Source organism: Pristis pectinata, chromosome 29 (genome assembly GCF_009764475.1).
Source record: "Pristis pectinata isolate sPriPec2 chromosome 29, sPriPec2.1.pri, whole genome shotgun sequence".
Lineage (NCBI taxonomy): Eukaryota > Metazoa > Chordata > Chondrichthyes > Rhinopristiformes > Pristidae > Pristis > Pristis pectinata.
Window position 1 is genome coordinate 27,297,567 of NC_067433.1, and position 72,089 is coordinate 27,369,655.

Genomic DNA, 72,089 nt, shown 5'->3' on the forward strand with positions numbered 1-72,089 from the left:
GCTAGCATATGGCATGCTTGCCTTCATTAGTCGAGGAATTGAGTCCAGCAGAGTCCAATTATGTTTTCTGTTTGCGTTAGATGAGAACAGGTACCAATGGTATCAGACCAGTTGCAAGAGCATTGAGGCTGGAAAGTCGAAGACAACGGTTGCCCCGGTTTGCCGTCTCCACCTGGAATGGTGGAGCACAGTTCCCGCCAGATACATTTGAGTGCGGTCAACTTCATCGGTGTCCGTGCAGGGTGACCCCAGTACCTGGTGCCGTGTGACTTCCCACAATATGTTGTATTAGGGTTAGAATCATCACGTCATCTCCAGTGACGTGTAATACGTGTAGTCGTCGTTCCTTTATTATTCTGCTGGAGCCCTCACCAGTGCTATTTAAGTCCAGTCACTGTACTGGTGTTAGTGCAGGTCGCCAACACGTGCGCGTTCTCTGGACTGCGAGGCAGTGTTACTCTGCGGACCTCAAGAATAATGTTCGGCAATAGTATGAAATGATGTTAAAACGAAATTTAAAGTTCTGGGGGGATTTGTCCGTGATCAGTGCAAGTGGAAAGACGGCAGAAGTGGTTCTCAAGTAGATTTATTTCACGTGACCTTGTTTTCATGTCATCACCGGCAATGTTACTGTAGCGTATCCATCACCATTTGAAGCTACTTTGATTCCTGCTGGAAAGGGTCTATGACGGTCAAAAGAGATGAGGATGACCAGCATGAATGTTCGGGCAGATTTGTCCTCTGTACATGGAACATGGAACAGTACAGCACGGGAGCATTACCTTTGGCCGACGATGTTGTGCCCAAAGAATTGGAGGAGTAATTAAATTAATAACTAATTGATCACTTCTGCCGACATGATGTCCATATTCTTCCAATCTCTGCACATCCATGGATTTAACCCCACTACCACCCCGGCAGCGCATTCTGCGCACCCTTCACTCTGTGTAAAAAAAACTTACCTCACAGATCTCCTTTGAACTTACCCCCTCTCACATTAAATATATCACCCCTAGTATTACATTGCAGTAAAGATACCGGCTGTCTACCCTGTCTATGCCTCTCGTTATCTTATAAAATTCTATCAGGTGCCCCCTCAGCTTCCACCGCTCCCTATAAACCAACACGAGTTTGTGTAACCTCTCCGTATAGCACATCCTATAATGCAGGCAGCATTCTGGTCAACTCTTTTGCACCATCTCCAAAGCCGCCACATACTCCCTGTAATGTGGCAACCAGAACTGAACGCGATACTCTGGATGCGGCCTAACGAGAGATTTACAAATCTGCAAAATTACTTCCCGACTCTTGAACTCAATTCCTCGACTAATGAAGACAAGCATGCCATATGCTAGCTTTACCACCCTAACAACCTGTGCATTCACTTTCAGGGAGCCATGGACTTGGACCCCGAGAACAACCTGCACATTAACACTATTAAGGGTCTTGCTATAACTGTGCACTGCCTCTTTATATTCGATATCCCAAAGCGCAACAGCTCGCATTTGGCTGGTTAAACTCCAGCTGCCATAACTCCGCCCATATCTGCAACTCGTCTCCATTCCGCTATGTCCGTGACAATCTTCTGTACTGTATACAACGCCACAAATCTTTGTGTCATCGACGAACTTACTAACCCATCAATCTATGTTTCATCCAGGTCATTTATTTATATCACGAACAGCAGAGGTCCCAGTACGGAACCGTGAGGAACCCCACTTGTCATGGACCTCAAGGCAGAATAAGTCCCATCGAATACTATCATCTGTCTTCTATGGGCAAGCCAATTCTAAATCGAAACGGCCAAGTCACAGTGTATCCCATGCATCTCAACTACTGCTGCAGTATGGGCTCCAGTCATTGACATCACTCCCAAGTTAGGCTGTCGTCAGCTCATTGATGTTGGAACAGGATGATTGGGACAGAGGGCCATCATCTCACAGAAGTTCTGCCCAGTGTCACCATCAGCCAGAGATTTGTTTCATGTTGGACGGGTAAAAGGATGTTGTTTTGAAAGCATGGCTGTCACCACACAAAACATAGCGGGGTCGCCGTAGTAATGGTTCAGTGGCGACTTCACCGCGAATGACATAGTCATCATCAGGAGATTTGTAGCAGTGATATTGGAACAAAAGCATCATCGACAACAGCACAGGTGGGTCGGCATATTTACCGTCGCCCTGATGTTTGAGGTGATGGAAATACAGGAACATTCCCGTTCTGTCAGGGTCGAGCCGACAATACAAAGGTTGAAGCAGAGTCTTCCCTTTGCTCAATTTACAATCCAAATGTTGCTTTCTCAAGCGAAGAGGAGACCAGGTACTGACAGACCGAAGAAGAGCGGTGTGATCTTCAGGAATGCCGAGCATCTTTGTTCATTGATTTCAATGAGTTAACATTCATGAACTGAGCAGAACCATCTCTCCATTGGAGTCCCAGCGCACTGAAGCGAAAGTATGATCCTTGTTCACAAATTGACTATGACTGGCACCGAATATTGGATCATATCAATTTACTTTATGTTCCGTGAACCGATTTTTGGTATAATAGTAAGTGAGGATTTATCGATGCAGCCACACTGCTCTCAGGAGCTAGAAAGATACTGTTACTGATATCGGCTATTTTGAAAGCCGTTCGATTTTTTTCTCACTGTGAATGCGTTGTCCAAATAAATCAGGTACATTTCCTGATCTCATTCACACCATTCGTCAGGAGTGGAAAGCTGTAAAACCATTCCACATTCCAAGAGATTCTTCGGCAGCAAATTCGACAAACATTTACAGTTGCATTTTTGCAGAAGTTGGTATTTCCGGTAGCTAAATATACCTAGTTGCACAGATGTTATTTCTTTGATGGTGATACAATTTCGAGTTATAATATTCCTCCCGTCTCGCAACAGCAACCGGTATCCGCCTCTGTGAAGGAATCTTTGGAATATGTGTGAGAGAGTGAAAGGTTACAAAACTTTTCCAGATATTTTCGTCGGTGGAGCAATATTGACGATGTATAATTGAATTGGAATAAGACAGATCCAGCAACTGTTAATAACTCTATCTCTGCCTGTATCTCTCTGTCTGTCTGTCTGTCTCCCTCACTCTCTCTCTCTCTCCCTCCTCCCCACTCCTTGCCCAGCTCTGTCTGTGCAGAGTTTGAGTTTTCCCTCTTGTGATGCTTAACGAGTTAACATACCCAACTCCCTTTCCTTTCTTCGTCTTCTCTCGTGTCATCCTTTACCCGGGCGCACTGATTTTTTTTGGACAAGGGAGATTCTGAAATTTGTCCCCATTTTAGCTGCGCTGGGCGGTTTGTGTGATGGAGATACCCCATTCAAAACAGTTGCCGCTCCTTCATCCAGACACGTACGTCTTTCAGGCCCTTTCCGGTCCAAGTAAGCCCCCAGGAGAGGGCTGAGGAGGTAATGTCAATAATTGAAAGTGGAAGCCCAGTGGGTCCCAGGATTTGAGCAGCGCCCAGGAAGGGTGTTGCATCCACCCATCCGGCTGCAGGGTCAGTGCTCTGGGTGAAACAGGGACGGTGCTTCTTTCAGTAGCGGGGGCTGGAGCTCTGGAGGGTTCTGCAAGGAGATCAGGGGGTAGCTGTGAGTTGAGTTGGGTGGTTCCGCGACTGCTGGGCGCTGCCTCTTGGCCCTAATGGTAATGTTGCCACTGAAGGTGAGTATAGAGTGAGGATGTGAATCGAGCCTGTGACTCTGTGACCACGTGGGGGGAGGGTGACGGGGAAGATACGGAGTGCAAAATAAACAAAAAATTTCAATGTCGCAAATTTGAATTAAATCAGAAAAATAGGCAGGTCGGGCAGCGTGTGTGGGGCGAGGACCAGAGTCACCGGTAAGATCAGAACCCTCCAACAGTCACGTGAAAATGAGGGCGACAGTTTCCCATTGCGGGTAATTTTCCACCGGTCCTGCGTGTTGTCGATCCCGGGAAGGCGAGGTCTGATGTTCGACAGTGACTCCAATTAAATTACTCTAACAGGCGGCTTCGGCCCCCACCTACGCAACACCTGGCGGAGTCGACCCAGGTGATGGGGCTGTAACATCGAGCCACCTGAGATCAACAACCGCTATGTCGCTACATGTTCTGCTCCTTGGAGCGGGGTGAGAGTGGTGACACCGGGACCACACCCATCTGTTTATTTGTATCTGCGGGCCTTTACCTCAATCACCCTGTCCGGCAGCGGGATCCAAACTTCGCGTGGATCGACGGCTGAGGTCTATCATAATTTTACATGATGCTTAGACACAAGAAGCCGCCATTCGTCCCACTGTGTCCCTGCAGAAAGAGATGATTAAACCGAACAATTTCACCTTCAGGAGACAGCTCCACGTGTGTGAGTATCTGCCTTATTCGTCCGTTCGGGAAAGGCAGTAAGACTGATGTCGCATCCTCTCGTTATGGGTATGAGGGTCGGCCATTCAGTTTTTCTATCTCCTGTCCACTCCTACTAACTTCTGATGTGCAACTTATGATTTACGGTATTTAACCCGTATGATAAGAGAAATAGGTCTTTCCATTTATCCGGAAACTACAAAAATTTCTACACTTCAATGAAGTCTCCCTCCAGGAGTTCCATCTCAAGCAATCCAGGCTGTCTGATCTTTCTACATAATTATTTTTCTATCATTTGTTCCAGGCTTGTATTAAATGCGCTTTTTATATAGTAGTTATATACTAACAACTCAGCAAGTACATATTGCCAGAAGGCTGTGAGGGTTTCTCCTTGAGCTAGTTTTGTGAGCAGCCAATTCCAACCATGTGGTCATAATGCTGTTTAAGGAGGGAGTTCAAAACTTTCACGAAAAATTTCCAAAGGAACAGTGATATGTCTGGATGGTGTGCGACCTGGAGAGAAATGTACAGGTGGTGACATCCCATGCACCTTATGCCATTGCCATCTGTTGTGTGAAAAATGTTCTTTTGGGATCTTAAAGATAGAGAACTCTGGATACAGGCTTTGGTTCTTAAAATAATTTAATCTCAAAGGCAAACGCGGGAATAGAATGAATGGGAACGAATGTACATTCAGACAGACAGGAGATCACAAAAGTAGGGGAAATCGAAACGAGGGTGAGATATACCCCCACCCCAAACACACACACACACACACACACACACACAAACACACAAACACACACAAACACAAAATACACAAGTTACAACTTATCAAGGGATAAACACTTCAATGCCTGAACACCTTGACCTTGACAAGCATTGGCTCTAACGCTCCCTGGATTCTGACTAAGACACTTCTAAACCTCGTAGTGGTGCACACTCTCACCAATGGTCTCTGCAACGTTGTTTCACTATTCTTGGGGCAGTCGAGAGAGAGCGAGCCAGTAATGTGAAGCACTCTTTATAGTGATGGAAGGCTGGGTGGAGGCAGTCCAGGTAATTTAGACAGGCCAATGGTTTGGGGTTTCAAGGACAAAGGTGTTTACCAAGACCAATGATCAGACTGGCCCAGGAACAAAGGCCAAACCCTATGCTCACACCTGATGGTGGGGTGGAGCCTAACCTGGATTGACAGTGGTGTCACTTCCGATCCGATACACAATGCTGTCCTCTAACTAGAGCGGTCAGTGTTGTTACTGTCACGTGATAGCCATTGCTCTTCCACTACTCCATCCCTGTAAGGTGTATCAAAACTTTTCCACTTTTACACTCCATATCCTTATAAAGGTGGCCAATGTTATATGAACCGTCCTAATTACTTGTTGAATATACATGCTAGCTTTGTCTTTCAATTATAATGATCTGGGGGTCTTTGTACCGTATCAATGTATCCTCACTGCATGCGTAGACATTTTCTTCCAAAGTGGATAACCTCACATTTTCCTACAGTGCACTACAACTTTCAATATCTTGCCCTCTCACTTATTGGATCGATATCGCTTGCAGGCTCTTTTTGTCCTCCTCACAAATTGCTAACCCACCCATTTTTGTGTTGTCAGCAAACTTGGCTGCAGGACTTTCAGCACCTCCATCCACATCATGAACATAGATTGTAAGTAGCTGAGGCCGAGCACTGATCCCTGTGGCACTCAGTCGATTACTCACAGCCATTCCAAACATGACCCGTTTATCCCATTGATTGAGGGCCTGCCAGTCAAGTGGGCTGCCTTGTCCTCAGTATGTGTTGAAGGTGGCAGTGTTGGAGCTGCATTCATCAAGACAGGTGGGGTGTCATCCATCAGGTACCTGGCGTCTGTCCTGTGTGGACGATGGGGATGTTTTGGTGTGTTCGGAGGTGAGTTCTTCATTGTAGGATGCACAGCCTTCGAGCTGTTCTTGTAACTGCAATAATAATATGTCTGGTTCACTGGTGCGTTTGCGGCTGAAGCACCCAGATGCCTGAGGGGAAGACTTTAAAGGGTCGAAGATGAAAGAGACTGCAGACGCTGGAATCTGCAGCAAAAAAAATACACAACGCTGCGAAAACCGAGCAAGAAAGCTCACCAGCGCTTTTACGTCGTCAGAAAGCTAAAACAATTTGACATGTCTTAGTTGATCCGAACCAATTTTATTGCTGCACCACAGAAAACATCCTATCGGATGCATCACGGGTTGCTGCGGCAAGTGCACCTCCCTTGACCGCAAAAAAACTGCAGAGAATTGTGGACACAGCTCACCACAACACAGAGAGCAGCCTTCCCTCCATGGACTCTGTCTATACTGTACATTGCTGCCACTGTAAAGCTGCCAGCGTAATCAAAGACCCCACCCACACCGTAAAATTCTCTCTTCTCCCCTCTCTCATCGGGCAGAAGTTACAAAAATCCTGAAAGCACGTACTGCCAGGCTCAAAAACAGCTTCTATCCCGCTGTTATAAAAATACTGAACGGTCCTTCAGTATGTTGAGGTGGACTCTCGACTTCACAATCTACCTCGTTACGACTTTGCACCTTACTGTCTACCTGAACTACTCTTTCTCTGTGGCTGTTACACTTTATTCTGCATTCTGTTATTGTTTTACCGTGGACTACCTCAATGCACGCTGTAATGAATTGATCTGCATGGAACCTATGCAAGACAGCTTTTTCACTGTACCTCTGTACATAAAACAATAATAAACCAATTCCAGTTCTAAGTCAAGTAGCAGCTGTGGAAGCAAAAGGTATAAGTTGACTATTTAGGCCGTGGCATTGTATCAGGTCCGAGAGGCAAGAGGAAAATAATCTACTGAAAAGAACCCACACCCCGGTGTTCTCTTCCCACACTCACTCACCTGTTCACCGAGTTCTCTTCTGCCTTTGTTTACTTTTCACTCTTGTGGTTCGATCTGCCCATTTCCCGCTCATCCGTTTCCACCTATCATCTTCCAGCCTCTTTCCCATCACTCCACTGTGATATATCGGCGATCTTTCTTCTTCCCGTTGTCGTGAAATGGGGTTTGACCTGGAATAGTGACTTATAACTTTTGTCTCCACAGATGCTTCTTGACTCACTGAGTTCTTAAGAAATCGTGTTTTGATTGCAGAACGACTGTGCGGGAGCTATTTACTCCTGTCTTTTGAAGGAATATTGTGAGAGACTTTTCAATGAATTAGTTGAACAATGAAGGAAACTTCATGTTTCACCACTGAATTTATTATGTGTTTTTTTTAAATATCACCCATGAAAGTTTGGAGCAGTTATGTCATTTCCAACAATGTGCCTTGATTTTGGATCTGATTTTGTCGATATAGCACTGCTTAGTGTTCTGTAGAACTGGAACTACCAGTGGAGTAATTGAATTGACTGAGAAGCAGGGTAAACGCAACCATTGATATTTCAGTTTCACTTTTGTATAATGACTGAATATTCAATGTTGTCATAAAGCAAGCCGGAGCATGTGATGCTGAGTCTGTTATTTCCATTTTCACAATCTACATTTCACAATTCAAAGGTTTCCATCTTTGCCGAGCCACTTCCTCCATTGCCAGGGCAACTGCCAACTGGAGCTGCTAGGGGTGTCGCATATTTTTCTCGGTCTCTAGTCACTGCCCCTCGGCGGAGAGTCGGTGGCCTCGGCAACAGCTGCAACCGAATAATGGTGGGAGGAAAGGATGCTGTGAGTATTTAGACTGTCTGGAATGTATCATGCCTGTGTTGGAATAAACTGAGAACTAGCCAACTGGTGGGGGGTGGGAATGGCATTAACGCAGCTCCGTTGATTATTTCATGATGTCCTAAACAGTTTGCAATTACTTAATATCTGTGCATCAAAATGGAAACACAATGTATGTGCAGAAAGTTTAAATTAAAAAGAGAAAGTTTGGAAATGCCCAGCAGGTCAGACGGCATCTTGGCTAGTACCATTTCTGATAATGAGTCTTCCACTATTTCTCTTTCCACAGCCTGATCCACCGAGTTTACAGAATTTCATGGTTTCAATTTTACATTGTGCATTTTGTCCCTGTTACACTGGAGGAAACCTAGCAGCCAATTGTGCTGAACAAGATCCCACTCAACAATAACAATGATCAAATGAACCCAACGTAGATGCTAGAGAGGATATGAAATGCCCCCCCCCCCCCCCCCCGTGACTCACAGCCAGGTTTGCCAGCGTGTGCTCCAGCCCAGATGGAGGATCATTCGTTTCCATTTCCGCCTTAGTTTGTGAACTGGAAATGGCGGTAATACTTCCAGCAGATTGCCGCCGGCAGACTGTTGCGGGAGAGTCTGTTGCTGGGTTAAAATCCTGGGATGGTGACTTATAGAATATGGAAGTTGCAGTAAACAGGGCTTCTGCCCAGGTCAGTAGTTCTGCACTCGGACTGTCTGTTCCTCCTTTCGCAATGAAGCAGACGTCTCAGGCGATTCGACATTGGTTGCGGGGAGATCACTGACTACATCACCCAGTGTGAATCACGGGGACGATGTGCGATGCTGCGGGGGGGGGGGCGGTGGGCAGTGGTGAATGACAAGTCACACAGTGTGTCCCGGGGAGGATAGGTCCCGGGGATCATTCGGCCGGAGTATGAGGCGTGGAGCGAACATTTCCGTTCTGGGCTCAGATGTTTGGGTCCAGAGTTCCTTTGGAAGCTACTAGTACTATTCTGCGGGGAGAACCAGTTATCATCCCCCTTCACTGAGAGAAGCCGTGAATAAATGAGCAGCTCCGTGTTTTCAATATTAGTCAAGTACTCGTGGATCACTATTTGACCCATGTTTGGAAATTTCCCTACTCTTTCACCTGTCCGTCAGCCGGTGGATATCAAACAAAAACTGAAGATCCTGGAGATCTGAATTAACAACAGAAAACGTTTGAAACCGTTCTGACGAATGGCCTTGGACCAGAAATATTAACATTAGACAATGAGCCATTGGAGAAGAATTAGGTCATTCGGAACATCGATTCTGCTCCGCAATTCGATCCTGGCTGATTTATTATTCCCACTCAGCTCCCGTTCTCCTGCCATCTTCCCGCAGCCTTTGACGCCCTTACTAATCATGAAACTATCAACCCTCGTTTAAGTGTGCCGAATGACTTGGCCTCCACAGCCCGTCTGGCTAATGAATTTCTTCCTTAATTCAGTTTTAAAGTGAGATCGTTTTATTCAGAGGCTGTTCCCTCTGGTTCTAGACTCTCCCATTATTGGAAACATCCTCTCCAGATTCACCCCATACAGATCTTTCAATATTCGGCAGGTTTCAATGTGATCCTCCCTCATGCTTCTAAATTCCAGCGAGTATAGTTCCAGAGCAGTCAAACGCTCCTTATACTGACCGCAGCATCCTTATATCCACAACACTGACCGGTTTTTTGACCAGGGGTTTTGATCCCTGACATCATTCTTGTAAAACACCTCTAGACCCTCTCCAATGTTACCACACGCTTCCTTGGATACAGGGCCCAAAACTGCTCACAATACTCCAAATATGCTCTGAACAACACCTCATAAAGCCTCAGAGTGGCATCCTTGTTTTTATATTTTAGTCATCTGAAATGAATGTTAACATTGCACACACATCTTCTGCACAGCCGCCACATCTGTCCTGCAACGTGGCAACCTGAACTACACAGATTACTTCAAAGGTGGACTAACGGTAATTTTGTACTATGCAATATGACTTGCCAACTTTTACAATTAGTGGCCCGACTGATGAAGGCAAGCAGGCCGAATGTGTTCATTACCAGCACACGTCGTCCTTGCCACTTTCACGGCTGGGGTGGGGATGTCGACAGCAGCACTGGGGCCTGGACCGTAGCTGACCCCTCTCTGAGCTCATGCTTCAATGGGGAGAGAGCGATAGATACGGGACGGTCCCCGGACGATAGAGCAGCCCCGTTCCCTCTCTCTGAGCAACCAGCGCAAGCACAGCCACTCGCTGCCTACTCTGAACGCTCTCTTATCCTTTATCACACAGGCGCTGATCGGCTTCAGCTGAGGCGGGTTAACGGCGCGTGGTTATTGGCAGTCACATAACCCACCATACGTCAACGAAGGGTGTTTGAGCTGCTGAGCCGCTATTGGTGACAGCAGATGTCAATCACTGGTTATAACCAAGAGCGCACGGGGAACTGCCGAGGGGGAGTTTCTGGTCCCTCATGCATACCGCGCCTTCCGGTCCCTCATGCATACCGCGCCTTCCGTTCCCTCCCATAACTCCCGGTGAAACCCGAACAAACCTCGGAGGAAATGACCCGCTTTTTTCTATTTACTTCCAGTTGCGTCCCAGGGCAATTAGGACTGTTTGTGAACCGGGTTCCCCACCCATGATTGAAGCTTCTTCCTGCGGCCGGAGCCGGTGAGTTGACTGATTTATTGATGAGAGGCAGGAGGAGGCCGCTCGGCCTACAGGTTCCATGCCGGCTCCAAAGGTAGGGATCCCTACAGCCCCTTCTCCTAATTTCCCCACATGTCCATCCGCTCCTACTTTTAACCCCTTGATCCGTTCCACAACACTGACCAGTCATTTGCAGCTGCCGGTGCCGATCGCCCCTATTTTGGATTGGGAGGAATCTGAAGCTGCCTGTGTTCGTTCGCCCACCTGCCCAGATGGGCTGTGGGGAAAATGTCACCCGGATTTTCATTTTGTCCGGCTGTTTCTACATTTCCCTCCTTCAGTGGCCGCGGTCCGAAACTTCCGAGGAACAGGAGAGTCGCGGGAGGAGAGAACCGCAGAGCAGCGGGGGCAGGTCTGGTAGTTGTAGGAAGGATTGTCATTGGGCGGTCGGGCTGAACGGTCTTAGCCTATGCTGTTGGAGCACTGCAGTTAACTATTCGTCGCAAACAATGTCTGCAGAGTGATATGTGGCGTCTGTGCAGTGGAGGTAAGTGGTTGAGTGTCAGTTGTTGAAAAAGCAAGAGTCAATTGTAGTGAGAGTACAATGTTGCAGTATAAAAGACCCATGATTATCGTGGATGAAAGACAAAGCCATCGTATACATACAGCAAATAATTAGGAAAGCGAATAAAATTTTGCATGTTGATTCTCAAACTCGCTGAATTTTGACACTTTACTGGGGTGACCAGGTCGCAGATATATAGGAAGCCACCATGTAGGTTTCCCTGCAGGTCACACGCCAGGCAGACATCACCATTTTGCTGCATTTTTGGGTCAAAACTTCAAACTCCCTGTCAAAGCTGCGTTATTTCAATTTGCACTCTATTGTTTGGAATTGGCAGCTCACAAAACCTGCTCAAGGGCAATAGTAGCCAGTTACAAAATAATCAGCTCCTGTGGTTGGACGTGTGAGTACATCTGATTTATTTAAAAAGCGCAGGAGGCGGGGGATCAGTCCATCGGGTCCACGCTGGCTCCCAGGGAAAGGACCCCACCAACATTGACCCCATCCGTATGTCAAACATGTCCACCCGCGCCCCCTTCAAACCGTTTGTGGGGAAAATGTCAGCATTGACCAGCATTGTCGAGAGTCCCAGAGCCACGTGTGTTTGTGCAGAGAGTGGCCCCGATGGCTCTGCTGCCTCCCACTCGCCAGGATTCACATTTTCGCCAGTGATTTCTGTTTTTTTTAAAATGTTTTATTAACAGTTCTGTACTAATGGGCACAACGTCCTGGGCCGAATGGTCTGTCCAGTGTTGCATTGCTCGAATGTTTCAGAATATATGTTTTGCTTGAAGTCTAATTTGTTGTCTTTGAGCAGGGTTAGAAAGCTCCCAACCCCGCCTATTGCAGCGCATGCGATGTTGTTTGGGGAGGCAATTAAAGTTTTTGACCAAAAACGCAGAAAGAATCGCGATATATTCGCAAGTCTGGATGGTGTGTGACCTGGAGGGAAACCAGCAGGTGATGTCATCTCATGCGTTCGGTGAGCTTGTCATCCCTGTCAAGTTGTAACAAAACTTTCCTACTTTTATACTTCACATTCTGGTAAAAGAGGCCAACAATCTATAAGATTTCCTGATTAAATGCTGTATATACTGTACATGATAGATTGTTGTTCCACACACAGGCATCCTGGGTCCCTTTGTACTGCAATCAATGAACTTACACTGCATGTGTGCAATCTTGTTTTCTCATCGTTCCTTCCAAAGTGCATACCCTCACATTTTCCTACATTATAAGCCGTCTGCCAACGTCTTGCTCCCTCGCAACCTATCTATATTCCTTTGCAGGTTCTTTATGTCCGCATAATGGACTAAACCACCTATCTTTCTGTCATCAGCAGATGTGGCAACAGTAGTCTTGCTTTTTTCATCCAAGTCATACATATAAATTGTAAGTAGTCACTGACCAGCATTGCATCCCGTGGCACTCAACTAGTTACTGATTGCTAATCCAAATATCACCCATTTGTCACAGTGACTGATGGACTGACAGTCAAGTTACCTTGTCATGGGTGGCGCCGAACTTAGAAGTTGTTCTAGCTGCGCTCATCCAGGCAACTGGAGTGTCTTCCTTCAGGTTCCTGACTTGCTGTCCTGCAGATAATGGACACGAATTGGAGTTCCTAATCGCAGCCTGACCTGCTCTTGCACCTGTAATATCGACATGACCTGGTTCATCTTCTGTTCACTGCAGCCCCCAGGATCTTGATTGGCAGCTTGGTGATGGCAGGGCAATGAAATGTCAAGTGTTGGTGGTTTATCTCTCTTTTTCGAGATGGTCACTGTCGGAAACATGTGTTGCAGATATGTTACTCACAGATGCCTGTGCCCAAATGTTGCCTTGGTCTGGATTATTATTGAGGGCATCCAAGGTTGCTACCTCCTACCTGTCTACCGCTAAGGCCGCTATCAATGGGGTTTTGTGGCACGAGTTCCCAGATGCCAGTGGGGAAGATTTTACAGGGTCAAAAAGGAAAGGGACTGCATTTGTTGGAATCTGGAACAAAAGAAACAGAATGCTGGGAAAACTCACCAGGTGAAGCAACATCTGGTGGGAAGATGGGATAGAGGCTGTTGGGCAACAGGTTGAACCAGATGTGGAGGGCCTAATGGGAAGATTGAACCGTGGTGGAGGGCAATTACCGCTAATACAGACCCCTGGTGTTCTCCCCAAAACACGTTGCTGTCCACATAGTTTTCTTCTCCCTTTGCTCACCTTTACCATCCCCTCTCCACAGCCGGTTACACCTATATTCTGCCATCTTATGCGCCCCCCCCCTTCCATCGCCTCCTCTCCGTTAACATCTTTAGCCTCCAGATATGCTGTTTGACTCACCGAGTTCTTCCATCAATGCGTTTTCGGTTGTAACAATGTTGGCTGTGCTGGCGATAATTTGTCCAATTTCGTGCAGTGTTTACCAAAATTAATAAACTTCTTTTAGGCACTCGGGTGCGATGAGCTCCGAAGCATTAGAACGTGTGACGTCTTGGCAGGGTAAGCAGAAGGTTGGAATGTGTGTCCTGTGGCGGATGGGTCCTGGGTTATGGCAGTATGTGATACCTGGAGGATGGGGACCAGGGGTATCAGACAGTGCGTATGGCCCGAGGAGAATGGGCCGGGGATCAGTCTGCCTGGTTTTATGCGGTGTTGAGCGAAAATTTCTGTTGTTCTCATATTGGTTGTGGGTAAATCACTGACAACACCACCCGGAGTGAAGCAGGGGGACGATGTGTGATGCTCTGGGGGTAGGTGAGTGGCAGGTCAGACTGTCTGTCCCGGGGAGGAAGTGTCCTGGGATATCAGGCAGTTTCTGAGCCAGGGAGGATGGGCGCCGAAGATCAGGCTGCCTGGGTTTATGAAGTGCTGAGTGAACACTTCTGTTTTGGGCTCAGATATTTGGGTCTGGAGTCCCTTTGTAATCTGTTAGTGTTAGTCTGGGGAGAGAATGAGTTTCCATTCCACCTTCCACTGGGAGTTGCCGTCAATAAGTCTAATGTGTTTGCCACATTAGATATGAACCTGGGGTTCTGATCTAAACGAGTTTGAAAAGTCCCCCTCACTTCACCTGTGAGCCGGTATAAATCCAATGAATTTTTAAGATTCTGGAGATTGGAAATAAAGCAGAAATTGTTTAATACCATTCTGACAAAGCGTCTTGGAAGTGAAAACTTTGTTCCTCTTTCCACGGATGTTCTTTATATACCGAGTGCTTCGAGAATGTTAGGTTTGTTTAACTTAAACTTACGTTGGAAAGGTTTAAGTCTAATGGGGAATGTGCCTGTGCACATGTGCACATGGGGACACTGTGTGATACTTGATGGGGGCAGTAATACAACTGCAGCTTTTCCCATTGAATTAGCCTGCGACCAAATTTCAGTGTATTCCTGGAATTGCCCTCATTGCAGTTATCTCTTACTGTGAAATGATCCATGACTCCTTCGTATTCCATGTCAGTTGTTGGGAAGTGAGAGAGAAAATTATATATTTGTTCACTGAGATCATTATATTTGTAGTCATCATTTAAGTTTCACTGAGATTCAGGAATACGGACCAGAAATGTTTTGTCTTCCTTTGTATTGTCCACGTGCCTCACAGGTGGATCGGGTAGTTGAGAAAGCTTATGGGATATTAGCTTTCATAAGTCGTGGATCGAGTTTAAGAGTGTGTGGTAATGATGCAGCTCTACAAAACTCTGGTTTGACCACACTTGGAGTACTGTGTCCAGTTCTGGTGGTCTCATTATAGGAAGGATGCGGAAGCGTTGGAAAGGGTTCAGAGGAGAATTATTAGGATGCTGCCTGGTTTAGATCGTAAGCATTATGAGGAGAGACTAAGGGAGCTGGGGCTTTAATCTTCAGAGGGTAAGAGGATGAGAAGAGACATGATAGAGGTATACAAAATATTAAGAGGAATTGATAGAGTAGACAGCCAGCGCCTGTTTCCAGGGCACCAGTGCTCAATCCAAGAGGGCATGGCTTTAAAGTAATGGGTGGGAAGTTCAAGGGAGATATCAGAGGAAGGTGTTTTAGCCAAAGAGTGGTTGGGGTGTGGAATGCGCTGCCTGGGGTGGTGGTGGAGGCAGGTACGTTGGTCAAATTCAAGACATTGCTAGATAAGCAAATAGAGGAATTTAAAATAAAGGAATATGTGAGAGGAAGGGGGTTAGATAGCCTTAGGCGAGGTTCAAGTTAGACACAACATTGTGGACCGAAGGGCTTGTATAGTGCTGTACTGTTCTATGATTCTCTGATAATGCACTGCTGCAATGAAATCAGAGATTTCCTCCATCAGCGTTTATTGTATTTCCCAGAAGACGAAATCTCTGAGCATGGATGTCAAAAGACCAGGGAAGAACTGTAAAATAAAAAAAGTAACATGAGAAGAAATCATTACCAAGTTAACTGAAATGAACTGATAACTATTCATGGCAGGTCTGCGAATATTTGGAACCTCTGGTGACGAACAGTGCCACACAGACTGGGTGATGGGCTGTGTTACCCAGCCACTGCTGTGGATCTGCTGCACAGCTGCATTTCCCGTCGCATTTGAGGCGTCGCCCTGTCTGTGCGCCGTCTGCGTTCCATGTGATCGCTTTTCATTGCTATAATAATAACACTGTATTTTTATTCTGCAGGGTGGAATTCGACTGGTTTAATAATATTAAGCCTTTACTTCCATTATTTTTTTTAATTTTCTCGCTCAACGGACGACTGTCAAAACGATTTATGTGTCCAGTCGGTTCCGTAAGCTCTGAAGGAACAGAATGCCGTGACCCAGAGAGGGAGAGCAAAAGAAAGTCGATCACTTTACTTTTCACCATTTTCCGGAAATTTCATTCTCATGTGGACGGATGACATTCTGCGATTCTTCTATTTTGCTACCCCAGGACTGAATCCCAGTGGTTACACCGTTTGCCAGAACACCTTCCTCGAGTCGCTCGGAGGAATAATGACCAAGTTGTTTTGGCTGCGCAAACACCATCATTGCTGGGGCTATTCCAACAAGCTACAGGGAGCTCGAAACTGCAGGTAAATAGTCAGTGACCTCAATTATTTTGACTATTTTGACAGAGAACAGTGTACAGCGACAGACACTGAAACTGAATGTGAGTTATTCGCAGCCACTTAAACTTATTTTTCTCCTGAAGCAAATAAGGTACGCAACTGTCATACAGTCCTCAAATTATTTGAACCCTCACACTCGTGCACTGGTAAAAATGGAAACTGACATTCACACGTCAAACATCTGTGCACTTCAATTGTAACTCATAGAAAACATAGAAAAACTACAGCACAATTCAGGCCCTTCGGCCAACAAAGCTGTGCCGAATATGTCCCTACCCTAGAAAATAATAGGCTTACCCATAGCCCTCTATTTTACTCAGCTCCATGTACCTATCCAACAGTCTCTTGAAAGACCCCATGGAATCCGCCTCCACCGCCGTTTCCAGCATCCCATTCCACGCACTCACCACGTTCTGTGTAAAAAACTTACCCCTGACATCTCCTCTATATCTACTCCCCAGCACCTTAAACATATGTCCTCTTATGGCCACCATTTCTGCCCTGGGGAAAAGCCTCTAAATACCTGCCCGATCAATACCTCTCATCATATTATACACCTCTATCAGTTCCCCCCTCATCCTCCTTCTCTCCAAGGAGAAAAGGCTGAGTTCCCTCAACCTGTTTTCAAAAGGCATTCTCCGCATTCCAGGCAGAATCCTTGTAAATCTCCTCTGCACCCTCTCTATGGCTTCCACATCTTTCCTGTAGTGAGGCTAGCAGAACTGAGCATAATACTCCAAGTTGGGTCTGACCTAGGACCTATATAGCTGCAACAATACCTCTCTGCTCCAAAATTAAATTCCCCAATTGGTGAAGGACAGTAAACTATATGCCTTCTTAACCACAGAGTCAACCTGCGCAGCCACTTTGAGCGTCCTATGGACTCGGACCCCCAAATCCCTCTGATCCTCCGCACTGCCACGAGTTCTACTATGAATACAATATTCCGCCAATCTCTTTGACCTTCCAAAATGAACCACTTCACACTTATCTGGGTTGAAATGCATCTGCCACTTCTCAGACCAACTCTGCATCATATCTATGTCTCTCTGTAACCTCTGACAGCCCTCCAAACTATCCACAACACACCCAACCTTTGTGTGATCAGCAAATTTACGAACCCACCCCTCCACTTCCTCATCCATGTCGTTTATAAAAATCACAAAGAGCAAGGGTCCCAGTACAGATCCCTGAGGTACACTACTCGTCACCGACCTCCACTCAGAATCCCTTCAACAACCACTCTTTGCCTTATGTGGGTCAGCCAGTTCTGAATTCATACTGCAATGTCCCCTTGGATCCCATGTCTCCTCACCTTCTCCATAAGCCTTGCATGGGGTGCCTGTTCAAACGCCTTGCTGAAATACATATACACTACATCTACTGCTCTCTATTCATCGATGTGCTTAATCACATCCTCAAAAAATTCAATCAGGCTCATAAGGCAGGACCTGCCCTTGACAAAGCCATGCTGACTACTCCTAATGATATTATACCTCTCCAAATGTTCATAAATCCTGCCTCTCAGGATCTTCTCCGTCAGTTTACCAACCACTGACTCACCGGTCTATAAATCCCTGGGCTATCCCTACTCCCCTTCTTGAATAAGGGAACAACATGCGCAACCCTCCAATCTTCCGGAACCTCTCCCGTCTTCATCGACGACGCAAAGATCATCAACCTGGGGTACATCTTATCCGGTTCCGGAGTCTTATCTAACTTGATGCTTTCCAAAAGTTCCAGCACCACCTCTTTTCGAATATCTACATGCTCAAGCTTTTTAGGCCGCTGCAAGTCCCCACGACAATCCCCAAAATCTTTTTCCGTAGTGAAGACTGACGTCAAGTATTCAATGATTACCTTCCCTGTTTCTTCCGGATCCGTGCACACTTTCCCACTGCTGCACTTGATATGCCCTATCCTTTCGCGTCTTATCCTCTTAATCTTCACATACTTGTAGAACGCCTTGAGGTTTTCTTTAATCCTGCCGGCCAAGGCCTTCTCATGTCGCGCGCTGCAATAAATCAGGCAACAGCAGAACCATAGACTTTACAATTAATGCTTTATTATATTAACGCTCGCGGGAGTGAGGGATACAGAGAAAGAGTAAACAGTGTAACCCGAGCTCTGTACTGATCCCCACTCAGAGATTTACATGTTTGTGTCCCATCTTTCATCATTAATCTAAAGAAACCGACGTGAGAAACAGCATATACTAGGGCAGTTGCTTACAGCAAACTTTTAGCAGAACAAGATATGCCTTAAGCACTTCTCTGTTTCTCACCAGCACCTGCACATCTTGCAGTCATAACTATAGTCACACCATGGTTGAAGCAATATCACGCCATGGTTGAAGAAATAATAGCTGCACATCATTAACCCTTACTCCCAGTTAGCTTTCACAGTTATGGCGTACCGGGTCACACACTAGGATCAGACCTCAAGGTCTGTTTGGGACAGAGGTCATACCTCCGTAGGTTTTCGGGTCTGGAGTCGCAGACTGGACTCAGATCTCATGGCGCAGTAGTGTCGAGTGTCACACACAGAGATCAGAGGAGTCAAGGGGTCGTGGGGGCAGGGGTCAAATACACCGGGTCAGATCTCTCGTGTGGTGGGGTGTGGGGTCACAAACGGGTGTCAGATCTCAAGGAGCGGTGGGGTCTGTGGTCATGCATTATGGTCAGATGTCAGGACGTAGTGGTTTCAGGGGTCAACACCGGGGTCAGATCTCAAAGTGTGGCGGGGTCAGTGATCACACACTGGGTCAGGTAGAGCATGACGTGAGAGTGACACACATATGGGATCAGATAACAGAGTGTGATGTGTCAGAGGTCACACACCGGCGTCAGGTTGAGCATGACTTGAGACGGAGACATATATGGGGTTGTATCCCAGGGTGTGATGAGGTTAGGTGGTCACACAACAGAGTCAGATGTCAGCATGTGGCAGGGTCAGTGCCACACTCTGGTCAGATCTCAGGAAGTGGCTGTATCAGGGGTCATAGACGTGGCGTCAGATCTCAGGGTGTGGCGGGATCCGGTGTAACACAACCGAGTCAAAACTCAGGATGAGATGGGATCAAAGGTCAAGAATGGAATCGGATCTCAGGGTGTGGTGAGTGTACGCTGACTCCAACAAAACCTGAGATCTGACCCCGGTAGCAGTCATACACGGGTGTTAATATCAGGTTTTGGTGTCACACATCGGGGTCAGGTATCAGGAAGAATTGGAGTCAGGGTTGAATCAATGTGTGCAGGTCCAGGTTGTGGCTGAATCAGGCGTCACGCACTCGCATCAGCACTCGGGGTGTGGAGGGTCATGGGTTCTACAGCTCGGTCAATATCCACGTGTGGTGGGTTCAGGGGTCACGCACTCGGTTCAGATCTCAGGGTGTGTTGAGGTCAGAGGTCAGATAACACAGTCAGATCTCAGGGTGTAGTGTGGTCAGAGGTCGCACACCGGGGACGGATCTCCAGCTGAGGTGGGGTCAGTTGGTCACACACCGGGGAAAACACAGGCTGTGCTTAGGTCAGCGGGTAACACACCTGGTTCATATATCCGGGGGGGGGGGGGGGTCAGTGGTCACAAAAAGGCGTCGTATCTCGGGTGTGTGTGTTTCGGGCACAGACGGAGCTAGCAGATCTCAATGTGTGCGGGTTCAGGTTCATTTACCCCAGATCAGATCTCTTGAGAGGAGCGGTCAGGGGTCACATATTCGGGACCGATCTCAGGGTGCGGCGCAGTCAGCTGTAGCACGTGGGGTGTCAGGTCTCAGGGTGTGGTCGGGTCAAGGGTCATTTATTGGGGTCAGATTCAGGGTGTGGTGAGGACTGGCAGCACAGACTGAGTGACAGGTCACTGGCGGCTCAGGGGTCACACAATAGGGTCAAATCCCAGGATGTGGTGGGGTCAGAGGTCACACTGCGATTAAATCTTGTATGAATAGGGTCAGGGTCATACACACGGGTCAGATCTACGGGTGTGGTAGGTTCAGGTGTCATACACCCGTCAAATTTCAGGGTTTGGCGGTCAGAAGTGACAAATGGCGATCAGGTCTTGATGTGTGCTGGTAATGGGGGGGTGTGGTCATATTCCGGCGATATCGGTGAGGATAGGTTCAGGGGTCACACAACGGCGTCAGATTCAGGGCGTGGTGCGTCAGGAGGTCACAAACGGAGCTCAGAGCTGAGCTAGTTGTTGTGTCAAGGGTCATACACCGCATTACTATGTGGTGTGGTTAGTTTCAGGGGTCACACACGGAAGTCAGGTATCGGCTTTGGAAGGTCAGGTTTCACACACGAATGTCAATATCAGTGTCTAGTGCGGTCAGGGTTACACACCGATGTTAGATCTCAGGATGTGTTCGGGTCAGGGGCGACACACTGGGTCAAAGCTTAGGATGTAGTGGAGTCAGAGGTCACACACCATGGTCATATCTCTGAGTTTGTTGGTCAGGAATCATGGTGTGTTAGGATTAGGGTAGGACAACGGGATCAAATCTCAGGGCGATGGGGTCGAAGGTCGCACGCCTTTGTCAAATCTGAGGGTTTGTTGGTCAGAGGTCACACTCCGTGTTGAAATTATGGAATGTTGTTCCCGCAGGGGTTACACACAGAGTCAGATCTCTGGGAGAGGAGGGTTTCGTGATTAATATACCAAGTAAAGCCCAAGTTCTTCTGGGTTCTGGCAGTCACACACCGGGGTCATATCTCTGGACGGTCTGGAGTCACACAATCCAGTCGGGTCTCAGAGAAAGATGGGTTCAGGTGACAGACACAGCTGTCATATCACAGGGTATGGTGGGGTCAGTGATACTTACCCAAGTCAGCTCTCAGTGTCTGTTGGGTCAGTTGTCAGAAAATAATAACAATACTTAGGGTCTGGTCGGTCCACACACCGGGGACAGTTATCATGGTGTGTTGACGTCAGAGGTCACACATGTGCGTTAGATCCTGGGCTGTGGTGGGGTCATAGATCACGCACTGTTATCGGAACTCTAGTGAACTCAGGTGTCGCAGAATGGGATCAGTCCTCAGGGCGTGGTGGGTCAGGTTTCACACATCGGGATTATATGCGGTGTGGTGAAGGTCGAGTCACACACCCGGGTCAAATCTCAGTGTGTGATGTGCTCAGGGCTCACAGACTCGAGTCGATCATGGATGCGTTGGGTCAGTGGTCAGCCACAGAGGTAGATCTCAGGGTATAGTATGGACAGAGGTAACACCGGGGTTAGACCTCAGGGTGTGGTATAATCAGGGGTTTCGCACCGGTGCCAGGTCTCAGAGTATGGTGAGGACAGAGGTCACACATTGTGGTGAGATCTCAGGATTTGGTGTTGAGGAGCCAAAATGGCGGTCAGATCTCTGGGTGTGGTGGGAAGGGGGTCACACACCGGGGTCAGGTCTGAGGGTACGGTGGTGTTCAGTGTCATACACCGCAGTTATATGGGCTGTGTTTGGGGTCCGGAATCACACACTGCAGTCAGGTCTCAGGATGTGGATGGTAAGGAGTCACAGACGGGTGTCAGTATCAGGGGGTGCTTTGGAGACACGGTTCACTCGTAGTGGTCATGTCCAGGGTGTGGTGAGATCAGGCGTCACACACTGGAGCCAGCTTCGGCATGTGGCAGGGTCGGAGGTTCTCCAACTCAGTCAATGTCCGCGGGTGCTGTGGTCAGGGGTCACGTAGCAGTGTGATAAATCAAGGTTTGAGATACACTCGGGAGAGATTCCAAGGTGTGTTGTGGTGAGGGTTCAGATGACAGCGTCAGATCTCAGGGTGTGGCATAGTCAGTGGTATCACCGTAGCTTCAGATATCGGGTTATGAAGTGGTCAGGGGTCACACACGGGAGTGATATCTCATGTTGTTTTGTGTCAGGGTTCAGTTGCACCCGGTCAGATCCCAGGGTGTGATGGTGTCAGGGTTCACAGAACGGTGTCAGATCTCAGAATCTAGTGGGGTCAGTGTCACTCCCTGTGGTCAGATCAAAGGGAGTGAGGTGTCAGGGATCACACAGCGCCGTCAGAGGTGATGGTCTGGTGGTGTTTGGGATCAGATAAGCTGGGTTCGATCACAAGGTGATCGATCAGGGGTCATATACGCGATCGGATCTCAGTATGTCGTGGGGTTAGGTGTCCGTAAACGGGTTGATATCTCAGGGAGCAGGGAGTCAGGTGTCGCTGAAGAGGGTAGGTCTCAAGTATCGTGGGTCCTGTGGGTTACACACCGACATCAGATGTCACCGTATGGTGATGTCAGATGTCAGACACCCTGACTCAGTTCTCAGGGAGTGGTGGGGTCGAAGGTCACAGTCTCGGGACGGATCTCAGGGTGTGGTGGTCAGGGGTCACACACTCGAGTCAGGACTCAGGGTGTACTGTGGAGAGAGTAACTCACAGGGGTCAGATGTCAGGGTGTGTTATGGTCAGGGGTCATCTTCCGGGCTCAGTTCTCAATGATTTTTAGTATCAGGGGTTACACAAACGGGTTAGGTCGCAGGGGCTGGTGGTCAGAAGTCGCATATCTTCGTCAAATCTCTCGGTTGGGTGCTCAACGGTCACAAACGAAGGTCAGGTCTCAGGGTATGGTGGGGTAATGGAATCACATCACGGTTTATATGGGGGAGATTCTGCGATCTGAACATCTGATCAGATCTCGACTCGCACACTAAGATCAAATCCCAGAGTCAGTGGTGACACATGGCCGTCACGTATCAGGGTGTCGTGGGGAAAGGCTGTTACACATCGAGGTCAGATCAAAATGTGTGGTGTGGTCAGGGTTCACATAATCCGGGTCAGTTCTCAGAGTGTCGTAGGGTTAGGGATCACACACCAGCGTTAAATGTAAGAATGTGGTGGGTCAGGGATCAGATAATACGGGACAGATCTCAGGACAGTGTGGTGTCAGGGGTCACATACTCGGGTCATAACTCAAAATATGGTGGAGTCAGCTGTCACATGGGGGTTAAGGCTCAGCGTGTCGTGGGGTCGTGGGTCCACGGGATCATATCTCTTGGTGTGATGGGTTCATATGTCACAATGGGAATCAGATTTCAGGATCTGGCGGGGTTAGTGTCATACTGTGTGGTCAGATCCCAGGGAGGGGTGGAGTTTGATGTCACACAAGTGAAGTCAGATCTCAGGGTGTGATAAGGTCATTCCCACGCTCTTTGGTTAGAACTCCGGGCGTTGTAAGCAGGGGATCACACACGTTAGGTTAGATCTCAGGGTGAGCTGAGGGTTGGGATCAGACAACCCGGGTCAGATCTCAGGCTGTGGTAGGGTCATGGTTCACAAGGGTCAGATTGATGAAAATGGAGTCAGTGGCTCACACACCAGGGTAACATCCAGGCCTTGGTGGGGTAATGGGGTCACACACCTGATTCAACATTCTGGGCTGCGCAGTGGTCATACAATGGGGTCAGATCTCAGAATGTTGTGGTTTCACAGGTACTACACAGGGATTATTGGTGTGTGGTTTGTATGAGGGGTCTCACAGGTAGTTCAGTCTCAGTGTGTGTTGGGTTCAGTGGTACGAGGGGGTCAATATCAGGGTACGGTTGAGTCAGGGAGCAGACCGCTGAATCAGGTCACAGTGTGTGGTGGGTTCAGGACACACAAACCACGGTTCGATGGTGTGTATCCAGGGTCGGGGTCACACACCGGGGCCAGGTCTCAGGGTGTGGTGTGGTGAGTGTTTACACATCGAGGTAATATGGTGAGGTTAGGATCAGGGGTTGTGCAGTCGATTCAGATCTCAGAGTGCGTTGGAGTAAGTGGTCAGATAACAGGGCTAGATCACAGTTTGTAGTTTGGTAAGGGGGCACATTCTAGGGTCAGAATCTCAAATCGTGGTTTCACATGGGTCACACACGGTCATATCTCTCGATGAGGTGTGTCAGTAGGTCACACACCGGGTTAAATCAGGCGGTGGTAGGTTCAAGGTTTCACCCACCGGGGTCATTAATTTGGGGAGATCAGGTGTCACACAAAGGTGTCAATATCAGGATATGGTGGGGTCAGGGGTAAAATCAAATGATTCAGATCTCAGGTTGTGTTGGGGTCAGAGGTCACACACCCGGGTCATTTCTGTGGGTCTGTTGGTGTCAAGGATCTAAGAACAGAGTCAGATCTCACGGTGTGGAAGGATCAGAGGTCACACATGGAGTAAGATCGCATGGTGTAGTGGTGTCAGAGATCACACATGGGCGTCAGGTCTGGGTGTGGTGGCGTCAAGGTGTCAGATCTCATGGTGTAGTATGATCAGCGTCACACACCGTGGTCATAACTCTGGCGGGTTCAGGGGTCATAAAATGCGGCCAGGTCTCAGCCTGTGGTGGGGTTAGGGGGTCACACACCACCATTATATGGGATGGGGTTCCGGTCGGTCTCACGCACCCGGGTCAGATCTCAGCATGTGGTATGGACAGGGGTCACTCACTGGGGCGTGAGCTCAGGGTTTGGTTAGGGACAGAAGTCACTCACGGGGGTCTAAACTCTGGGTGTGTTGGGGTAAGGCGTCGCACAACAGGGTCTTATCTCGGGGTGTGATAGCTTCAGAGCTCACACACTGGCGTCAGATGAAGTGTTGGTTGAGAAGTCAATCACATCGGGTCAAATATCAGGGTGTGGTGAGTTGATGGGTCAGATACGCCGGGACAGATCTCAGGATGTGGTGGTGTAAGGGCTCACAAACCAGTATCAGATCTCAAGGTGTGGTGGTGTTAGGGGTCAGATACCCTGGATCTGATTTCAATCTGTGTGACGTTAGGAGGTCACACAACGGGTCAGACCTCAGGGTGTTGTGGGTCCAGGATCACCTACCGGGAACAGCTCCAGGGAGTGGTGTGGGCAGAGGTCAAACATCGGGTCAGATCTCAAGGTGTGTGGGGTCTAGAATTGCACACTGGTGTGAGATCTCATGTTGTGGGGTTAGTGTTACCACACTAAGATCGCAATTAAGTGGCTGGTGGTGTCAAGGGTCGCACATGCGTGTCACGTCTCAGGGTGTGGTCGGGTCTGGAGTCACACAATTCGGTCAATATCAGGGTGTGGTGGGGATCGGGCTCACAGACTGGGGTCGGATTGCAGGGTGATGTGGTCTCAAGGGTCCCCATCGGAGTAATTGGTGTGTAGTGAGGATGATGGGTCACACACTACGGTCATATCTCTGTGTGTAGCGGGGTCAGGGGTTAAACTGGGGTCACATCTCAAGATGTGGGAGGTGCAGGGCTCAATTCGGGTCAGATCACAGTTTGCGTTTGGGCAGACGGGTCACACACCGTCGTCAGAAATTCGAGTGTCATTTGGCCGTGAGTCCCACATGGTGGTTCAGGTCTCAGGGGTGAGCTGGGGTCAGCAGTCATACACAGGGGTCAGGTCTCAGGGCTTGGTGGGGTCAGGGCTCAGATACTCCGGGTCAGACCTCATGATGTATAATATCAGGGTTCACACTCCAGGGTCAGGCGGGGCGTGTGTTGAAGGGTCACACACATGAGGTCATAATTCAGGAGTGGTTGGTTCAAGCGTCGGAGATCCCGGGTCAGACCTCAGGGCGTGATAACCTCAGGGTCTACACCGTTGTCAGATCCGAAGGTGGGTTGTGGTCAGATGTCACACACCGGGATCAGGTGGGGCGTGTGTTGAGGGGTTGCACAAATGTGGTGCGATCTCTGGTAGTGTTGGGATCAGCTGTCAGATACCCCGGGTCAGGTTTCAGAGTGAGGTGGGGTCAGTGGTGAAACATCGGGGTCAGATGTCAGGGAGTGGTGTGGTCAGGGATCGCACTCTGGGATCACATCGCAGGCTGTGTTGAGTGCGGGGACCCATCGGAGTCACAGCTCAGGATGATGTGGGGTCTGAGGTTACACACGTGGTCAGGTCTCACGGTGTGGTAGGGTTAGGGGTCACACACTGGTATCAGATCTCTGTTGTTATGGGGTCTGAGGTCACGGATTGGGGTCAGTCTCAGGATGTAGTCGGGAAGTAGTTTCACAGATCACCTCAGATTGAAATGTCCCATCCGTTCTGTTTCTCAAATCAGTATGATTGCGGCTTGTCGGACTGCAACCTCAACTCCACACTCCCGACCTTATCTGTCGGGAACAGAGTCTGTCCCCCTAACTATGATATGCCCCATGATGCTCCATTCCCTTCCTCCACCCCCAGCACCACAACCACAACCAGAACCGTCTCCTCTTCTAAGTTAACGGGGACAGTTTGCACATCCTTCCTCCAGACCGCCCCGTCGTCCACACAAAGAGGTAAAAAAGAATATTCGACCTGGTGGACGATAGACAGGGCGGATTCTCCCCTAGAACTCTCCTCCGGGTCCCTGCATCTGCCTCTCCTGTAATCAAACTGTCCTGTTCATGTCGATTAGTCAGATCTGAAATATTTTAAGGGGCGTGACTTCCTCCTGAGATTTAGATGAAAAATGATTTCCCCTCTGTGTCACAGATCTCAGAGCTATACAGCACAGAATCAGATCTTCAACCCATGTTGTATATGCCGACCATCCTGTCTGTACTAATCACAGTTACCAGAGTTCTATGCCTTGGGGATTGAAATGCCCGTCCAGTTGCTTCTCACATGTTGTGGGAGAACCTGGCTCCACCACCTTCTTCGGCTGTGAGTTCCAGATTGCAACCACCCTTTGTACGATTGAATATCATCTTTCCATTCTCTCTAAATCTCGCCTTCCTCACCTCAAACCTAAGTTCCCTGGTCTACGACTCCTCTGCTGTGAGGGGAAGCTTCTTTATACCGACACTCTCCGTGCCTGATCTAACTGGCGGTTGATTAGTTTTCCCAACATTCGCTCAATGAACCATTCCACGCCTATGAACGGCAAGTCGTAGACAGAAATTATGACCAATATTCGAACAAATAAAATACCAGACAATGACCATCTCCAAAGAGAATGACTCTAACTGCCTGCCATTGACACCAAATGCAATGAATTTGGTGAATCCATCCAGGATCAACAAACGCGATTTTCCTTTGCTCGATCGTGGCGGCAAAATACTGTGGCTATAACACAAGGGCAGAGACTGTATATCCCGACAACTAGAAGCCATGCCACCCTCAGGCATTCGGTTGAATACCTGTGCCTTGCCTGAATAATTACCACTCCACAAAACAAAATCTTGGCACTCAATGTTGTGACTGTGACGAAGTCACAGGGACCCTGAAGTTGGTAGCGATAGAGATTTTTTTTAATCCATCACGACAAGCAGGCATTTCTTGTAGACAATCGTAGTAGAATCTTCCTAAGCTCAAAGTGTATTAAGTTTTTATTCTTTTCAGAACAAACACAACCGTCAATTCAATACAATTTCCATAATTATAATGATACCGTTTACTTCAATATTTTGAGACCGACATCGGTTCCATTGATGTACACATTTACAATGGGTGTCCACTATTTCTGACAGGTACTTCTGAATGGTCAAACAACTTTATTGGGACAAATTAATTCACTGGAATTGTTTAAAGTCTTCTGAGGACGGAAACATTGGACACCCTGAACCAGTGATAACTGACTCTCCGGACATGAATACGTCAATCATTGATAGACCGAGCAAATATGTTCATGATCACATTTAATGGGCGAAGTGACAAATGATTCTTGTATCGAACCTTCCTTGAGTTCAGTCACAATGGTGTAAAATAGCTTAGCTGGACATCTCTGATACATTATTTGATGCAGGCGAAGTTACATACCACATTGATGTATGCTTGGCTGATGCAGGCGAGAATGTCGCATGGTCATGTCAGTTTCCAACCAATATTTCTTGAATGGCCTCCGACCGTGAGCCAGCAGTCTGTGCTCTGTAGCCAATACTATTTGTTTACAAAGTGGTCGTTTTAAATTCAGAACGGATTACTGGGCAAGTCGATATCTCCATAGAACCATAGAACCATACAGCACAAAACAGGCACTTCGGCCCACCATGTTGTGCCGTCCATAAAACCACCCTCACACTATCTAACCCTTTCCTCCTGCATATCCCTCTATCTCACATTCCTGCATGTGCTTATCCAACAATCTCTTGAACCTGTCCAAAATATCTGCCTCCATCACCACCCCAAGCAGTGCATCGGGAAAGAGCTCAAGGTGATGTGGGATCTGAGGTTACACACCGTGGTCAGGTCTCACGTTGTTGTGGGGTTAGGGGTCACACACTGGTATCAGATCTCCGTTGTTCTGTGGTCTTAGGTCACGCATCGGGGTCAGTCTCAGGGTGTAGTCGGGAAGTAGTTTCACAGATCGCCTCAGATTGAAATGTCCCATCCGCTCTGTTTAACAAATCAGTATGATTGCGGCTTGTCGGACTGCAATCTCTACTCCATACTCCAGACCTTACCTGTCGGGAACAGTGTCTGTTCCCCTAACTATGATATGCCCTATGATTTTCCATTCCTTTCCTCCACCCCCAGCACCACCACCACAACCAGAACCGTCTCCTCTTCCAAGGTAAGGGGGACAGTTTGCACATCTTTACACCAGACCGCCCCGTCGTCCACACAAAGAGAAAAAAAAGAACCTTCGATCTGGTGGACGATAGAGAGGGCGGATTTTTCCTTAGAGCTCTCCTCCGGATCCATACATCTGCCTCTCCTGTACTCAAACTGTCCTGTTCATGTCGATTAGTCAGATCTGAAATAATTTAAGGGGCGTGACTTCCTCCTGAGATTTAGATGAAAAATAATTTCCCCTCTGCGTCACAGATCTCAGAGCTATACAGCACAGAATCGGATCCGACCGTGAGCCATCAGTCTGTGCTCTGTAGACAATACTATTTGTTTACAAAGTGTTCGTTTTAAATTCAAAACGTATTGCTGGGCAAGTCGATATCTCCGTAGAACCATAGAACCATAGAACCATACAGCACAAAACAGGCCCACCATGTTGTGCCGTCCATCAAACCACCCTCACACTATCTAACCCTTTCCTCCTGCATATCCCTCTATCTCATATTCCTCCATGTGCCTATCCAACAAACTCTTGAAACTGTACAATGTATCTGCCTCCACCACTACCCCAGGAAGTGCATTCCATGCACCAACCACTTTCTGGGTGAAACACCTCCCCCTGACATCGCCCCTGACCCTCCCACTCATAAATTTAAAGCCATGCCCCCTCGTCTTGAGCATTGGTGCCCTGGCAAGGAGGCGCTGGCTGTCTACTCTATCTATTCATCTCAATATTTTATACACCTCTATCATGTCTCCTCTCAGCCTCCTCCTTTCCAGTGAATAACGCCCTAGCACCTTAAGTCTGTGCTCATATTCCATACGCTGCAATCCAGGCAGCTCTAATTCCTCCCTGGAAGTAGTTACACAATAGGAGAGAGAATGAAATAAAGCTTGTGGTGAACTTGTCTTCATCGTTCAAGGCACTGATTTTGAAACTTGGCAAGTCATGTTGCAAATGTATAAAACTTTGGTTCGGCCACATTTGGAATATTGAATGCAGTTCCAGTCGTTGCAGTACAGGAAGGAAGTGAAGTCTTTGTAGAGAGTGCACAAGGTATTCACCAGAATACTGCATGGATTAGAGAGTAATGGCTATAACGAGAGCTCAGACACACTTGGATTTTTTTTCTCTGCAGCGTCGGAGACTCAGGGGCGATGATAGAAGAACAGAAAAACATGAGGGGCAAATTAATTCACGTGAATGGTTTCAAGTCTTCAGAGGACGTAAACATCAGAGTTTATTTCCAATATTGTAATGTGAAATACAAGAAGGCAGATTTTTAAGGCGAGAGAGGGAATGTTTAAGAGAGATTTGTGAGGTAACTTTTTTCTCCGGAATATGAGGAGCAAGGAAGTTGCTGACAGGGTTGGTGACAACATTTAAGGGGCATCCAGACGGACAAATACACAGGCAGTGAATAGAGGCTAACGGACCATGTCCAGGCAAATGGTTTTATTTTAAATTGATATCATGGTCGGCACAGATATAGTGGGCCGACAGGCCTGTTCTGCTCTGGACCATTCTCCGTTCTGTGAAATTTTCAACAAATCATAGGTGGTCATGTTTCTTCTCTCTGAGCGACGTGACATTCCCCTGGAAAGGTGATGAAAGGCAGAAATGTTTATTGTACCATGGGAAAGGTAAATGCATCCCAGGCAAGAAAAGGTGTGAACTGTTTCCCTGGCTGCTGGAGGAGTAGAGCTGAGGCACTCAGATTAGCTACAGTGAGATTGAGTGGCGAGACAGAGGGGAGGGATAATGTTGGTCTGCGACTTATGGACAAAGATGGCACAGGTCATCTGTATACCAGGCAGCCAGAAGCCCAGAGAAGGTCCATGGTATTTGGGATTGCCTTGCAGAAGGAAGCGGATTGAAGGAAATCATCCAAAAAATATGAGCTAAGAGTTGGATCTGAAGGTGTTTGTAACAATATCCCCTTTACTGGAGAAAGCCGCTGTCAATTAACAACCATCAGTATCGTCACAATTTGCAAGCAATGGAGTTTTTCTTTTGAATTACCAACATGAAGTAATCACAATTTGCCACAGAGGGATTTCACCTGACTGACGTAATCGGTTTGTTAATAATCTTAACGTCTTTCAGTTTAACTCTGTTGAATCTTCACTGTTCCCGTGGAGATGGTAAGTGGCATAGAACCCCCGGCAATGATCTGCTTCAATATTTCATTCCGAGCGATCACCTCTCGCAGGCAGGAATACATCTCTGGGCAGAGAAAATGCTGGACAGATATTACAGTGTGGAGAAAATATTGTACGTGATCATTGCCGTCATTGGAGTCCCTGTAAGTGAACAGATCAATTCATGTTTTGTAACTTCGTGTGTAACTGCCTTTCACATGTTTTTGATCATGTCAGAAGCTTCCCGGCTGGACATCGTTATGCAAACAAGAAGTGATATAGATTCGCTCCGGTAAGTTTCCGAAACTAAAGCTGAATTAACTAATTTTCAGACAACGCAAATAGAACTTCTACTCCAATAGAAAATTCACCAGAATGTTGCTCTTCCTTCAGTACACGTTGCCCAGAGTTGAACCAGTGTTCGGTGCAAGCAAATCTCCCAGAAGAAGGGATTGACATTGTGAAGATCACTGTTCTTGAGTTATTCACCAAAGTGAACACCATGTCCCAATGGCCGCGGGTGCATTGGCGTGCATTTTTATCGAACTGAAATCTCAATGAACAAATCCATTCACGAAACCATTTTGTTGACGGATACAGACTTGTCCCTGGCTTCCTTCTAAAACCATCCTCAGCCGTATCATATGCTAAGTTTCCAGACCGCTTAAAAACATCGCTCGCCAAAGATGCGTCTGTGAAACCGACCCCATCAGAGAATGTAAACGGGTTTTACCATGGAAAGGGCCATTCCGCCAACTGTAACGGATGACTGACTGCACGTTTTCTCCCAGCCTTTTCCCACACGTCACGTTACCTTATCACCCCTGAAGCAGGGAGGTTGGGCACTAGGTGTCTGATATTGTTCAATTTGCAGGCACTCACCAACTCCAACACTACTGATTTTCAGCTGAAACCCAAGCCAGTGTTCAGACCCGGAGAATGTGTTTTGTAATGACCAGTGTCGGTTCTCTTCTCTTCCTCCAGTGAATTTATTGGCGATGCCATCCTGTCCCGTGGAAAGTGCGGCCTCTCCAGCTGCACCACTTGCTACCTGGTGGCCATTGAAGCGGCGGATCTACTGGTCATTTTCACAGTGTTTATTTTATATCGAATCGATTATTATTACTCTCCAATGAATATCCTGGACTTCTCCCTTGTGTGCAGTGTTATAAGTGTACTGAAGTATGCAGATACAGGCTGTTCTGTATGGTTAACCGTCCCTTTCACCTTTGATTGCTTTGTCCCTATTTGTTCTCAGAAGCAAAAAACAAAATATTGCACCGATAAAACTGCGACAGCAGCTCCACCAACAACTTTCATTCTGCTCTGTCTGTAAAACATACCCCACTGCTTTTCACAAAAAAACAGCGAAATCATAGACAGTGTACAGTGGATCTGTGCATGGCAGGATAGCTATTTCTCACTGATACCGGGTGGGTGGGATTTGACTGGTTCGATCCAACTTTAATTCCGTCGCACCTATTCACTGTAATTCTGCTGTTCGAAGCATTGACAGTCAGACACATTTTAGTGGCCAGTCGGGTCCGCAAGGGTCTGAGGGGTCAGAGCAAGGGGTAGAACCGTAGTGACTCGGAGATGGAGAGGAGAGGAGAAGGAGGTGTGCGGTTTTACTCTTCACGCTGTACGGTAACTTCATCCTGCTGTGGCTGACGACTGTTGTGGAATACGTCTTTTCTCAGATCACAGGAACACGCGCAGATGGGAGTGATTCTGAAATGATATCTTTTACGAAGTCGGTTATTTTCTGAGTAACTTCAGCTACGTTACGAACACATTTATTAAGGTGGTGACTCAGTCCAAGTTCAGGGAGCGGGTGAAGAGACCGGTGAAATATCTGGTCCCATCAGTGCTTCAGTTCACGAATATAACCGAGCCCTGAGAGCAAACCAAAGGGGGCCGCAGCGTCTCCAGTCCATTATCCAGCTCCTGACATTCCCCGCATGGTTTCCCAGGTGTCACTCGGGGAGAATTGACCGATCGATTGCCAGCTCCAGGACGTCAGGCCCTTCGCGGCGATACCTGTCATATTTCGGCTATTGTCCCATCACCCTCCACAGTGGTTGAACATTTGGATGTAAAATACATGTTGAGTCCTGTCATCCCATCTACCTCTGCAGTGGGGACCGTCCAGTTGAATCCCCACCCTGTGTGCAATCTTTCTCAACCACTCTGCCTGGGGTTCCATCTGGAGAGGGAGGGTAGGGCAGAGGAGGAGTTGTGTGAGAGGGAGAGTGAGAGCGAAAAAAGGAGGGAAATGATGTTCCGGAGTGATGGAGTGCGTGCCACCGAAAGAAGAGTAGGCTAAAGAGGATAGGGTCAGTTAGTCAATACCAAGGCAGAGCATGGAAATAATTGTGTCTTTCCTCCGAGTGGGGAAGTGCGCAGATGGAGTAAGTAACGAGAAACCGTTTTCAGTTGCTGGAAGTGCATAACCTGAGGTCACAAGTTGGAGATGTTTTGTAAAGTTCGCTCTGGAGCTTTGCGGATAATTTTACTCACCAAAAAAGTTTGCACTTTTCGGAAAGTGTGAGTTGAAACATTTGTAAAGTACCGATAAGACCAACATCAGTGAATAGTGAATCGGCAAGACAATAGATTGAGCTAAAACAGCAGAATGGATGGATTTGTCTTCGAAAACATCCGTTATAATAGGATGTTCTGAATTGTCTCCTGCAGTACTCGGCCTATTTCTCGACTGGTGCTGACTTGTATCTCCCAAGTTGCTCAGTTTCTGATGGAAGTGTATTTATCCACAGATGAAAACAATATTGACGTTCATCCTAACAAATAGGTATGGGTTCAGAGACGGAAAAAGTGACCTCAGTCAGAGAGGGCTGTTGTAAGGTTTTTTTTTAAAAAAGAGAGATTGTCTACAGCCATCAGGTTCTTGAACCGACCTGCAGCTACCTACCCCAACAATAGAACACTGCGGACCACATCTTGCACAATCAAATTGTCTCTGTTGATTCTTGTTTTTTTTTGCATTGATGTCTTTTTGCACACTTTTTTTCTCTTTAGTGTCTTCTGTAATTCATGTAAATTTAGACATGGTATATCTTCAGTGTGTTGTCTGAACTACGTGCTTGCGATGCCTCTGCAAGTAAGTTTTGAAATGTTCTTGTCTCCATGACTACCTGTCTCCGGGACTTTCTGTCTCCGGGACTACCTAACCCACCGAACACTTCAAGCATTTTCTATCTTTTATATACCTTCAGGCTCCATGTTCTCATACATCCGGTACAAATCTTCAAAGGGTCACCGAATGAGCGGGCAATAATGCAAGGAAGGAAGGATTTCTTATCTACTGTAAACCATTGGCTGAAGCCAATTGGCATTTTGTGCAAATTATGAGCAAGGACCCGACGAGCGTGTCAACAACACAGCGATGGTGCGGAGGAGGATGAAAAGGTCAAGCTGAAAGTTACGTTATAGAGAAATATATTTGAATACTTCCATCAAATTAGTGCGGTTCAATTCTAAATTGAGGCAGAGATGATGAGGATGGTCTGAAAATCTTCCCATTTGCAGGTGCGGTGAAAAAAATTAGGCAACAAGAAGTTACGAGAAAAGAAAAATAGCAAAGGGGATTAGAGGGAGAATTTTATTCCATACGAATGTGTTCTGATTCCCGGCCTCCCTGCCGGTGTGGGTGCTGGCAGCGGGCACTCTCACAACATTCAGGAACTATCCAGACGAGCATCGGAATCGCAAAGATATTGAAAGCGACGGACCAAGAGTTGGTGAATGGGATCCGTGTGCATTGGTAATCGATAGTCTTCACCGACATAGAGGGCGGAACGTCATATTTCTGTGCCGCAAGACTCTGTGACTCTTTATATACTGCTCCAATGTCACCCACATCAATTGCGCTTGCATTGTCTATAATGTAATTTAAGTTTCTGCCAATTGTAGCTCAATCTAGTTGTGCAAAATATAGTTTAAACAATACCTTCAGACGAATGATATATAGCAAATACATTCTAAACATAGGGAACAACAAAAAGAAATAGAACGAACCACACACTCTCGCACTGTATCAGAGACTGACAAGTACACAATGAATACCACACTCTCACACTGTGCCAGAGACTGACAGGTACAGAATGAACCCCACACTCTGCCAGAGACTCATCGTCACCCTTTTGTTGATGTTCCCTGCGCTGCCATGGCTATCTCTCCCTCTGTCTTTAACTCTGTATTTTAAGCTTTTTTTAAACAGCCGTCAAGCAGCCTGTGCCTTCATTCGCAGATTGAGAACTTACGCAACAAATTTCATTTGTTCTGCAGCAAACTGAGACAAACACCTGTTGCCTTGAATTCTGTCACCCATACTTCTTGCTTCCACAACATGGTTCGGTGACTGTTGACAAACCTCCTTTGTTTTCTGTATCCCTTTATCAGTGTTCTGGCCCAACTATAAAAAAAAAAATTATGAAACTGTTTCAAAGGGGATGAGAAAAGTGTGGACAGAAAGATCGGCAAATTATTCAATGCATGCATTGCTGTGTGTGTGTGTGTGTGTGTGTGTGTTTGTGTGTGTGTGTGTGTGTGTGTGTGTGTGTCTGTCTGTCTGTCTGTCTGTCTGTCTGTCTGTCTGTGTGTGTCTGTGTGTCTGTGTGCGCGCATGTATGTGTGTGTCTCTGTCTGTGTCTGTGTGTCTGTGCCTCTGTGATAATAAGTTTCCAGTTTAGTGGTGTGGCGGTCCCGGATGTTTTTGTGTTAAAACAGCAGAAGATATCTGTATGCAGACAGAACTCTGCACACGGCAGAGAATATAGTGTGAAATTGTTCCTCACATTCCGTCAAACCATCACGGCAGCAGGTGCCCTCCATCAATGGCTGAACATTTGGCCACAGTAAACCATGGCAAATGGTCACAATGAGAGTACACACGACAGAAAACACTACTTTGCGGTGCAAACACGATCTGCAAAGGCCAGTGGACATCTTTATAACAAGCCCGATGTTTGTATCACAAGACCGCGTCTTTACACAGTGGAGGCCTCTTCATATGGTCAACATCCAGAAAATACTTACAGAGCAATTGGACAGAGCAGTGAATATGTGTTTTTCACAAATAAAAGGCAGCTGGAGAAATAAGGTATCCTTACATCGCTTCTTTTCCAAGGGTAACTGTCTGTACTCAACAGGAATGTGGAAGTTTGACATAATCTGTTCAATGACGACGATTTGTACACGCAGTATTTACCAGTGGAATCTGAGCACACCGCTGCAGATGATGTCAACAGAAGGCGTGCTGCAGCTGATGGAGAAAAGTGGCAATGTCAGGGACCCCAGAGGGAACGGTGCAGTGAGACGAAGCGAAACCATTATTGGAGTTGTGACCATGAACGGATCGGTCACACAGGAACCCATTAAGGGCCGCACATCAAAGGTCCGGTGTCCCGTGTCTTCAGCGATCCACATGTGTCTGCTGCAGATGGGGAGACAATTGTTCTATAGAAGAAGGTGACGGTGGACAGCTCTAAACATCAACATATCGAAAGTAAACATTATGGGAGGGCTGTATTAATAACTGGTCACATCGGTGAAGATGGACGTCGCAGATGGAGAACCGGACTGAGGGTATGTTTCATATCTGATGGCACTTTCTGGGAGGGGACCGTCAGTTTGCTGAGCGGTCAAGCGGGAGATGGTGGGCAAGTAAAAGTAGGTGAATGAATTGAGCAGGAATATTGCAGAAAGAGAATGAGAGTGGTTATCTTGGGCTCCTGGGTTGAGTGCCCACAGCGAATCAGCTGGAGTGACTGTGAAAAGCTCATAAAATGCTCGAAACGGAGACTCAAGGAGCGTTTGTGGAAAGAGAAGCACAGTTAAATGTTCAAGTAAAGAATGCCAACAGTAGTGCTAGCTGACAATGCAGCTTTTCAGAAGATGTGAATGGAGCCGTTCATTGTGATTTTACCGGTCCTGTGTCACTCCAGCTTTGGGTCCCATCCCACAGTGGGATCTGACTGAGATAATGTCAAGGACATTAATGTGCTTGTGTTAAATCCCCACAGGCTTTGCACCAGAGACAACGGCGGTGATATAATTTGTTTGTTCAAGAGCAATGGTCGGGGAGGAACCCTGTAACTGGAGACTGATCTTCTGTACAAATTAGAGCCTTTTGGCGTACACCAGCTCAGAGTGTCTGCTGGACCTGTGGCTTCCGGAGCAAAGGAAATCACTGCCTGTCGCTGAAATGGGATATCCAGTTATCTGGCGGATAGAAGACATTGACTGTCCTGTTATTTCAGCTGTTGGAATTCCCGGTTGGCTGCTGTCACACCTGCCGTTGGTGGAAACTTATGGTTCATTCCAATATTATGAAGCGTTTTTCTCGGTGTTTGTTTCCACAACCACCTGTCAAATCCCTGCATTTCAATAATGGAATGTATGCTTTGACAAAAAAATCCTTTTTCTTCAGCAGGCACCGCTCTACATATGAGCTGAGATGCTGCCCTCCATTGAAATCCACCCGCTGTCCCCCTGTGATGGATTCGGTGTGATTGGAATTTTCTGGAGATAAGGTTATCAGACTGCACTGTGAATATTGGAACCAGCTGTCCATCTGTTCCTCTGACTGAGATGGAGCCAGAGTGAGATGGATGGTTGGTTGATGGGACAATGTTGCCTTCTAGCGATTCGCTTCATTTATTTTAGAAATGCAAAACAAATCGAACTGCACATACTGGATTTCAGTTGATTTATCACATAAATGGAAGCAATAAAACTGGCATATCCAAAATCCACCTCTCATTGCGTCTGAGGAAGCAGTTAAGCAGCTGGTGTCGCCGCTTGCCCCCATGTCGGTTTCGGTCTTTATCCAGATATAACGCACTTACATGGCTCTCTCGGCGCCTTCTCTGCCCACACCGATAGCGCGCACTCGCTGTCCCTTCCCACGGTCCGGATCCAGTTTCTACTCCTTGATGTAAAAACACAATCAAGATCTAATCTGATCCTATCGCACTGCTGTCTCCCTGTCTGGTCAGCCATTTCTCTGTTTCCTTTCCTTATCTTACAGTTAAGCTGGAGGCGATTGTGATCCTGCTCCGAGGAAAGTGCCGCCTCTCCAAATGTATCACTGACTATCTGGCGGGAATGGCAGCGGCCGAACTCCTGGTCGTTATCTCTGACCCGCTGCTGAGGTGGACAGTTTTCCTTTAATATTGGTCTTCATTCCTCCATATTCCTGCAGCCTCAATCATTGCCTACTTTCAACAAGCACAGGTGTCTCTGTGTGGCTGACAGTTGCTTTCAACTTTGACCGATGTGTGGTCATCTGTTGTGAGAAGCTGAAAATGAAATATTGCACCGAGAAAACGGCGGCTGTATTTATAGGGACAGCGAGTGTGTTGGGGAGTTTGGAGAGTGTCCCCTGGTAATTTATTTACGAGCCCAGGGAAATATTTGAGGTGTTTCCTATGGTTGTGTCGCCAAAGTGAGCTTGATTTTGTCTCCCGTGTGGGGCGAATTTGAGATTTTTCATCGCATTTTAATGCATTGTCTTCCATTCCTTCTGATTTTGCTGCTCAATGTTCTGACGGTCAGTCGGATTTTAACGGCCAATAGAGTCCTCAGCGGGTTCCGAGGCTGCAGAAATGGAGAGAATGGCAAACACCCGGAGATGGAGAACCAAAGGAAACCCATCGGTTTACACTTCAGTTAACCGGCAGTTTTATTTTATTGTTGTTAACGCAGGTGGTGTTTGATGTCTACTGGCGGATAGCAAAGATTCCTCGTTACCTAGACACGGATCAGCTTTATGTCGCATATTCTATGAGAAAGATGTTGCAGATCCTCAGTTCCTGCACCGGCACGTGTACTTACGGTGTGATTCAGAGGAAATTCAGAGTGGAGCTGAAGAACGCGGTGAAATACCCGCTGAAGCTGATCACGTAATTCGTTAAGATATAGTGGAAGCAGATGATTCCTGCAGTAGAATTGGGTTGTACGTCATTCTTCCTCCCCTGCAGTCTTCACTTGGCGAGATGTGGAGCCAGATGACCTGTACTTTATATTTCTAACGCTGAGAAATCCACTCCTGCAGAGTTATCACTGCTTGCTCAGTTTAGTGTTGTCTCTGGTTGTAGATTAAATCTTCATAATAGTGAACTTTTCTCATTAAATATGCCTCCCAATTTGTAGGCAATTACCATTGAGATTAGTGACTGATTATTTTACTTATTTGGGTGTTAAAATTACCAAGAAGCACAAGGACTTATTCAAAGTTAACTTTTTACCCTTAATCGGTCATGTTAAAAAATTCTTTGCTAAATGGTCCCCACTGTCTCTGTCATTGATTGGTCGAATTAATGCGGTTAAGATGAATATTTTACCAAAATGTTTGTATGTATTCCAGGCGGTTCCAACCTTCATCTCGAAAACCTTTTTCGGTACCATTAATTCAAAAATTCTTTCACATATATGGAAGAATAAAAAACACAAGGTTAAGTAAGAAAAAAATACAACAAATAAAAAAAGGATGGCGGTATGGGTTTTCCTAACTTTTGATTTTAATACTGGGAAATTAACACTAGGTATTTTTTTGGACACATTTAGATGTAATTCAATGGCCCCGATCGGTGTATCTTGAGTTTGAGTCTGTGCAAGGGGTTTCATTAGCTTCTATTTTAGGAGCTTCACTCCCTTTTGCACTTATTAAATTGAGTAAACAAATGATTAACCCAATAACTAAACATACAATACGAATATGATTTCAATTTCGTATTTTTTTTGGATTGAATAAATTCATTTTGTCAAGTTCTATCCAATCCAATTTTTTTCATTCAGCCATCCAGAATTGATACAGCTTTTTCTTCATGGAAAACGAAGCGAATAACATGCTTTCATGATCTATTCATTGATAATTGTCTTTTGTCTTTTGAATAGCTGTCTAATGAACATTATTTGTGTAGATCACATTTTGTTTCCACATTTACAAATCAAATTTTTTTAAGAAGTTACTTTACCTACTTTTTCGATACCACATAAAATTGAAATTACGGAAAAACATAGGTTTTAATCCTTATCAGAAGGGCTTGATATCAGTAATTTATGATCTGATTATGAAAATACGTCCAGAGACACTTGATAAAATCAAGAATGAATGGGAAAGAGAACTCCAGATACTCTTACCTACAGAGACATGGAAGGAAATTCTCCAATTAGTTAATACATCTTCAATGTGTGCGAGACAATCTTTGATACAGTTTAAGGTGGTTAACAGGACCCATTTGTCTCAGGATAAGTTAGCCCGTTTTATCACCATATAAATCCTATATGTGACAGATGTAATTCGCAGGTGGCTTCCCTGACACATATGTTTTGGTCCTGCCCTCTTTTGGAAAAATGTTGGGAAGATTTTTTATATTATTTCAATTGTATTGAATATTGATTTACAACCTCATCCTATTACTGCAATTTTTGGTTTTACCAATGATGGATTCTGGTCATTTTTCCGCTTCAGCTTGTCGGATGATTGCATTTGCTACATTAATTGCCAAGAGATCAATTCTATTTAAATGGAAGGATCCTGTACATCCGACCACATTTCAATGGTTTCCTGAAACTATAACATATTTAAGCTTATAAAAAATTACGAGTGGTACTGTTCATCCTTCGCTTAAAGTTTTGGGAAGTTTGGAGTCCATTTATTCAGTATTTCCATATGATGTAAGTAGACCTTTTCCGAATCCCTTTCAATGAAATTTCATTTGAATATTGAGGAGCGGAGATAACTACATAATAATGTTTCTTCACCGAAGAAATAACAGTCCAGCTTATTTTTTGAAGTTTTTGGTTTGCTTTTGTTTGTTTATTTTTTAATTTTGGGGTTCTCTAAAATATAACAAAAAAGGGAATGTGGAGCCATGGTTTACCACTCAGCACTATGAAGTACTCGTGCATTTATTGGTGATATATTGTACTGCCGGTCTACGCTATCCAGGCCGGAGTAGCTCTGCAGTCGGTTCCCCTGAAACATGTGAGTGTCTCCTCCAGCTATAATTCACCCAGATAGAGGCTCTGTGGAACACAGGAAATGTCAGGGCCTGTCCAGTCAGGACCCGCTCCCCTTTCTCCATCGTATCCATTGTTTCTCCTTCTTCGATTGATTTTGCTCCCGTGTTTTATTCTCAATCCCTCCGCACGATGGTCCCCTGTTTTCATCTTCCACTATAAACCGCCCGGTTGTTTCCTCTTGCTCCACCTTTGCACCGATTTAGATTCGTGAGTTTGTGTTTGTACTCGAACACATCGAAGTCATATGCTTCGTTTTTTTCAACTCTGTCACCTATACCTCGATTCAGTTACTAATAAATAAACGCTTTATTATAAATGCTGTCTGCAATGATGCGTAGTTGTGTCCAGAATGAAACCCCATCTTCGGCCACTCAGTGAACGCAATAAGAGTCTGACTAGCAAAACAGACCTGAGCCCGCTCTAGCCTCTGGTCGATGGTAACTCTCAGACCTTCACATACGGGGGAATCAGTGATACTAACGTTATGGATTATCTAGATGAAATGATTCGACCATCTCTTGCCCGAGATGGTCATTGGTTTGGGTTCTTTGGTTGTGTGTCTGTTACTTGACAATATTTAACGCATGCTTGACTGCAGTCTCTGCCTTAGTCATGTCGGCATGTGCTGCTTTATTATATGGGAAGCTGGATGTGCGACGTAAGAACATTGAATCATCAGTTGTCATTTCCACCAGCCAAAATAATGTTGTAAGGTAGGCCATTAACGTAGCAGTTGATGATTGTGAGTCCCAGGGGACATGTCTATAGAACTCCCGCAGGCGGGGATAATTGACGGCTTAGAACGAAAACAGATTTGCATTGACGGCGATATGGATCCAACCGCTCCAAATGTTTTTCCTTTGGTTTCCATTGATATTAGTTTTACCAGCGCTTGCTGATGCCACTCCCTGTTAAATGCTCCCTCGAGTTCAAGTGCACTCATCCTCCAAGCTGCATTCATTGAAGTGACCCTGGTAAATGTCGTTGAACTATTGGTCAACTTTCAAATTTCTCCGGACTTTGACACAGGCCCTACAGACCTGATCCTGACTCCATTTTTTTTTAGAAAGAAGGGAATAAACAAGGTCTTACAGATAAGTTCGTTCATTGTCGAAAATGTGGTACGTCAGAGAATGCGGTGTGGAAGATATAATAACAGAAAGCGGAAATTATAAAAAGAATTGGACAAAGTCAGCGCGGGTTATAAAAGGTAAGTAATATTTAACGTATCCACTTGGGTGTGTTGGAGAACCAGTATAATGGACAATCGGGTGACAGTGAATGAGCATTATCGTCTCAAAATAGATTCGATAATGTCCCTTTAATGTCAACATTGAAGTACATGTATTGGATTGTCAGTTAGACAGTGAATTATTTCAAATACTGAACCAGAGTACAAGAATGTTTCAATCTGGGTGGTGGGTTGCGGCTACTGCGAAGTCAAACATTTGGATGACTAAGCTACATGTGATATGAATAAATGAGCAAAGAAGAGAGGTGGAGCATATGTGTGTGGCGTGTGTGGAGTGTGTCTGTGTGTGGAGTATATGTGTGTGTGTGTGTGTGTGTGTGTGTGTGTGTGTGTGTGTGTGTGTGTGTGTGTGTGTGTGTGTGTGTGTGTGTGTACCCCTGCATGGAATATAATAGGACCAAATGTATGGTCCTACCCTTTGGAAGATCAAATGTCAAGTGGAAGTACTCTGCTCATGACAAGGCCCTCAGTGCTGATGTCCAGACGGATCATAGTGTCCAATCCATTGCTTCCTGAAAGTGGCTGCACAGGTTGATAGCGGAGTAATGAAAAGATATTGCATGCCTGACATTAATAGTCGAAGCATTGAGTTCAAGAGTCGGGTGTTTATGCTGCAGCTTTACAAAGCTCTAGTTAGGTCGCATATGGAGCATGCATTCAATACTAGTCGCCCTAAGATAGGAAGGATGGACAGGCTTCGGAGAAGGTGCAGAGGAGACTCACCAGTCTGCCTGGATTAGACGGCATGTCCGTGAGGAGAGGTGGGACAAAGTTGAGTTGTTTTCTCTGGTACAGCTGAGGCTGAGGAAGACCTGATTGGTTTGTAAGATTATGAGAGACACTTACAGTGCGGCAACCGGTATCTTTTCCCTAGGATTGATGTGTCTAATACTAGAGGACGCGCATTTAAGGTGAGATGGGCAAGTTCAAAGAAAATGCCCGGGACAAGCTTTTAACACAGAGAGTGATGCATGGCTGGAACGAGCTGCCAGAGGTGGCAGTGGAGGCATTTAACATGCTCTTAGAGCGGCACAAGCATGTGCAGATAATGGAGGTACATAGACATCGTGTAGGCCGAAGGGATTTGTTTAGTTGAGCAATTAATGACTTGTTTAATTATTTCGGCACAACATGGTGGAACGAAGAGCCTGTTCATCCGCCGCAATGTTCTATGTTCTGTGTTCTATGTTCTATGATCTACATAAATCTCGAAGAAAGAGTGGGTCGGCGGGCTGCTCAAGCCGTCCCCGCCCTCACCTCCCTATTTCAATAAGATGGTGACTGATCAATGTTGTTCTCAGCTCCTCTTCTGTGCCAGTTCCTCATCTGCTTCATCTCCTCGGTTCTTTAATATGTAACCATCTCCTTCTAAATACTTCTGATGATCTTGCATCACCACTCTGTTGGCAGAGGATTCCAGAGATTAACTACTCTGTTAGAGAAAGAAAAATCGACACATCTCTGTTCTAAGTAATTGGAGACTTTGTTTTAGCTGTGTCCTCCTGTTCATGACTGTCCCACGAGTGAAAACAACTCAACATTTATACTGTGAATCCTCCTTGGAATTGTGAATGTTTGACTACGTTTACACGCCCCGCCCCCTCCCCCCAATCTTTGTCAACTCAGTAATATAAGGAATATGGACACAAACTATTTCGACTTTCTTGATGGGACAATTCCAGCTTGAACAAAGAAGCTCCAGTGTGACTATCCAAGTGAATGGTAGGTGCAGTTTAACGTGTAGGTAGTGAGATGATGCAATTTTCCCCCTAACGCAGAAAGACAAATTATTATCTAAAGACTGATAGGTCGGTTACAGTGTAGGTGGGGTAGAGATTTGGGTGTCGGAGTACAATTGTCATGACCATGAATTAGAGGTTGGCGAAGCAGCTGCTCTCATGTAGTTCAAGCGGGAAATAGGATTTGAGAATTCACTAAATCTCACAGAGTTCCTATCCAAAGCATCAACGGTTATGGACAATGAGAAAAAAATCTTGCGATGCACAAACTCTGAGGTTAAAATTGCATTTGCTGGAAACACTCCGCAGGTGAAACAAAACATCAGTATGACTCAGACAGCTGCTGTCTCAGCTACCCGTCGCTCACAGCGTCGAAAAACAAACACTTAATTTCTATAGATTCGCATCCTGGCCTTTTCTACTGACCATCTGATGGATATTACTCCACGAATTATGGCATAACTGTTTTAAAAATGGTTTGGTGCTTTCTGACGGAGAAATGCCAACTGCCCTTCCATTCTTGCATGTATCAATTTTTTTTGGTTTATTGCCTGTGCCGCTGTAATTCGGTGGCCCACATATAACTACTAGCATTTATTTTTCAATTCACTATTCCTGATAACTATGATAGAAAATAGGGGGCTCTGTGGGAGGGACGGTTTAGACATAGCAGGAGAAAATGTCGGCAGAACATTGTTGGCCGAAGGGCATAACTGTGCTGCAGTTATATGTTCTAATCTCTACCCAGATAGACTCAACATTCTGCTACCTTGATCTTATATTAGCTCTCACTGTTGTCCTGATCTTATTCTTAATTAAAAACGCTACCCGCCTCCCTTAACTTCTTGCCTATCCTTCCATATTACATGATACCCTTGGATTTTAATTTCACTCATCTCCACGTTGTAACCACATTCCTGTAATGGCAGAAAATTACTATTAATAATAAAATAATAAATTAATAATATTATTCATGAAGTAATAAGCCAGCGGAGGATGAAGGCAGTCATTCCATAAAACAAGACACGCCAGACTCGTGAAAACAGAACACGGTAAAATAATAATGGAAATACTCCTCCGTGTGGGTGAATGAGAACTAATAACTTTGTTTGGTGACCTCGAGCCATATCGTTTCAGTCTCGCGCTGAGTGTCAAAGGCTCTGAAACAAATGAAAAGCCAATGTTCACCGCACGAGCCCAGAATCTTCTCCTTTGCTTCCTCTGCACTGAAGTTGTGGATGAGCGGATCATCCATGTCTGCTTCTGGTACTTGGATAGGTGGCAAGCCGAAATGCAGGAAGATCATCTTCAAAGAGATAGAGTCAGACTCATAATGAGAGAGAACATGAAAGATAGAGCAAGGTGTGGATATATCGGCGGTCATTCACTTTGGCGGAAGATCAGAGGAGCCGATTGTGAAGACTCTGAAGGGAGCTGGGTCTCGAACGGAAAGTAACACAGAAATGAGATATCAGCGATGAAGTGCTTGGGTGGCAGACTGTTTATGAGGTTTCCTACGCACTATTCTGCATTATATTTCATGTCTTCTGTATAGATTAGAGGCATGGTTGGAGACATGGATTCAAAAAGAATAAAATCATTCATTTAAAATGCATCAGTTCAATGTTATTGAGAGAGATTGGCTTTGACTGTGGAAAAGCAGGCCTGCAAAAATACAGATGCATTTGGCGAAATGGAAGCAAAGTTGGAATGAGAACCTAACTGATCTTCAAGGCATCTCCGAGGAAGGTAGTATCAGACCAGCTGTTGGATGTAAAAATTTATCCTTGGAATTCATTTAAGTTCCATAAAGCTGCAAAGAACCGGGAGGAGAAGTATTGAAAAAATAGGCCAAGGTTGACAATACAACTGGCTGACGGGAAGATTACACATAGAATCATAGAACAGTACAGCACAATACAGCCCTGCCGAACACAATGTTGTGCCGATCTTTAAACCTCACCTAATTATGTTTTACCCCCTTCCTCCCACATATCCCTCTATTTAAAATTCCTCCATATGCTTATCGAGCAAACTCTTGAACTTGGCCAATGTACCAGCCTTCACCACCACCCCAGGCAGCGCATTCCATGTCCAACCAATCTGTGGGTAAAATAAATTTCTCTGATATCCCCATTGAACTTCCCACACATTAATTTTAAGCCATGTCCTCTTGCATTGTGCATTGGTGCCCTTGGAAAGAGGCGCTGACTGTCTACTCTATCTATTCCTCTCAATATTTTGTGCACCTCTTGTTTCCTCTCATCCTCCTTCTCTCCAAAGTTGAGAGCCCGAGCTCACTTAGACTCTCCTCATAGTCCGTACTCTCTAAACCAGGCAGCATCCTGGTAAATTTCCTCAGCAACATTTCCAACGCTTCCATATCCTTCCTATAATGAGGCGACCAGAACTCGGCACAGTACTCTAAGTGTGGTCTAAGCAGAGTTTTGTAGAGCTGCATCATTACTTTGCGGCTCTTAAACTCATTGCCACGACATATGAATGCAAACATCGCATAAGCTTTCCTAACTACCCATTCCACCTGTGAGGCAACTTTCACGGATCTGTGGTTATGGACACCCAGATACCTCTGCTACTCCACACTACCCAGTATCCTGACATTAACCTTGTACTCTGACTTGGAATTCGTCCTTCCAAAGTGTATCAACTGACACTTCTCCGGATTGAAATGCATCTGCCACTTCTTAGCCCAGCTCTGCATCCTATCAATGTACCTCTGCAATAATCGGCAGTCCTCCACACTATCCACACCACAAACCTTTGTGCCATCCACAAACTTGCCAACCCATCTTTATACCCTCTCATCCAAGTCATTCATAAAAATCAAGAAAAGCTGAGGTCTCAGAACGGATCCTTATGGGACACCTCTCGTCACAGCCATCCTATCTAAATGCACTTCCTCCACAATAACCCTCTGCTTTGTACAGGCAAGCCAATCCTGAAGCCACACGGCCAAGCCTACCTGATCCCATGTCCTCTGACCTTCTGAAAAGCCTACCATGTGGAACCTTGTCAAATGCCTTACTAAAATCCATGTAGATCACATATACTGCACTAGCCTCATCAGTATGTCTGGTCACCTCCTCAAAGAGCACTATCAGTCTTGTGAGACATGATCCACCCTTCACAAGGTCATGCTAGCTTTCCCTGATCAGACCATGATTCTATAAAGGCTGATATATCGTATTTCTAAGAATCCTTTCCAACAGCTTGCCCACGGCAGACGTGAGGCTCACTGGTCTGTTATTCCCTGGACTTTCCCTACTGCCTTTATTTGAATAAGGGGACAACATTTGCCACCCTCCAATCCTCCAGTACCATTCTCGTGGACAATGAAGACCCAAAGATCCTAGCCAACGGTTCAGCCATCTCCTCCTCTCGCTTCTCTGTTTTCTAACAGCTTCAGCACATCCCCTTTCTTGAAATCCACATGCTCGAGACATTAAACTTATCAACGTTATCCTGGGCGTCATCAATGCCCCTCTCCTCGTAATAAATCGCAGACGTTTATTCACTGTGTTTCGTGTATATACCAGAGAAGCTGTCGTTCTAAATGAGATGGAGAGAACACAGGGCACACTGCAGAGACACGATCTCCAGAGTATTTATTTATTTGCTCTTTTTTTCATTTCATTGTTCTCACGAATAACCTATTCTCCCCGATCCTGGAGGATTGACAGGTGACAGGTGTCAATGTTGCGATCTCCCGCATGTGCAGGACTGATTTCAGGTTCAGTGTGGATTAATGCGGCAAATTGTGCCTGTCAAACACGGAAATGCAAAAGGAAATCGATAAAACTAATGCTGATATGCATTTTACTGTATCAAAAATTCATACTATATTTTGGTTTATCCATGGATTGAAAATGAGAGGGAAATGTTTGAGCAACCAGGTCAAGATGTGGCACGTCAGAGACGTCAGGCTGAGATGTTGTCTTTGAGGGACAGTCATACTGTGAGTGAACGAGGTAATTTCACGGAGAGTGTAGACGTGGAATGCAGTGCGAGGAAAATACATTCTCAGTTGTTGCTTGCGCTTTATACAGTGGCATGCAAAATTTTGGGCACCCCTCTTCAAAATTTCTGTTACTGTGAATAGTTAAGTGAGTAGAAGATGAACTGATCTCCAAAAGTCATAACGTTAAAGATGAAACATTCGTTTCAATATTTTAAGCAAGATTAGTGTATTATTTTTGCTTCGTACAATTTTAGAGCGGAAATAAGGAAAGGAGCACCATGAAGAAGATAGCAAAGCGTTTTCAGGCAGCCGTTTGCTCAGTTCACAATGTAATTAAGAAATGGTAGTTAACATGTGGAGGTCAAGTTGAGGTCTGGAAGATCAAGAAAACTTTCCTAGAGAACTGCTCGTAGGCTTGCTAGAAAGACAAATCAAAACCCGCGTTTGACTGCAAAGGACATGCAGGAAGATTTAGCAGACTCTGGAGTGGTCGTGCACTGCTATACTCTGCAGAGACACCTGCACAAAAATGACCTTCATGGAAGAGTCATCAGAAGAAAACATTTCCCTGCGTCCTCACCACAAAATGCGGCGTCAGAATTTGCAAAGGAATTTCTAAACCGGACTGATGCATTTTGGAAACAAGTCCTGTGGACTGATGAAATTAAAATAGAGTTTTTGCCGCAGTGCGCAGAAGTATATTTGCATACAAAAGGGTGCAGAACGTCATGAGAAGAACACCTCTCCAACTGTTAAGCACGGGGTTGGATCTATCATGCTTTCTGCTTGTGTTGCAGCCAGTGGAACAGGGAACCTTTCCCTGGTAGAGGGAAAAATAAATTCAATTAAATACCAGCAAACTCTGGAAGTAAACATCACACCATCTGGAAAACAGCTGAAGGTGAAAAGAGCATAGCTTCTACAAAAGGATAACGATACAAAACACACCTCAAAATCCACAACGGTCTACCTCACGAGGCACAAGCTGAAGGTTTTGCCATTGCCCTCACAGTCCCCTGACCTGAACATCATCGAAAATCTGTGGAAGACCTCAAAAGAGCAGTGCATTCAAGACGGCCCAAGAATCTCACAGAACTAGAAGCCTTTTGCAAGGAATAATGGGCGAAAATCCCCCAAACAAGAATTCAAATACTCTTTGCTGGCTACAGAGCGTTTACAAGCTGTGACACTTGCCAAAGGGGGTGTTAATAAGTACTGACCATGCACGGTGCCCAAATTTTGTTTAGGGCCCTTTTCTTTTTTTTTGTTATTTTGGAACTGTAAAAGATGGAAATAAAAAAAAGTAATCTTGCTTAAAATATTAAAGAAATGTGTCATCTTTAACTTTATGCCTTTTGGAAATCAGGTCATCTTTTAGACGCTTAGCTATTCACAACAACAGAAATTTTGACCAGGGGTGCGCAAACTTTTGCATGCTACTGTACGTCCATGATTGACAATATTTTGAACACTTTTTTTCTCGGCGACACCATAAAGTCATGAAGATTCACAAATAAGCAAATAAAAGAGGGGAAGAAAACATCATTCGGAGGTCACAGTTCGTGTATGGGGAGAAGTGACGATATGAGAACACAAGAGAAAATTGCCGTTTTTCCTGGAAAGTTTTGCTTAGAGAAAAAATAGATGTGTCAGATTTATCGAAAGAATCTGACTCGTTAAATACTTATAAAGTAATGCAGATATAATAAAAAGAAGAAATGACGGCATGATGGCTTATGTTTTCGAAGTTAGTTAGACAAATTCACTAAATCTACACTGTAAAATATTGTCCTCCGTCTGTGTACACTTTGCAACCAGCTTTCTGCCAACTGGGTGTCGGTGCAAAATATCAGAGGAGGTTATCGGATCTTTTTTGACGGAGATGTCATGAGACATACCGGGATGCTCTGAACCTGTTATTTTATATCTCAACAACCCTTGGCTATTTCTTACAGCACTAAACCCACTTGAAAGACAAGACGGCGGATAAACTATCCCCGCCCAGGAAGGCGTATCACTCATTTCACCTGCGACAGGATATTCTGTTCATCCTACGGCCAGGTGATATCACCAATGATATAATTGATCGGTAAGTGAAGTAGATGGCATTTGTTTTCAGAAGGAGCGAACCATTGGACAAAATATGTTTCTACAAACTTCGTGACAGAATAGAACTTGTAACGTCCTCCACTGAAATTCTTTCCAAACGATATACAGTTTTTTTTTTGTTATATCCTCTAAGAGTTCAATATGTTGCTCAATGTCAAAATGAATTAAAAAAAAGTTAACATGAGGTGTTTGTTCAGTGGGTTGTATTATATCTGAAACAGGAGGACACCAATTGGCTCAACTGACATTCCGGCTGGTGTATAAGAGCTCCGTGAAACAGAGGCTGTGGACAGTTGGAACGTTTCGTACAACCGATCGCTGCTTCAGGCAGAAAATGGGATATCCAGCAATTTTTCATATCGTCATAATTTACTATCCTGTACTTGCAGCGGTCGGTATTCCTGGTAAGGTAGTGGAACTCACTGGTATATATGTGGCTCTGTTCGTAATTTACGCTTGCGGCATCGTGGATTAGCTGCATCTTGCTGTGCAGGTGCTCAGTCCATTGTGACATTTCAGAGAGCAGGAATTTGTTTTAAAATATAATTAATGTAACCTACGTGGTGTATTTCTGTACGGCAATTTCAGTGGTTTTTGGTACATTTACATATATTTATGTCTTATCAACCTAAACACATGATGCATGTTTTTTACTTACACCGTCGAATACCAGAAATATTTAACTATTCTTTTAAAGTGCAGTGCTGATAAGGTTCTGCAACAACGTCACCTCCTTTCAAATGCAGTCAGAGCTCACGGCCGCTGAGGTCTGTCTGGTTTGCCAGTTGAGACTCGGTCACTACTGAGTCCGCTCTTGCTTCAGGCAGTTTCAGCACAATCGTGTTCACAATATCGTGAAAGTTGACTGAAGGAGCAGAGAGAAAGCAGGGAGACGCATTATGGCAGCGCTCGATTAAATTCAAGGTTATCGACAGCTTTTCCTGCCTCTAAATGTAAATGAAGTTCTTCCTTTGTTGTCATCCCAATCTGAGAGAATAATAATTGTCCCGTCTCTGCGCAAGTCCATGTTGTTTAACTCTCAGGCAAAAAAATGGCTCAAACGCTGTTGTCTGGCAAAATACCAAGATACCTGACACTGAAGATATCTTGTTCGTTGAAGTAGAAAATAAATGGGAATGTCATTTCACCACCGGTTCGAATTGCATTCAATTACGAACCAATATCATTGTCATTCAGAAATGCATTCATGTTGAATGCAATTTAAGTGTTACCTTGCCAAGTTGAATTTGGTGTTCAAAGAACAAACACGAACCCTGTTCTCTTGTGTACCGATTGATAGTCAATTTGCTTCTTTCTTTTAAAAAAGTGTAGTTCTGTCTGCCAGTTGTTTATGTATATTTCTCTAAACAGGAATAGCTTTTCTCTTCTAAGCATTGTCTGCAGCCGTTTCCCCACTACTGATTCTGTCCCTTTCATCGCCACCTTCAGCTCCTTCCACTCCAGTGATAGGGAATACTTGCTTTAATCACCCCTTTCATGTGGTGCTTTGTTTCTCGTTTTCCACTTCTGGCATCTAACTAAATGATTACTGTGTGTATTGACCTCAATATATGGGTAAGACTAATAATTTACAACAGATTTTCTATTAACATATTCATTCCCATAAACGTTTCATTGATCATATCCTTCCCGGCAACTTCTGCTTTTCCCATCGTGCGCGATGCCCGATCACAGAATTAATCTCTACTGCCCTGCGGTTCCTTGTGTCCTTGAAGTCTCGCTAGTATCTTCGTTCGGTAAGGCAGAGCTGTCAGCGAGTGACGGCTCAATTTAAAGAGGATGATGTGACTCCCTGTTCGGATACCCCTTAGAGCCGTTTGACATAACATGAGGTCAGAAGACTTACTCCGTCCAAATATCTATCCGAAACAGATGTAATAGTTTCAAGATATTTTACAGATGCAATTAATAATTACATTCATTCCAAACGCACCGTACTGAGTTCATTCAATCTAAAGCATTCTATTAACTACAAGTTATATGCCCGTGCCGGTCACAGTAAGTCGCGAACCCTATTCAAACCATAGGGACTGAGCTGGATGCCCTCCCCTTTTGAGGCCAAGTACAATTATATCCAGCCATCTGTTCACTAACTGACAGAAACACTTTTATTTCAAAGAAAGCTCAGCCTCCAGCTTTCCTTCCTGTCGGTTGAGATCGGTGTGCTGTCAGTTGCGCGTCGCTAGTGCAGCGTCAGTCTGACCGGCAATCCTCATCCCATCTCAGTCCCGGCAGGCGGACTGGTACCCTGGCGGTGACTCCAGGAAGTGGTCCGGTCTAAAATATTACTTTTACTGTGCAATTCCGTTCACACTTACGAATGAGTGTCCTTTGGGAAGTAACGCCATGTCTTATCATTTCATTTAGTAAATTTAACGGTGATTGTGATCCTGTCCCGAAGAAATTGTGGTCTCTCCAAATGCATTACTCGCTACCTGGTGGCCATGGCAGCAGCAGATCTGATGGTGGTTGTCATTGGCGTTATATTGGAACAGATTAATTATATCTATTTGTTTGCTCATTTCCTGTTCACAACTCCTGCGTGTTCTGTGATGTTTGTCGTAAGGGTCGCAATGACAGACAGTTCCGTTTGTTGACGGTGGTATTCACATTCGATCGCTATATTGCCATCTGCTGTCATAAACTGCGGGAACGATATTGCACCGAGAGAACAGCAACTGTTGTGATAGTGCTAGTGGGTGTCGTGTACGTTGCCAAGTGTATTCCATATTATTTTACAGTGGATCCATCGCAATGCGTCACCAGAGCCGAATACTTTACATCGCCTGTGTGGAGAGCCGACCAGTTATTTGCCGTAATCATGACTCCGATATTACAAATCTGTTTAATTCTGATGTTTAATATTTTAACTGTTAGGTACATTTTAGCTGCAAATCGAGTCCGTCGGGGACTCCGGAACAGCAGTGAGAATCAAGATCAGGAGTTGGAGAACCGGCGAAAGTCAATGATTTTGTTGTTCGCTCTATCAGCCAATTTCATATTGTTGTGGATGCCCAATGTTGTTCATTTGATGAATTGGCAAGCTGAAAACTATGCCTACACAGACAGACCCTATAGCACGCCGACATATATCCTGCAACAGTCTGGGTTTATGTTAATGTTTCTCAGTACCTGCACCAATACCTGTATCTATGGACTAACACAGAGGACGTTCAGGGAGGAGCTGAAGAATGGAGTGAAATACTTCTTCACAGTAAATGGTAGGCTCTGTAATAAAATGCAAACCCGATTTGTTGATCATTAAAACATTTATACGAAGGTCCAGGAGACTGCTGTTTCCAGATCCTGCAGTACATTGATTATGTTTAATAAGAGAGACTGATTCATTAGATTAGACAATGGAAATTTAATTATTATTTTCACCTCAGGACTATTGATCCACATATCATGAGATTAAAATTCACTGTAGATGATAAAAATAAACTCAAAAGTTAGAATTTAAACAGCAATCTAGTGGATTTCCATACACTCAACACATGGCTGACAAATGCCTTCTTAGTACGGAAGCATAAACACAACTAGTTTACTAAAATAAAGATCCCCGACTCATCCCCCTTTCAAATTGCCTCTTTTCGTTGCATTTATATTGTTTCATATTTCCAACATCTGAGGTCTACCAGTCAATAAATGTTGTCGAAAGAACGGCTGCTGCAGTGCTCACAACAACATCCCCATGCATGTTATCCATAACAATGAAGTGTCAAAGTTTGGAATTGGATTTGAAATTGGTTTATTATGGTCACATGTACCGAGGTACAGTTGAAAGCTTGTCTTGCATACCATTCATACAGATCATTGTACATTGAGGTAGGACAAGGCAAAACAATAACAGAATACAGAATAATGCGTAACAGCAACAGGGAAGGTGCAGTGCTGGTAGAAAATACGGTGCAAGGTCACAACGAGGTAGATTGTGACGTCAAGAGCCCATCTTGTCGTCTTTCAGTATACTGGCCAGTCAGGAATGCGAAATCATCAGCTGAGACTCACCCATTGCATATCGGTTCGACTGACTCCTTTGAGGCCCTAGAATGCGGGAACCATGTCTTTATTTTTCTTTCGTAATGGGGGACAGTATCCATGCCTTTCGCTGATCGTCAAAAGATCTAGATTTTTTTTTACCCTTTTCACTCTTTTGACGCTTATGCCAACGCAGCCGTTCGGATGCTGAGTGAACGTCTTCGGCGGAGTCAACTATCTGTAAAACCGACCGGTTGCAACCGGAATTAAATTGAACCAGGTAGACCGCGTGTGATCCACCCGCACTCTACGTACTTCTGGCCAAGACATCCACAATGCGCAGAATAGGATTTTCTTGTGTTGCGGAAGATAGCGAGATGTTTGTAATCGGTTTTGAATGGAGGCATCATATATTCTATTTCGTCCATTGATTAAATCTGGCGCAAAAGGAATGTCCAGTGACAGTAAGTATTTGTCATGCAAAAAGAAGTTGTTTGATATGTGTATGAAAAGTAGAATTTGCAATTCATGGAGAGAAATTTGGAGTGGATATTTGAATGGTTCTGAGGAATAAGTCTTACCGCGAGGGCTGCGTCAAAACTGTAGGGAAGAAAGAGCATTGTGTTCTGTCTGAAGCCAAATGTGCTGACCAGGTACCCCACAGTGACTCCCTGAAGGAAGTGGTAATACATGGTTCATCATTAGGTTGGACTGCGGTGAGCAGCGACCGGTGCTGACACCCGGATTTTCACAATGACTTTGATATGTTGGGAAGGGGAGTCTGTGTAAAATGTACACAGCTATGTTGATGACACAATTATGGGTGACAGTGTGTGGGGTGGAATATATTTTGGGTGCATTTGAGGAGTAGTTATATCATTTCCATTGTGAGAGATAAAAAGTTGTTGGTGTTCTGAGGAACCCGGGCGTTCTTCAGAACACCAACACTGAATAGTCCCATGCAAAGTCAGTGAGCGAGTAGTAAAACGAAAGGTGTGCCAGCTTTATTTTGCAATAGGGTTTGTGTACATGGGAAAACACGCCTCACGGTGCCCTGGTGAGACGGCACCTCGAATATAGGAATCAGGTTGATGGTAAATGGGATGTTGTTTGGAGGGATTTGAGGAAGAAATTTCTCACACAGTGAGGGTAAAGGCTAGAATCTGGAATGCATTGAACGACTGGATGAGAAACGAGGAATTTCCAACAGCGTCGAAAGAGTATCTCGGCGAACTCTTCAATTGCCAAGACAAAGAAGGCTTTGGGGGACTATCTGGCTGGCACGAGGGTTAATATAGATGCAAACATGAGGATTGTCATGGATACAATCAATCTAAGTACCAGATCCTATTGGCGTTGTTACTCTGTGACTCCAGGGTAGTCCGTATTTCCACAGAACAGTCATCGTCGGAGCAGGGCGGAGGGATTACTGGAACACTTCAAATAGGCCGCAGGAAACATCACTGAGACAGGTGCTGAATTATTATCAACGAGAGCTACTGCTGGTGTATCATGTGGGTATGCAAGCGGAAGGATATTTGGAAGACGTCACAAAGAGGAGTTGGGACGTCTGTGCCTCTTCAGTGGTTCCTTTGATGTTGAAAATGTGTGTGACATAATCCTCACAAACAGTTTGGTCAGAAAGGCAAATCTGTTGGAGGCTAAGGTAAAGTCGCAGGTTAGGCTCAGCATTGGCTTCATTACGGGAAGTGAGGAACAGTTGACTAGTCTTTGAAGGCTGCCTGCAGTGGGAATCCTTCGGGACCAATGCAGGTCTCCTGCTTTTGATGGGAAGGGACGACTCTACTCTCAGTGTGAGGAGCTGAAGGAGGACTTTGCAGATATTACAATAATTAGTCGTGTGTCTGAGAGTGAGAAGGGAAGCTGAAGACTGTAGGAAAATATCAGTGGGCTGGGCAGGTGGGCAGACAGGTCATAAATGGGATTTAATCCGGGGAGGTAGGGTGATGCAGGTGGGTAGAGCAACAACAGCCAGGGGACCCAAAGTACATGGGGGATGTGGAGATGTGTGGAGGGGCAGAGGGACCCTGGGTGCAGCTGGACATGTGCCTGTCTGTAGGGGGATATGTGGGTCGGTGGGTTAAGGAGGCGGATGGAAGACTCCTATGTTGGCCAAAGGCACAAAATGCCAGATCAGGGAGATATGCTGGAACTGTACAAACACGACTTGCGCCACAGCGGGACAGCTGTGTGACGTCCTGGTCACCAGACCACAAGGGCATACAAAAACAGTGACATCCAAATTAGAAGCAGGAGCCCCCACTAAGCCGCGCAAGCGCACTCCACCATGCAATCAGATTAGGCACTATTTTATGAGAACCCCAACTTCACTTCCCCACCTACCCGCTGTAACTTCTAACGACTGCTAATAAATTACCTGTCTACCTCTTTTGAACGACATTTAAAACACGGCTTCCAAACCCCTGGAAGAAAGAGAGAGTGAGAAAGAGACAGGGAGAGAGAGTCCCGGACAATGGCGATCCGCGGGAAACACATCACCCTCAATTGTGTGACCGCTACTCATTAAATCGTATCCATGAGTGATGGATTCTCACGGAAGTGTGAACATTATTTGCATGCCTGTTCTTTTAAAACCTCAGCGTTCTTTGTGTTTCAAGAAATGATATCGCAGTCTCCTAAATGCGAGAGGACGCAGCCTCTACAAGCCAGCGCCTACAACCTTTTCAACCTGAAATACCAATTTCCCAGCAGTTCACCAATCACCCACATTCTACAATGAGAGACCCAGTGTCAGTTATGTGAGACTCAGATCCGCCCTCACATTCACGCTCACAACATCACACAGTGCTACCCAAAACTCTACAGTCTTAATTCCATCAGTCCAAATGGCGCTGCCATTACAGCCTGGACAATGCACACTCAGCGCATTGCATCAAATGATTGTCTTCGTGTGAAAATTGATGAAGAGAGAAAGCAACGAGTAGGAAATTCTTTCTCTCGAATGAGTCGTCAAAGAGGACCTAGACTAAGGACAACCTTTAAGGCATTCAGAGGGGAGCGAAGTGCGGTTTATATTCTTTGATTCTGGACCGTATCCTATGAGTGGGTGCTGGAAGCAGGCACTCTCACAATATTTTAAGAAGTATCTGGACGAGCATTTGAATTAGACAGAGAAGGCTGCGGATCAAGTGGTGGTAAGAATGTCGACATAAAGTTGCCGTCTGCCTGCATACGGTGGGAAGAAGTGCCTGTTTCTGTAATTCCTAATTATGTGAATCAAAATATACTGTTGCAAACACAAACATTTTTCAGGCTGCACTGCCTGTAATGTAATTGTATTGTCAACCAGTGGGAGCTGCACACTGTGTGCTAAATATAGTTTGAATAACATCTATAGTCTACTTGCACTTTGATACTAAATCCCGGAATTAGGAAAGACAGAGAAGGAACCCACAGCCTCACACTGTTCCAGTGGCTATAGGTACAGAATGAATAATCTCTCTCTCTCTCTCTCTCTCTCTCTCTCTCTCTCTCTCTCTCTCGCTGTCTATCTCAATTTCTCTTTCTCTAGCCTCCTCCTCACCCACCGCCAGAAGTAAACTACACGACCGACATGTCTATCAACAAGCACGTCTTTATAATATGGGATGAAAGTGGAGCACTCGGTAGAAGCTCACGCGTATACACGGAAAATGTGCAACCTGCACAGGGACGCCATCCGAAGTCAGAATTAACCCAGATATCCAATGTTGTGAGACAGACATACTACTCGCTGCATTACAGTTCTGTGTGTGTGTGTGTGTGTGTGTGTGTGTGTGAGTGTGTGTCTGTGTGTGTGTGTGTTTCTGTGCGTGAAAGTTTGTGTGTGTGACTGTGTGTCTTTGTGTGCATCTGGGTGCGTGTCTATGTGTGTGTGTATTTGTTTGCGTGTTTGTGTGCCATAAAGTCATAAAGCCAAGCAGCCTGGAGACAGGTTATTCCACCCAACACGTCCAAGCCGACCAGAGGACACCCATCGGTGTTAATCTGTTCGTCCAGCACGTGGCCCACTGCCTTCTGTACCGAGATCATGCAAGTGTTCTCTTCAATACTTCTTCAATGCTGTCAGCGGGCCTGCTTCCACTGCTCTCTCACGCAGTGTGGTTCAGGTACTAACCACTCTAAGGATGAAAAAGTTCACTTTCAGATCCTGTCTAAGTCTATTACCTATTTCCTCTCGTTAAATTCGCCTTTAATAAGGGGAAGAATTTCTTTATTAATTCTTATCGAATTCACTCCTAATTTTAAATGCTTCTATCATGTCACATTTAAATCTCTTCACTCCAGGGAAACCAGACGCAGACTCAGCAGTCTGACTTTATAACTGGAACGCTCCATGATAGGCAACGACGTGGTAAATCACCTCTGCACTCTCCGCAGCGCCACCACATACTTCCGAGAGTGTAGCGACCAGAACTGCATGCAGTCCTCCAGCTGAGGTCTGACCAATGTTGACGAAGTTGGAACATAACTTTTCTGCTCCCGAATTCAATGTCCCAAATAATGACGGCCAGTTCTCTATGTGCATTGGGAGCAACGTTATCGACCTCCACCACCACCGTCAAGGATCTTTGGACGTGCGCATCAAAGTCCGTCAGTTTTTTTCAGTATTCCCTGGGACTTGACCATTTACGTTGTATGTCTTCGGCTCGGCAGGACTTCCAAAGTACACCACCTCACATATGTCAGGATTGAACTCAATCTGCCACTTCTCAATCCACCCCACCAACCGTGTGTGTGTGTGTGTGTGTGTGTGTGTGTGCGTGCGTGCGTGCGTGTGTGTGTGTGTGTATGTGTGTGTGTGTGTGTGTCTGTGCGTGTTTACGTCGGCGCACACATCTTCAGTGGGATAGAAACAAATCAATATCTGGAAAACGCCTTAGAAAGATAGAACATAGATCATAGACCACTACAGCACAGTACAGGCTCTTCAGCCCACAAGATTGTGCCGACATTTTGACCTGATCTTAGATCAATCTAATCCTTCACTCCCACATATCACCCCCCCCCCACCCATTTTCCTATCATTCATGTGTCAATCTAAGATTCTCTTAAATGTGCCCAATGTATCTGCCCCCACAACCTCTGCCGGCAGTGTGTTCCACGCACCCACCACTCTTTGTGTTAAAAACTTACCCCTGACATCCTCCTTATACCTTCCTCCAATCACTTTAAGATTATGTTGTTTCGTTTTAGCCATTGTCGCCCTGGAAAAATGTCTCTGACTGTCCACTCGGTCAATGCCTTTTATCATCTTGTACACCTCTCCCAAGTCACCTCTCATCCTTCTTCTCTCCAAATGAAAATCCATAGCTCTCTCAACCTATCCTCACAAGACAGCTCGATCAACTTATCCTCACAAGACTCCAATTGCTGGCAGTCGAGACCGGAGGTAAGCTGGGAAAGGACAGTGCCGTTCTGCATCTGTTACCAGGACTCAGCGGCCAGAAGGGAGCTGAAGAACTGAAGGAAGGAGATGCACAATCCTCTGGGAAACTACAGGACAGAGTGAGATGGCCTGCTGACATCGCTCAACACAGCGCACATCCGCAGAAATGCAGGTACAATTACGTATTCATCACCAGAATGGACATTTGTCAGAAGACCTCGATGAAGACTGTAAATGGAGCCCATGGCTGTTGTTTGATCAGTCTCGTATGATCACGGCTACATGTGGTATTCCCGAGAGAGATCTTGTTACGGTAAACCAGAGGACGTTGATGTATTTTGTGATATTCACCACAATGGTCATGATGTAATGTGTTTGTTCAAGCAACAGTAATGTAGAGCTGTGGTCAGGGATATGACCGTGTCACTGGAGACTGATCCTCTGTACAAATTGGAGATATTGGAGTACATCAGCTCAGAGTGTCTGCCGGATCTCTGGATACCGGAGCACATATTCTCAGTGAAATGGGATACCCAGTAATTTGGCGGATACGAGACATTTACTTTCCTGTAATTTCAGCCGTTGGAGTTTCCTGTAAGCCGCTGTTTCAGCTGCCGTTAACGAACATTGATACTTACTTCTACTGCACTGAACTGTTTCTGTCGCTACTTCTTTCCACAGCCATCTGCCAATTCCAAGCATTTCAACAATGGTATGTCCGGGGTCTCTGCGCCTTTTGTCTTGGAACGGCAGCACTGTATTTGCATTGAATCTGCTCGCGTGTTGATACTGAATACTGTAAATATTCAGGGGGCGTGTGCCCGGGGCATGACCAGGAACCGGCTAAGGAAGCTGTTTACAAAAATACAGCTCTGAAATGTTTCATATGCAAGCTGCCATTTTTTTTTCATAAATATGCGTTACGGAGTCGTACATTGAAAATTAGATAGTTCATGGAGGAGTCAATGAAACCATTCCGGTACTGTAATGTGGGGAGTTTGAACAACGACTGCAATCTATTTTCAACCAATTTCTCAAATGCGTTGAATGGAGATCGCTGTTGTGAAGTTATGTCTCCATTATCTCTGCATCTGGCACCGCTAACAAGGTGAGCTGCTGGCCTTTAAAATACACTCCTTTTCCTCGCTGTGGTGATCTCAATATGGATCGGAATGTCTGGTGCTGAGTTTGTCTGAGCCTGCACTGTATCTGTTGGAATCAGCCGGCCTCTCTTTATTCTGCCACTGAAAGGGAGCGGCAGGAAGTTGGTGTCTCGTCAATGGAACAGGGCCGCGACAGAGCGATCGGATTTAGTCATTTCACTCACCGCGAGATACGACCAGCGCCGTAAAAGATAATCCCTCCCCTATTTCCTCTGCAGAGAAAGTAACACCGCTGGCACTCCACTTCACCTAAACCTTCCAGTCCTTAGTATGGAATCCTGACCCAGAACTGATCCAGTCATTTAGCTCCGTCATCCCGTTCTCGATTCAGCGCGACACCGCATCCTCTCGAGGCACTTTGCATGGTCCAGGAGCTAATTTCAACCACTGGAAGCAGCAACAAAGCGGAAATGTCATCTGAACCCATCCGACTGTTGGCTCCGTGTCTGAACTCTGTTCTGCTTCCTTTTACCTCTCTCTATCTCTCTCTGTCTGTCTGTCTGTCTGTCTGTCTGTCTGTCTGTCTGTCTGTCTGTCTGTCTGTCTCTCTCTCTCTCTCTCTCTCTCTCTCTCTTCCAGTCAACATGGTGGCGATTGTGATCCTGTCCCATGGAAATTGTTGTCCCTGCAAATCTATCACTCGCTCCCTGGTGGGAATAGAAGCGGCAGATCTCCTGCTCGTTATCTCGGACCCCCTGCTGACTGGACTGCTCTGATGCATTTTCCACGATCATTCCTCCGTATTACTCCCGCGTGCCGTATCGGTCCATGGTTAGTTTTCGTGAGCACAGCGGTTTCTGTATGGCTGACGGCACCTTTCGCCTTTGATCTATTTGTGGCCATTTGTTGTGAGAAGCTGAAAACAAAATATTGCACCGAGAAAACGGCGGCTGTGTTTACTGGGCAGTGAGTGTGTTGGAATGGTCAGAGACGTTCCCTTGATACATCATATACGAGCTAAGAGATGTAATTTATCGTGTTCCCTAGGATTGTATCCGGAAACACAGCCTCATTGCATCCCTTGCATAGGGGAGCATATGAGATGTTCCAGCGCATTTTAACCACTTGTGTCCTGTTCCTTCTGATTTTACTGCTCAGTGTTCTGACGGTCAGACGGATTTTAACGACCAGTCGAGTCCGCAGCGGGATCAGGGGCCGCAACAATGCAGAGAATAACAAGGACCCGGAGATGGAGAACCGAAGGAAATCAATCGTTTTACTCTTCAGTATAACCGGTAGTTTTATTTTGATGTGGGTAGCAATGGTGACGTTTTCTACCTGTTGACGAATTGCAAGCAGTTATTATTATTCAGCCACCAATCCTCATTATACAACACAATACACAACAATGATGTTGCACCTTCTGATTTCCTGAACCAATACATGTATTTACGCCGTAACTCACAGGAAATTCCGAAAGGAACAGCAAAATGCGGTGAAATACCCGCTGAATCGGATCAGTTACTTCATGAAATGACTGTAATAAAATGTGTAAACCGTGTAACTTTATCAACCTTCGTGCTCACTCCCCTAACACCCCAAATGACAGCAAGTGTAAATCATGTTTTGTACAGATTTCTGAAACAGTCGCTTCCAGCGGATCTCGACGCCTCCCAGGTCTCCCCCTGCCAGAGCGAGTCTCTTTATCCACATACCCTGCATCACTCCTCCCGCATCGTCATACCGATATGGTTTCTCTTCCTCGCAATTCTGACGATTGGTCATCAACTGAGGCGCGAACGCTGACTCTCATCCTGTCGATCCTGTCTGATCCGTTGATACCTCCAGTTGCGTCTCTGTTATTCCAGGTGGGTCTCTGCACTCGCCTGCTCAGGTCGGGCTCGCTTACTCTCCTCACCATCCCACTTTGCTCATTCTCCGCTTTATTTATGCTCCCTTCGCTGCAATCCCCGCCGCTCACTCTTTTTCTCTCCTTGCGTGCACCTCTCCTTCCACCCTCTCGACCACTCTTATTCTTCGTGTCCACACCTTCTCCACCCTCCATCAAGTGCAGGTCTTTACTTTTGTTTCTTATTTTAACACTTACTCTCCCCTGGTTTACCGCTAATGACGTACGGAACTAAGATACAGAGAAAGAAATGTCGACACTGTGAAAGGAGCAGATAAAGAGGGACGGACTTAGGTTGGGCAGTCAGCTAAACGTTGTGAAAGTTCGCCCACATTGTCACCCCTGCATCCGTGTGTTGGCTTGGCAATACAATCCGAAATCCGGAAACCAGTCCCGAAATCCCAGACCGCCTGAGGTCCGCTTTTCCCACAAGGACAAGGATTATTTAATTATCCTGAAATAGGGCTACCTCCATTGGAAGGATGTGGAAGTTTTGAACTGGTGCAGACTCTGGGCCGCGCCACAGTGACTCTGCAGACACATCCCTGTGTGGGGCATGTGTTGCTTCACCTTCCATTGCCCGACACGGTTCGACATGACATCCTTGTTGCACATGTGATTAACGATTAATCAGCTCCAACAATTCACACAACCGAAGCAACGTTGTTCAGAGACAACAGATGTCATCATGCTACCCCGGGGTGACGTCACCATTTCCTCTCTCCTGCCTCTGTCTGCTCTGAGGATCGTCCCAAATGTTTTCCTTGAGGTTCTCTACCCTCTTCTTTTGACATCCCCGTGCAACTGCTCCATCAGAAGAAGTCTCGGTCACTTTGTGGCATCAGTCAATAATACCCCGGCCGCTATGGCCAGTTACTGAGGGAGACAGTAAAAACGCAAGATCCTGTGACCTGCGGCTCCATGCACGTTACCTTGACAAATCATTATCTGCCCAGCTATTATCCGTTATTGGACTTAGGTGTCACTACAAACAGAGTAATATCACTGTACGGAAGAGATCTGCCACCCTCGGACACTACCATGCCGTGAGAAAGGGAACTGCCCTACATAGACACAACCTCACCCCTTCCTATTTCTACAGCACAATGGGGCCGGACTGGCCCCAGATTCTTGGCGCATCCAAGCCCTGGTCTAGAACACTTGTTCCTCATCCATGTTGCGGTCATTCTGCACTCAGATACGTGCACATTCTGGGTTATTATGTATTCGACAAGTATTTACTTCAAATGCAACATTTCTGATTCGTTGTATTTAAAGTCTGATGAACATTCTCTTTGTGAATTCTCCATCACTCACTGAGTTCCTTCTCAAAGTATCAGCGATTACTGATTGAAATGTGTGCGGGACATTGGTAATGAACAAGGAGGTATGCTTTATTGACAATAAAGAGAACGCTCCATTTCAAACGAATAAAGCTTTGGCTTATTCCTGTGTCCTTACATCTGAGTCGCTGTTGCCATGGGGAATGTCTCTGATCATAGTCCAAAGACAGGTTCAGAACTCGATCAACAGAGAGTGAAGCCGTCGCCCCGTTATCCCAGAAAACTCCCCGAAGGAAGGATGATCTGACAGCTCCTGCAACTCGCTATCCAACTCTCCCAGGGATTGACAGTGCGGTGTCAGGGCGAGGTAAAGCATCTTCAGCTCTGTCAGTCAAAGGCTGCGAGAACTCCAGAGCTCACAGCAAGGGTGGTTGCAGCGCAATAACGATGCCACACCTTTCCATCAAACCCTCCCAACAGCGCCCCAGTCCCCCTCCCAACACAGGGTCACAAAGATACAACCAGTCAGTTGCAACGGAAAAAAATGTTGACAGTTGATTTTTCTGTCTTTTCTTCTGTATTACTAGCCTTGGGCAGTGTGCAAAAGCGCGCCGTCCATATCCGCTACTCTCCTCCACACGTTATCCCGGATGACGTTAAAATTCCCAGTGTCCTTGCCCGATATCATTTCACGTCTTTCCGACACATCACCACTTGTTCTGTATGGCATTGGTTGGCCTTCCGTCACGTAGCAACACGTCAGTTTTATAATTCTGATCTTTGTTTCCTAAGCCAACCGTCTTTTGCCAGGTAATTTCTTCCAACACTGAATCACCATCACTTGTCCATCTTTGTCATCTTAAGTCAATGAATCCAGAAAAAAAAATGATTGTGTCATCCTCTCCTGCAGTGTCAAGCTCTGGAAATGATCCCGCAAAGATTCTCTTTTAGAAACGCTGCTTGTAGACACTGACAGAAGAAAAGCACCATCAGCCGTGTGGAAAGTCTTGTGCAAGTCTTCATTTACTGGAACATGTCGGCATTAGAAAGATTCGAATATGTTGGCATGTTCATTTAGAGATATTCCGAATATTATTCTAGAAGAGTATCAGAAAATTGTAGATAAATTAGCCTAAATTCAGCGTGTGGAAGTTCACATAATCTGTATTAGCATGAACATAACAAATAAACTCGACTAATGTGAGCGGAGCAGGGGTTCAAAGTGGATTTTAAACGAAATAAAATGTGCAACGAATACAGTTAATTTACTTCTTTCCATTAGGTTCCGGCAAGACAATTCATTTGAGTTCGCGCAGCGAATTGCGAGGAAGTGTAAGTGGTATGTCTAGGAATAATATGGATCCGAATAAATTGACTTAATATACGGTGTAACCTTGTCTGTAAATTTACCACTGAACCAGATCTAAGTTTGAGGGTGAAAATTTTCCCAGTGACATAGTGAAGGGAACACCAGGTTTCATTCAGTGAGCCATACAAGGTGCCCAGAGCTCAGTTTTACAGCCCAAAGAAGGAAGTAGATGGAACTGGTCACAGTCAAGGCGCCCATCCTACCAGCTTCAGCACGGGATACTCCAGCTCAGCGTGAGTGAGTTAATCACTAAGCCACAGTCGATGAGGAATTTTCAGCCCAGAAAGGGCTGATCAGAACCAAAGGCGGTACTTCATATCAGCCTCCTCCAATGTCAACTCATTACACACTTCCAGACTATTCGTCTGTGGTTTTCTTCACATTCCGTATCTGTATCCCCACTCATAAAGTACACTGAAACGTTTTCCTCAAATGCTAATTCTGAAGGTTGATCCATGTTCTCACCCCTCTATAAATCATTTACTGCAGAATTCCCGACTGGATATAATCCTGAACATTACTCCTCTGTACCCGGGTTTAGGGTAGCACACAAGTTGAAAAACGTTCTGCCCATGGGCAGCTTTATAACACGTCACCGTTTTACAATAAGCCCCGGTCTTCACCCAGTATCAACTCCACCTTTCGAAGATGAGACCCAGCTCATTGACTGGCACACGGGCACGAGAAGCCTCAGGATTATTGAGGTCCAGCTTATTTCCGGGATGCTCTCTCCCTGGTGATTCGCCGTTTGTGAGGGTCCTTGACCTGGCCGTGGTGACCTTCAGAACAAACGACTTCAGCTCATTGACCAGGTTGTAACACGGGGCTGTGAATGTCGCAAGTGAAATCTGAGAGGCAGGAAACCATTGGGTGTGTTTTTTTCTTGTCTGATTTCACCACTAGGTCGCAATAAACCGAAGCTGCTTCCCAGAACTGTGAACACAGAGGTTTGTTCGTAAAGTTAAAGAAGAAAATGACCATTGGACCGATTCCGCACATCTTAAGGTGTACAATAGCCAAATGCTGGTTTGAAGTGCTCTTTAAACCAGTATTTATATTTATTTCATGGACAATATTTGCGACTGATGACCTTTCCTCAGAACACGTCGGCTCCGACACAAATTCTAAAGACTAGTTGTTGGCCTTGTTGAAACCAATATCACCTTTTGAGATCCCGTGTGTTGTACATTGCAGAGATGATTCACAATCGGTTCAGCTTTTGCAGCCATTTGCGGGGATAATCCCACACAGACATTTTTAACAGGACAGATTTATACTTATAATGGGTCCATGTCCATCCCTTGTCATGAACATTTTGTTCAACATATGGTGGCAGTGCATTGAGAAGATTTCCGCCCACATATAATGTTCCACAGATACTGCAATGCTCCCAATATCGCAGTGAGATTTAACTCACTTATCATATCCTGAGACCCCTGGAGAAAATGGAAAATTGCAGATTTATTATGTGGAGATTGTGATGGACGGAATTCAGCTGTTTCTGAAAGCAGCAATGCTCAATACTGGACAATCATCGATTACTATCTCAGCAACACGGGACTACTGTGGATTTAGACAGTGAACCGTTTCGGTTATTTGGTGATTGGACTCTACAAAGAAAAGGTGTTGAGAGAAGACAGGAGTGGAGGGCCAGCGCCTGAACTGCTTCCGACGAATCGTGTCTCGCTCTTTTGCAGTTTCCGTTCCTTCCAGTGGGTGTCGCCATCACTCCACAGATTGAGATTACACCTCAACCTGATGGAAGCGGCGTGGCAGGTTGCGGCGAAACATTGTGTCCTGCTAAAAACTGAATTTACACAAGAGCGAACTTTTCCCTTGAACAATCCGATGCCATTGGATATTAATCTGTCTTTTACAATTGTAAAAGATCATTTTACCTACTTGGGTGTAACTATTACTGAAATTATAAACATTTATTTAAAGAGAACTTTCTTGCTTATTGGATTAAGTGAAAAGGGTCTTACCAAATTGGTTACCCCTCTCTATATCGCTGATTGTTCGCATTAATTCTATTAAAATGAATATTTTACCTAAATGTATGTATCTATTTCAGGCTTTACCTGTTTTTATTCCTAAGTCTTTTTTTCGATTCTCATGACTCAATAATATCTTCTTACATATGGGAAAATAAACATCCTAGATTAAATACAGTTCATTTTCAGAAAGCTAAACATAATGGAGGCTTTGTTTAACCCAACTTTCGGTATTATTACGGCGCAGTCAAGATACGAAATCTTACTTTTTCGTTTCAGTAAATTAATTATGAGGCCTGTCCTGGCTGGGTTTCTTGGGAAGCAAATTCTGTAAAAAAAATTCTATTATTTCTTTGCTTGGCTCTTTACTTCCTTTATCAATAATTAAACTAACGGATAATTTGCTGGTTAAACATGCTTTGCGGATTTGGTTACAGTTTAGAAAATACCATGGTTTATGGAGATTTTCTTTGTCTAGTCCCATTTTTGCTATTTTTTCCTTTAGACCTTCTATGACTGACAGATTTTGAAGAATGGGACAGACTGGTTATTACTTGTTTTCAGGATCAGTTTGTTGGGGAAATTTCTTATCGTTTGAACAATTCTCAACTAAATATATATTTTGCCAAAAACTTACCTTTGTTTCGATATTTGCAAATTAGAAATTTTCTCCGATCTCAAGTACATACCTTCCCTATAAATATTGATAACATCTTACCAGATATAATTTTTAATTTGAAGCCTTTCTATGATACTTCAATATCTAAGATTTCTGGTAGGTTATCAGGAACGAATAAGGTCCCTTTGGAGAAAATTAAAAACCATTGGAAACATGAACAGCAGATTTCAATTTCTGAGGAAACTTGAAATCAAATTTTAAAACTGGTTAATATTTCATCATCATGTGTACGTCCATCTCTCCTTCAATTTAAAGTGGTCCATAGAGCTCGCTTGTTCAAAGACAAGTTATCGCGTGTCTTTGCGGATAATATCCCTACTGCGACAAATGCAATGATGGAGAGGTTTCTTTAATTCATATGTTTTGATCATGTCCGACTCTGAAAAAATACAGTTTAGCGGTATTTCAAACTTTTCAGTACTTTTTAAAATAAATTTTAAGTCAAATCCTTCAACTGCATTATTTAGGATTGTTGGAGAAAAAGGTACAATTCTGGAGGCTTACGGCTAACAGATATTGGTCTTTACTTCTCTTATAGCCAGGAAGGCTGTAATGCCTAAATGGTAGGAAACTACTCCCCCCACTCATGTACAATAGTTACGGGATGTTATGTCATATCTAAATTTAAAGAAGATCCGTTGCTTTATTTCTGGATCTATTCTGAACTTCCAAATATTATGGGGACTTTTTTTTAACTTCTTTAAACACCACTGATTTGGTGATTAAAGTACAGATATTGGCTAATACTAATATGTCCATAGGATGTTACTCAACAGCTTCGTTTCTGGTAGTGAGGTTACATTTTGTTTTACAATAAAATTCTTACAAACTATCAATATTAATTGTTATCTATTTTTTGTTTATCAATATGAAGCGTTGTGATTTCCAGTGTGATTCAATATCATCTATTCTGTAACATTGTGTTTCCCCTTTGTTTCGTGCACTTTGTATTTTTATTTGAAATTAACAAAAATATTGAAAAAGAAAGAAAGGTGCTGCCCGATCGTTTGTGTTTTACTCTGATTATCCGTCACATTACTACAGTTGAAAGCAACTGTTTAAATGTGAACATATTCAGTAACTGCTGGAAAGGGGTTTCATATGATATTTTGGAGTGACCACGTTACGCGCTAAAGTGGAATCTCCACCAGCAATCGCAGAATGATGTCATCAGTAGTGTTAGAGTAGGGACGGCACCCTCCTTGTCAGATCGCCGGCACCATCGGTTCTGTTGAAATGTGACCGCGATCAGGAATGGATCACAAGCTATAATATTGACCGGGACCGGCAGACTTCAGGTTAGATAAGATTCATGAGGATCACTGTTAAAGACGAGTAATCACGAGCAAGATGAAGACAAGAGCAACAGCAGCAAGGTTAGAGTCAGCTCATCGCAGGAGATCCCCACAGTGCAAAACAGATCCAATAATAGAACGGAGACGTGACGTGTCACTCAATCACTGTGAAGCCCCAAGAAGCTCAGGTCGCCCTGGAGGGATGTTACCTACAGGGATTGCAAAGCAAGCCTTGATGTCACTCCATCTGGGGGGTATTTTCCGTTGTGGAATGTGAATGAATGAGCTTCTTGATATAGATGCACAATCGACACATTGGAATCTCGGTCGCACTGGGGCGGAACATTGTCACTTGTTTGTTAAATGTCTCTAAATAACGACAGTTATTTCACAACCTGTTTCTCTCTGACCGAGTATTCGTGTTTGCTATAAAGCGGGAGGGTTTCGAGATTGCAGTCATTCTCTGATGTGAGCGACAAGACGGGCCAGAATTAGAACAATCTTCGAAAATGTATCGGCCCCTGATCCTCCAGACGAAAGATATGTTTTACCCGATTCTAGCAGTCTTTGGTTTCCCCGGTAAGTCAAAGTAGCGCATCGTCTCACAGTTTTTGACCATCTGACACTGCATTGTGTGTTTGGATGCATCGGGTTCCAATGATGCACCGCGATGTAAACAGTATAGTCAGTTGTTCAATAACCGCAGAATTCCTTGTAGTCCTCAGGGCAGGTGAGGAGCCATCAGTGTGGGCACACCCGTGGGGCACAATGTCCTCTCCTGTAAAAAGAAAAGGAGAATCCTCATCTCTGATTCCCACAACAGAGGTTCTTTCAGTGAGGCAGGGAAGTGCACGGCCGCCGGATCCTTAGTAGAAAGTCATCTTTATTTTTCCTGGGATTCCCTGGGACAGTGGCCGCTGTAATGTAACAACAGCGCATTGATCAGGGGATTTTGTAAGTAATGAGCACTGTGGCCCGTTGGTTCCCTCACTGATTCGTAATCTGGAAGGCAGGAAAATCTTTTCCGCCACAGCTTCTGCGAAATTACGGGAACCACATAGATGTAATTTTCCTCCTGTAGTTTATTAATAATCAGAGGCACTTAGTATCAATAATTGTGATGATAGACCCACCCCTGACTGTTCACGGAGGAATCTTGTCACTAACCTGCCCTGAAGGCGCACAACCTTCCTTACTGGTCTTCTCTATCTGTGACTCCAGTCCCACCAAGGCGTCTGATTCCTCACTACCTCTCAGATTAGGTAGAACCATGAACGGACAATACGAGCTGGACTCGACGGGGACGCCCACCTGCCGTAAATTACTGAATATAATAGATTAATTCGTAGTTTATCTCAATATTCTTTCATTTCCTCGGCTGCAAATAACCCGCTCACACACTGTTAGATGCTGCTCCCGCCAGCAATTATAAGAAAGCACACAATCTACTCTGAAGGTTTTGTTGTTGCCTCAGCTGGAAGTCTTACTTCAACACCTGCCCTGCTGCTAATTTCACAGAATTTATTTGGGTGGTTGACGATGCCTTGTTCTCAGTGTAACGATGTCACCATCCCCCAGAATAATTCGCGCGACCGGTCGAGATGACACTCAGCAGTTGGACAGGCGAATATTTGCACCGTTACTGACGACTTTTCGGTTTCTATTACAGCGAACTTGCTGACAATTATCGTTCTCTCCCGAGGGAAGTGCGGTCTTTCCAAATGTATCAGCGCCTACATGATGATCATGGCAGTGTCGGATTTATCGGTCATCAACATCATGTCGTTCTCTATAAACTTTTAATTAACCGTCTGTCACACACATTTCTGCATCACACGAACTTCCTTATCGCTATTGTGTACCTGATGGGCGTCAGTCTGGAATTGTCCACAGTGGTGTACAGTCGCCTTCACCGTCGACCGATATGTTGCCATGTGTTGTCAGAAGTTTAAAACAAAGTACTGCAGAGTGAAACAATGAGAATCCTTGCAGCACTAATCCTGATCTGATTTCCTTGGAGAATATCCCCCAACTTATTCGTATTTCAACCTCTAGGAATAACTGGCAATATTTCTTGGGGTATAGAATTCAGACTGGAGGCCTTTAACTCGCCAGCATTTGTGGCGTTCACCCGACTGAAATCATTTCGAGATTTATTCTGCGTCTTTGGTTTAATATTTCTATTTAATGGGTTGACCGTCAGGCATATCTTGGTGTCTAGCAAATCCCGAAGGGGATTTCGGAGTCAATGGAAGGAGAATCGTCGTGACACAGAAATGGAGAGCAGAAGAAAATCCATAGTATTACTGTTCAGTGTATCGGTCAGCTTCCTGTTACTGTGGCTGCCGGCAACTGTGACCCATTTTATCGCCGGTCACACAATGCATTCCGATCGCGACTATTCCTCTCCAGAACTTATCGCTGCTCTTACTGGAGCTCTGCTCGCGCACCTGAGTTCCTGGACAAACACGTACATTTATGCAGTGACCCAAACTAAATTCAGGGAGGAGCTAAAGATATTGCTAATGAATCCTTGGACATCTGTTCTGGCATTGACCAAGAATAGCTCTCACTCAAACCAATCTTTCCTGTCATAAGTAGAGTTCAGTCCAGCTGGTGTCCCTGTCAAAGAACAGCCACAATTCTCTCCCGAAGCCAAAAAATCAAATTAATGCGATTAATACCCCATGGCCCGAGTAATTGACACAATCTCATTGGTGTACCGTAATTATAAGAATCAGTTTGATGCAAAAGAAAAAACGTTTTAAGATTGAAGAATCGACAGCGGTTTTACCTTTAAGGCGGAAAGTTTTAGCAGCGCCACGGCGGAACACAGACGGAAATCAATACAAGAGTTACAAGTTTATCCTGAGCCAGAGCGACCTGACTTCCACCTTGGTCGACTGTAAAACAGCGGGCACAAACAATCAATATC